At 42.6% G+C, this 69929-nt stretch overlaps 6 protein-coding genes and 1 non-coding gene across 9 annotated transcripts; 4 read left to right on the forward strand and 3 right to left on the reverse strand.

Annotated features, from left to right (window-relative positions):
* The first annotated feature begins 4167 nt into the window (after nucleotides 1-4167).
* LOC115129375 (plastin-2-like) lies at nucleotides 4168-18211 on the forward strand. The gene is made up of 16 exons (XM_029659643.2): nucleotides 4168-4300; nucleotides 6965-7041; nucleotides 7216-7376; nucleotides 7523-7652; nucleotides 7951-8083; nucleotides 8186-8267; nucleotides 8403-8568; nucleotides 8748-8890; nucleotides 8996-9091; nucleotides 11641-11836; nucleotides 11951-12029; nucleotides 12118-12232; nucleotides 16895-17028; nucleotides 17169-17289; nucleotides 17445-17569; nucleotides 17694-18211. The coding sequence occupies exons 2-16, from the start codon at nucleotides 6975-6977 to the stop codon at nucleotides 17824-17826; spliced, it is 1881 nt and encodes a 626-aa protein (XP_029515503.1). The 5' UTR covers nucleotides 4168-4300; nucleotides 6965-6974; the 3' UTR covers nucleotides 17827-18211.
* Nucleotides 18212-18426: 215 nt separating this feature from the next.
* Nucleotides 18427-22421, reverse strand: LOC115129384 (CCR4-NOT transcription complex subunit 11). 2 transcript variants are annotated; one of them, XM_029659664.2, is made up of 7 exons: nucleotides 21628-22421; nucleotides 21316-21480; nucleotides 20938-21090; nucleotides 19711-19913; nucleotides 19386-19588; nucleotides 19183-19279; nucleotides 18427-18933 (listed from the first exon to the last, which is right to left on the reverse strand). In XM_029659664.2, the coding sequence occupies exons 1-7, from the start codon at nucleotides 21944-21946 to the stop codon at nucleotides 18736-18738; spliced, it is 1338 nt and encodes a 445-aa protein (XP_029515524.1). In that variant the 5' UTR covers nucleotides 21947-22421; the 3' UTR covers nucleotides 18427-18735. The 2 variants fall into 2 exon arrangements, with proteins under 2 accessions (XP_029515524.1, XP_029515515.1); XM_029659655.2 differs by having other exon boundaries at nucleotides 19699-19913.
* A 100-nt stretch (nucleotides 22422-22521) lies between these two features.
* On the forward strand, nucleotides 22522-26569 carry LOC115129393 (large ribosomal subunit protein eL31). Its single transcript, XM_029659678.2, has 6 exons — nucleotides 22522-22538; nucleotides 22653-22698; nucleotides 23502-23608; nucleotides 25019-25144; nucleotides 25911-26023; nucleotides 26335-26569. Exons 3-6 carry the CDS (start codon nucleotides 23502-23504, stop codon nucleotides 26364-26366), a joined length of 378 nt encoding a protein of 125 aa, XP_029515538.1. The 5' UTR covers nucleotides 22522-22538; nucleotides 22653-22698; the 3' UTR covers nucleotides 26367-26569.
* Nucleotides 25395-25531, forward strand: LOC115131363 (small nucleolar RNA SNORA5). The gene has a single exon (XR_003863945.1). It is a non-coding gene; the product is annotated as a small nucleolar RNA SNORA5 (small nucleolar RNA).
* A 1091-nt stretch (nucleotides 26570-27660) lies between the features above and the next one.
* LOC115129397 (TBC1 domain family member 8-like) lies at nucleotides 27661-46167 on the reverse strand. The gene is made up of 20 exons (XM_029659693.2): nucleotides 45818-46167; nucleotides 40797-40907; nucleotides 40534-40652; nucleotides 40085-40313; nucleotides 39357-39597; nucleotides 38212-38419; nucleotides 37729-37914; nucleotides 37372-37524; nucleotides 36717-36867; nucleotides 34012-34226; nucleotides 33805-33922; nucleotides 32818-33103; nucleotides 32587-32728; nucleotides 32385-32483; nucleotides 32192-32260; nucleotides 31808-32054; nucleotides 31240-31305; nucleotides 31030-31116; nucleotides 30838-30956; nucleotides 27661-29273 (listed from the first exon to the last, which is right to left on the reverse strand). The coding sequence occupies exons 1-20, from the start codon at nucleotides 45942-45944 to the stop codon at nucleotides 28815-28817; spliced, it is 3432 nt and encodes a 1143-aa protein (XP_029515553.2). The 5' UTR covers nucleotides 45945-46167; the 3' UTR covers nucleotides 27661-28814.
* A 13965-nt stretch (nucleotides 46168-60132) lies between these two features.
* On the forward strand, nucleotides 60133-62775 carry LOC115129411 (phosducin-like protein 3). Its single transcript, XM_029659723.2, has 6 exons — nucleotides 60133-60312; nucleotides 60626-60758; nucleotides 60973-61063; nucleotides 61484-61627; nucleotides 61845-62053; nucleotides 62231-62775. The coding sequence occupies exons 1-6, from the start codon at nucleotides 60307-60309 to the stop codon at nucleotides 62371-62373; spliced, it is 726 nt and encodes a 241-aa protein (XP_029515583.1). The 5' UTR covers nucleotides 60133-60306; the 3' UTR covers nucleotides 62374-62775.
* Nucleotides 62776-62923: 148 nt separating this feature from the next.
* Nucleotides 62924-65485, reverse strand: LOC115129416 (neuromedin-U-like). Of its 2 annotated transcripts, XM_029659745.2 has the most exons (7): nucleotides 65217-65476; nucleotides 64966-65012; nucleotides 64176-64229; nucleotides 64045-64071; nucleotides 63855-63905; nucleotides 63498-63572; nucleotides 62924-63106 (listed from the first exon to the last, which is right to left on the reverse strand). In XM_029659745.2, exons 1-7 carry the CDS (start codon nucleotides 65287-65289, stop codon nucleotides 63089-63091), a joined length of 345 nt encoding a protein of 114 aa, XP_029515605.1. In that variant the 5' UTR covers nucleotides 65290-65476; the 3' UTR covers nucleotides 62924-63088. The 2 variants fall into 2 exon arrangements, with proteins under 2 accessions (XP_029515605.1, XP_029515595.1); XM_029659735.2 differs by having other exon boundaries at nucleotides 62924-63572; nucleotides 65217-65485.
* Nucleotides 65486-69929: the final 4444 nt, after the last annotated feature.

Genomic DNA, 69929 nt, shown 5'->3' on the forward strand with positions numbered 1-69929 from the left:
ACCAAAGCATGCAACAGGTTGACTAATACAAGGGTTGAAAAATTGGTGGCCATCCGGGCAAATTTGAGGCTCTTTGAGCCTGACAATGAGCCATCCTCAACAGGGTTGGAAAGTGACAGCCGCAGAGTCCATGATGAGATGAGGCCTCAGAGTCCAACAGGTTCAAGAGGTGGACATTGAGGAGGTCCAGGGAGAAGACATGGAAGCCTGAGAGGAAAACAACCAAAGCTTTAGTTTCTAGACTATCATTAGTACAGATGTTTACATTACATTTACATTTAAGTCATTTAGCAGACGCTCTTATCCAGAGCGACTTACAAATTGGTGCATTCACCTTATGACATCCGGTGGAGCAGCCACTTTACAATAGTGCATCTAAATCTTTTAAGGGGGTGAGAAGGATTACTTTATCCTATCCTAGGTATTCCTTAAAGAGGTGGGGTTTCAGGTGTCTCCGGAAGGTGGTGATTGACTCCGCTGTCCTGGCGTCGTGAGGGAGTTTGTTCCACCATTGGGAGGCCAGAGCAGCGAACAGTTTTGACTGGGCTGAGCGGGAACTGTACTTCCTCAGTGGTAGGGAGGCGAGCAGGCCAGAGGTGGATGAACGCAGTGCCCTTGTTTGGGTGTAGGGCCTGATCAGAGCCTGGAGGTACTGAGGTGCCGTTCCCCTCACAGCTCCGTAGGCAAGCACCATGGTCTTGTAGCGGATGCGAGCTTCAACTGGAAGCCAGTGGAGAGAGCGGAGGAGCGGGGTGACGTGAGAGAACTTGGGAAGGTTGAACACCAGACGGGCTGCGGCGTTCTGGATGAGTTGTAGGGGTTTAATGGCACAGGCAGGGAGCCCAGCCAACAGCGAGTTGCAGTAATCCAGACGGGAGATGACAAGTGCCTGGATTAGGACCTGCGCCGCTTCCTGTGTGAGGCAGGGTCGTACTCTGCGGATGTTGTAGAGCATGAACCTACAGGAACGGGCCACCGCCTTGATGTTAGTTGAGAACGACAGGGTGTTGTCCAGGATCACGCCAAGGTTCTTAGCGCTCTGGGAGGAGGACACAGTGGAGTTGTCAACCGTGATGGTGAGATCATGGAACGGGCAGTCCTTCCCCGGGAGGAAGAGCAGCTCCGTCTTGCCGAGGTTCAGCTTGAGGTGGTGATCCGTCATCCACACTGATATGTCTGCCAGACATGCAGAGATGCGATTCGCCACCTGGTCATCAGAAGGGGGAAAGGAGAAGATTAATTGTGTGTCGTCTGCATAGCAATGATAGGAGAGACCATGTGAGGTTATGACAGAGCCAAGTGACTTGGTGTATAGCGAGAATAGGAGAGGGCCTAGAACAGAGCCCTGGGGGACACCAGTGGTGAGAGCACGTGGTGAGGAGACGGATTCTCGCCACGCCACCTGGTAGGAGCGACCTGTCAGGTAGGACGCGATCCAAGCGTGGGCCGCGCCGGAGATGCCCAACTCGGAGAGGGTGGAGAGGAGGATCTGATGGTTCACAGTATCGAAGGCAGCCGATAGGTCTAGAAGGATGAGAGCAGAGGAGAGAGAGTTAGCTTTAGCAGTGCGGAGCGCCTCCGTGATACAGAGAAGAGCAGTCTCAGTTGAATGACTAGTCTTGAAACCTGACTGATTTGGATCAAGAAGGTCATTCTGAGAGAGATAGCGGGAGAGCTGGCCAAGGACGGCACGTTCAAGGGTTTTGGAGAGAAAAGAAAGAAGGGATACTGGTCTGTAGTTGTTGACATCGGAGGGATCGAGTGTAGGTTTTTTCAGAAGGGGTGCAACTCTCGCTCTCTTGAAGACGGAAGGGACGTAGCCAGCGGTCAGGGATGAGTTGATGAGCGAGGTGAGGTAAGGGAGAAGGTCTCCGGAAATGGTCTGGAGAAGAGAGGAGGGGATAGGGTCAAGCGGGCAGGTTGTTGGGCGGCCGGCCGTCACAAGACGCGAGATTTCATCTGGAGAGAGAGGGGAGAAAGAGGTCAGAGCACAGGGTAGGGCAGTGTGAGCAGAACCAGCGGTGTCGTTTGACTTAGCAAACGAGGATCGGATGTCGTCGACCTTCTTTTCAAAATGGTTGACGAAGTCATCTGCAGAGAGGGAGGAGGGGGAGGGGGAGGGGGATTCAGGAGGGAGGAGAAGGTGGCAAAGAGCTTCCTAGGGTTAGAGGCAGATGCTTGGAATTTAGAGTGGTAGAAAGTGGCTTTAGCAGCAGCGACAGAAGAGGAAAATGTAGAGAGGAGGGAGTGAAAGGATGCCAGGTCCGCAGGGAGGCGAGTTTTCCTCCATTTCCGCTCGGCTGCCCGGAGCCCTGTTCTGTGAGCTCGCAATGAGTCGTCGAGCCACGGAGCGGGAGGGAGGACCGAGCCGGCCTGGAGGATAGGGGACATAGAGAGTCAAAGGATGCAGAAAGGGAGGAGAGGAGGGTTGAGGAGGCAGAATCAGGAGATAGGTTGGAGAAGGTTTGAGCAGAGGGAAGAGATGATAGGATGGAAGAGGAGAGAGTAGCGGGGGAGAGAGAGCGAACGTTGGGACGGCGCGATACCATCCGAGTAGGGGCAGTGTGGGAAGTGTTGGATGAGAGCGAGAGGGAAAAGGATACAAGGTAGTGGTCGGAGACTTGGAGGGGAGTTGCAATGAGGTTAGTGGAAGAACAGCATCTAGTAAAGATGAGGTCGAGCGTATTGCCTGCCTTGTGAGTAGGGGGGAAGGTGAGAGGGAGAGGTCAAAAGAGGAGAGGAGTGGAAAGAAGGAGGCAGAGAGGAATGAGTCAAAGGTAGACGTGGGGAGGTTAAAGTCGCCCAGAACTGTGAGAGGTGAGCCGTCCTCAGGAAAGGAGCTTATCAAGGCATCAAGCTCATTGATGAACTCTCCGAGGGAACCTGGAGGGCGATAAATGATAAGGATGTTAAGCTTGAAAGGGCTGGTAACTGTGACAGCATGGAATTCAAAGGAGGCGATAGACAGATGGGTAAGGGGAGAAAGAGAGAATGACCACTTGGGAGAGATGAGGATCCCGGTGCCACCACCCCGCTGACCAGAAGCTCTCGGGGTGTGCGAGAACACGTGGGCGGACGAAGAGAGAGCAGTAGGAGTAGCAGTGTTATCTGTGGTGATCCATGTTTCCGTCAGTGCCAAGAAGTCGAGGGACTGGAGGGAGGCATAGGCTGAGATGAACTCTGCCTTGTTGGCCGCAGATTCAGATGTATGTTGAAAATGTTTTTGGGAGATGCAATCGATCATTGGAGATCATTCAATATTCCCTTTCTTTTGTTGCTCAGTGAAATCATCCCATGTGAAGAGTCAACTCATTTAATTAAAGTTCATTTCGTAACTAAATTGTTTATTACATTTCTATTGGAAGGATTTAATCATTTGCAATTATGTCTACTTATGAAAAGGTTTATGCTTCTGTCTCCATATGATATTGTAAATATATCCAATGCAAAAAACATCTACATTTGAATGGTATTAATATACATTTGCATATATGTTTGTTAATTACCATATATTCCCGTTAATTCCCACGGAAAGTTTCCACCTCTGAATATTCCCCAAAATGCGCAACCCTAGTTGTCACTAAAGTCATCATAAAATACATCACTAGACCGAATAGAACATACACAATATGATGTATTGTTGTCTCTACCTTCTTGACCTTTGTGCTGTTGACTTTGCCCAATAATGTTCGTACCATGTTTTTGTGCTGCTACCATGTTGTGTTGCTACCATGTTGTTGTCATGTTGTGTTGCTACCATGCTGTGTTGTCATGTGTTGATGCCTTGTTATGTTGTTGTCTTTAGGTCTCTCTTTATGTAGTGTTGTGTTTCTCTTGTTGTGATGTGTGTTTTGGCTTATATTTATATTGTATTTTTATTTTAAAATCCCAGGCCCCGTCCCCGCAGGAGGCTTTTTGCCTTTGGGAGGCCGTCATTGTAAATAATAATTTGTTCTTAACTGACTTGCCTAGTTAAATAAAGGTTAAATAAATAAAAATAAATAAAACAAATACACAAACACAAAACTGAGTAGAATATTATTGCCAGACTGATCACTTTGATAGGCCCGTGGCAGACAGCAGATTGCCATATAAAGACATTCATCTTTGTGAAGTTGTGTTGGTTCGCGTGTCACTTCCTTCCTCGTTTATTTGAATAGATTCATTGTCGCTTGACTTCTGAGGGAGAGACAGTGCACTGCCTGCCTGTCAAGCAGTGAGAGCAGCAGACACACTGAAGGAAGGAAAGTGACACAGACAGACTCACAGACAGATCCGCCAGTCAACTCACCTCCCTCAGGTAATTCAATCTCCTGACCTAGGGGCCTCTCAGTGTCACTGTGTTCCTCTGCATGTGTCGTTATTACGTTGAATCTACTGGGAAAATGTTCTGTGACTGCACATTGATTCTGATGAGGATGAATGATGATGATGATGCATTTCTGTTGCTTTAACAGTCCATAAGGGTTCACAGATAGTCCTGTGAGTGTTAATAGATCGTGTCGTCCTGGAATCTGAGGGCAGCATGTGTAGTAGACATGCTGATCAATGCGCAGCATTGCCATGTCTTGACTGTAAAGTCAGCAGACTATGGTGACAGAGAGCAGAAGTAAACCATTGCACAGTGGTTAAACAGGAAGTACGTTGGGATGTGGTTAGCCTTGCTGCAACTACTGAAACGTATTCTAACATGTGAAAGCTATCAGTAACTCAGATATAAATGTACATTTTCTTCACTATTCATGGAATAACATGTGGAATAACATGTGCTTCAGCACATGGAATTGACTGACACGTGAATTTGTCATCTTTTGAACTCACACTGCTGTAGCCATTTGAAAATGATGAACAAAATATAATATATATATATTTTGTCTTTCAATTGTGCTTGAAGAATCCATAACACACACTACACTTCAAGGAATGTGCCTTTGAATACAAAACAATTGAGAGAAACCGAGGAAGCACAATTGATTGCTGTATAAAGATTATTTGGAGTGACAGACAGATTGGCTTTGATAAATGTCCACATCATAATATTGTTCCAATAAACCTATCTTCCTATATCTAATCCATGCAAATATACCTTACTGTTTGATTATTTTCTTACTACATAATGAATAAGCTGTTTGTTTAAAAGAGAACAAGATTTACATGTGAAATATGCGGTACCAATGATTGATGTTTGTGGGTATTGCAGTTTTATTTCCATAAAGGCCCTTGATGATTTTAGTGACTGAGTCCACAGGTAATTATTGATAACAGATGAGGGTTTTTAGGGATTTCAAATCAAGTAACTGGATTTGCCTCATGAAAGATAATGCCCCTCATGATCAAAATGCAAAGACAAATTTTACTTCATCATCAAAAAGTAAAGTCTGGGTAAATGTCGGCCCTAAAAAGACAATAATATCCTATTGTTAGATTAGTGAACATCACAGTGTCATTGTGTCATCCAGTGTGTGGTTTACTGAATCATCAGAGTGTCTCACTGCTGATTGTAAAGTGACAAAGCTGGTCATTTTGAAACATGGTGTAAAAATACATTAGTTTCGCTTCTGCTTCTGACCTCTATAGCAATGGTGGGAGAAAGGTAACAAAACCCGGAACCCCTTGTTCTTACTTATTTTAGAAGTGTGCTACTGGGCCTCACGAGTGGCGCAGCAGTCTAAGGCACTGCATCGCAGTGCTAGAGGTGTCACTACAGACCCGGGTTCGATCCCGGGCTGTATCGCAACTGGCCGTGATCGGGAGTCCCATAGGGCGGAGTACAATTGACCCAGTGTCGTCCGGGTTAGGGGAAGGTTTGGCTGGGGGGCTTTACTTGGCTCATCGCGGGCCGGGCGCCTGCAGGCTGACCTCGGTCATCAGGTAAACGGTGTTTCCTCCGACACATTGGTGTGGCTGGCTTCCGGGTTAAGCAGGCGGGTGTTATGAAGCGCGGTTTGGTGGCTCGTGTTTCGGAGGACGCATGACTCGACCTTCGCCTCCTGAGCCCGTTGGGGAGTTGCAGCAATGAGAAAAGATTGAAATTGGGGAGAAAAAGGGGGTAAAAATACAAAAAAATGTAATAATAAAGAAGTGGGCTACTACAGTACATACATTGTTGAATATAGACAAATAATGGTCTTTAGACCCTTCTCCATACTATAGGTTTAGAAAACCATAGATGTAATCACTAGGAGCCACTCAGGTTTCTTCTGATGACTTGGGTGACAATAGAAAGAGAGACAATTGTTACTCATCCCAAAACTTCACACCTCGGAGGCAAGCAGAGCAGACCTAGTTTAAAGTGGGTCTTTGTATCTAAAGTGACCTTTTATCTCTCGCTGAGTCTGTGGTTTACAGCCGTAGAGCTCTCGATGAAGCCACACAGTGAAATGACAGCCATTCTCCCTGTCTGTTATCACTATAGCAACCTGTACTCCACTCTCAACTCAGACTGAGGCCTAGAATGTATACTTTGTCCTAAGGCAGATGAGGAAGAATTCAGAGGATAAACACATACTCACACACAAACTTTGAGTTGGTCTGGCTAACCACACAGAATGTCACAAGACAAACTTCTCTGAATTGCATAATAGATTATTCTCCCCATTTCACACAAGTCTTAAGCAATATCCTTGTTATGACTTTGTATGTGTGTTGTTGGGGATACTTGGAAATGCTAGTTTTGTGATAATGACTTGCAGTTGCAAAGGGGTGTAATAAAGACACATGAATGGTGTGAATTACCTCACCAGAAAAAGTATAAAGCAGCTCACTAGAAGCAGGATACTTTAGAGCAGGATACTTTTTTTTCTGCTGTCTAACGAAATAGACAGCAGAGGCCAGAACCACTGGGTACAGCAAATCACATTTTGTAGGAATTATCACAGTGACAACATGCAGAAAGTTCCTCCTTGTTGAGTATGTTCAGTATTGTATGGGTTTATAAAGTTGAAGTTGTGTTTGATGGTTTCAGATCCCACAAAATGGCTGCTCCACCACAGATTTCTCAAGATGAGTTGGAAGAACTGAGAGAAGCCTTTGCTAAGATCGGTGAGGGCCTGAACAAACTCCAATCCTGATTCCTCCATACTAAGACGGAAACTGAAACATAGTTGATAAATCATAGACTCACTTCACTCTCTCTTTTATTCTGGGTCACTGACTCATTATGTATTCAACAAGGCTACATTTTACATGACCTTTGATTTATCCATCCTGTTCCAGATGTGGACTCTCATGGCCACATTGGCACAAAAGAGCTCAATGACCTGTTCAAAGCTGCCAACCTGCCATTGCCGGGATACAGAGTCAGAGAGATCATCCAGGATCTCACCAAGACAGGAGACCTGCATGACGGCAAAGTCACCTTCGACGAGTTTGCTAATGTAAGTTCAGAGGTCAAGAGGTTAAAATCACTGGCATTTACAAAAAGTCAATGTCAAAGAACAGGAGAACATAGCATTTTCATACATTTTCACATGACACCAGAGATACATGGTCTCATCTCACCACTATTTTTCCTTTCACTAAGGTGGTCCATGGACTGAAGAGTACAGAAGTTGCTAAGACCTTCAAGAAAGCCATCAACAAGAAGGAGGGCATCTATGCCGTAGCAGGAACTTCAGAGCAGTCCAGCTCAGGCACACAGCACTCCTACTCAGGTGACTGCCCCTACTTGTTTCACTGAATGAGAATGCCCCCAAGCTACCTATTTGAGTCACTCTCTAGATATGTCTGTAGCCAACATGACACAGGAAGCACTAATCATTCAAATGAGACATACAGAACCACATCTATCTCTATGTCTGGAACAATCCATAAGTACAACAACTATTCCTGGTCTGTGAAGTCACATATCTGAATGTCTCTGATTGGCTAATGTATATAAATATTTACCATAAGTACAAATACTGTATATTGTGCATCCACCCCCATACCCACACCTTTCTCCACTGACAGAGGAGGAGAAGGTGGCTTTTGTGAACTGGGTGAATAAGGCCTTGGAGAAAGACCCAGACTGCAAACATGTCCTCCCCATGGACCCCACCACCAATGATCTGTTCACCGCTGTCGGAGATGGGATCGTTTTATGGTACTTTCTAACTGGTCTCATAGACTTACTTTAGAGTAAAAACCAATCCCTATGGCAATATTCCATTGATATTTAACTATGTATCTCTCCTTCACCTGGTAGTAAGATGATCAACCAGTCTGTTCCGGACACCATCGATGAAAGAACCATCAACAAGAAGAAGCTCACACCCTTCACCATCCAGGTAACCTTTTACAGACATTACTGTAACACCACATGCAGCTTTGTATAACCCATTGACACAGTAGTTTATTTTCTTTGTCATTATATACACTATGTCATACACATCTACAGCTGTGTGTGTGCTGTGCTCTAACAGGAGAATCTGAACCTGGCTCTGAACTCTGCGTCGGCCATTGGCTGCCACGTGGTGAACATCGGAGCAGAGGACCTGAAGGAAGGCAGACAGCATCTGGTCCTGGGCCTGCTCTGGCAAGTCATCAAGATCGGTTTGTTTGCTGACATCGAGATCAGCAGGAACGAAGGTGTGTGTGTGTGTGTGTTAAATGTTTATTTGAATATAGGCTTTCAATGTGTATGTGTGTTTTATAACTTTTTAGCACGAGGGTGTCTATATATCTGCAGTACTGTACATCACTTGATCTCTGTAGCCTTGTTTGAATTTATGTGTGTGTATAATAATATCAATGGTGTGTGTGTGCAGCTCTGATAGCCCTGCTGAGGGATGGGGAGAGCCTGGAAGACCTGATGAAGCTTTCCCCAGAAGAGCTGCTGCTGCGCTGGGCCAACTATCACCTAGAGGAGGCCGGCTGCTCCAAGATCAACAACTTCAGCTCTGACATAAAGGTGGGTCACACACGTTATGTCGGATCTGGATTGTCATATGACTGTGTCGCTCCTGGATCTTCTTGTGCATTTGTGATTGTATTAATTTTCTGTTTTGCATTATAGGATTCCAAGGCCTACTACAACATCCTGAACCAAGTGGCCCCTAAGGGAGATGAGGAGGGAATCCCTCCTATTGCCATTGACATTTCAGGGATAAGGGTACATGCTCTTCCTACACTAGAAACATCAACCATTGAAGGTGCAATATTTCCACCATTTCCTGGTTGCTAAAATCCGAATAGTTCGCCAAATGAATGTGACAATACTAGCAATGTATAGTGTAGAGCAGGTGTTCCCAATCTGGGGTACGCGTACCCCCAGGGGTACGGGCAATGCCATCGGGGGTACGCCAAATAAAAATGTGATTCACATTTAAAAATGTTGCCTCATTTCACTGCCAAAAAGCACTGCCAAAAAGCCTCGTCAAATAATTAACATCCAATCACAATAACCGTTACTCTCTCGTGTGAAACCTTCACTCTTGTGCAGACATTTAGAAACAAAATTACAATTTGAAAAATAAGCCATGGGAGTTTTTTGAGCGAGAATAAAGACGACTTTCGAGTAGTAAGACATGTATAAAAGCAACAGATTACATTAATAAAAAGGGGCTAGAAGCATCTTATATGGTGAGCTACCAAGTGGCTAGGACAGGCAAGCCCCATACTATTGTGGAGGACTTCATTCTTCCTGCTGCTGCGGATATGGCTGGGACAATGCTGGGGGAAAAGGCCCAAAAAACTATACAGAAAATGGCTCCATCAAACAACACTGTTTCATGACGCATCAGTGAAATGGCAGGAGATGTTTAGAAAATATTACGGCTTCGCATACAAGCCAGTGAATTATATGCGTTACAGCTGGATGAGTCAACAGACGTGGCGGGCCTGGCACAGCTCCTGGTATATGTCCGTTACATTTATGGGGGGTCAATTAAGGAAGACATCCTCTTCTGAAAACCACTGTAAACCAGGACAACAGGAGACAATATTTTTAAAGTACTAGACAGCTTTGTGACATCAAATGGACTTTGGTGGTCAAGATGTGTTGGTATCTGTACTCATGGCGCAAAAGCCATGACAGTGAGACATAGTGGAGAGGTAATGCGCGTGCAAGCAGTTGCTCCCAACGCCACTTCAGTACACTGCAGCATCCACTGAGAGGCTCTTGCTGCCAAGGGAATGCCTGACAGCTTGAAAGACATTTTGGACACTACAGTGAAAATGGTTAACTTTGTTAAAGCAAGGCACCTGAACTGATGATGATATGGGCAGCGACCATGTAACACTTTTAAAACATACAGAAGTGCGCTGGTTATCAAGGGGCAAAGTATTGACACGTTTTTTTAAATTGAGAGACAAGCTTAAAGTTTTCTTTACTGACCATAATTTTCACTTGTCTGACCGCTGACCGCTTCTCACACGACTGGCCTAACTGGGTGATGTTTTTTCTCGCCTAAATGATCTGAATCTTGAATTACAGGGACTCTCCGCAACTTTATTCAATGTGCCGGACAAAATTGAGGCTATGATTAAGAAGTTGGAGCTCTTTTCTGTCTGCATTAACAAAGGCAACACATACTGTAGGTCTTGCCATCATTGTATGATTATTTTGTGTGCAAATGAACTCAAGCTTACGGACAATGTCAAATGTGATATAGCGAAGCACCTGAGTGAGCTGGGTGCGCAATTACGCAGGTACTTACCGAAACGGATGACACAAACAACTGGATTCGTTATCCCTTTCATGCCCAGCCTCCATTCCACTTACCGATATCTGAACAAGAGAGCCTCATTGCAACAAGTGGTTCTGTGAAAATTGAATTTACTCAGAGTATCCTGCCTTGGCAAATCCACTGTTAAGACACTGATGCCCTTTGCAACCACTGTACCCATGTGAGAGTGGATTCTCGGCCCTCACTAGCATGAAAACTAAATACAGACACAGACTGTGTGTGGAAAATTATTTAAGACTGAGACTCTCTCCAACACAACCCAACATTACAGAGTTAATATTCTATAACAAATAAGGTTTTATATGTGAGATTATGATTTCTGCCCTGGTCCTATAAGAGCTCTTTGTCACTTCCCATGAGCAGGGTCGTGACAAAAACTCACACTCATTCTTATGTTTAATAAATGTATCGTATAGTGTGTGTGGCAGGCTTACAATGATGGCAAAAAAACAACATTTTAGAGTGCGCTGGCCCTGGTGCTAGAAGGGGGTACGCAGCTGGAGGTTGAGTGTTTGAAGGGGTACGGGACTATAAAAAGTTTGGGAACCACTGGTGTAGAGAATCATTGTACAATCTAAACTGCTGTGAAGTATTTTTTCAATAACAAAGAATATTGTGTTTTCAGCTGTTTGAAGCTTGGTGTACAAAACTGAAAATTAAAGATGCAGAAACTAAACTTAAGAACGGGAACCATATAAATAGTGCACTTAGAACATATCTACCCCTTCTTAGACTTGCTATCAATGAGAATGATACATCTATTACTAACATTTCAACATTTCTATGTGAATTTGGTCGGGTCACCCAAAAAGTTACATGTTGCAGCTTTAAATTTAGATTTCAGCCAACCTGATCAACAGACAGTGTTGTTCTTCTAGTCACCTAGGTTAAACATGCCTGCTAAATTGACCATATTATCAATGAGTGATACATCAGATGTTGCTGTTAAAGATCTCCCTACCACCCCCTGCAGGAGAAAGAGGACATAAAGAGAGCAGAGTGCATGTTGGAGCAGGCGGACCGTCTGGGCTGCCGGCAGTTCGTCACGGCAACCGACGTGGTCCGCGGCAACCCTAAGCTAAACTTAGCATACATTGCCAACCTGTTCAACAAGTACCCTGCCCTGAAGAAGCCTGAGAACCAGGACATCGACTGGAGCTCCATCGAGGGTCAGTTTTGGGACCAGACCATAACCCAGTTCCTGAGCATCCCCTCTTCCTGATTATAATATAAACCATATATAGGCCTAAACCAGTGTGTAATGCTGTCTCGGCCACTTCCAGGTGAAACCAGAGAGGAGCGCACCTTCAGGAACTGGATGAACTCACTGGGGGTCAACCCTCGTGTCAACCACCTCTATGTGTAAGTACAGGTCACTCCATCGTATTACACACCATTTCCAATCATTTGGAAACCGCACTCATTTAAATTGTGTGTGCATGTTTTACAGGGACATAGATGATGCTTTGGTCATCTTCCAGCTCTATGAGAAGATCAATGTGCCAGTGGATTGGGACAGAGTAAACAAACCCCCTTACTCCAAACTGGGCAGCAACATGAAGAAGGTGAGACTAGGAACAATACGAGTTCTCCCAAAGTGCGATCATGATTAAAACAATCAATTGTACGTTGTTTTTTTTAAACAGTACAAAACATACACATACAGATGCACACAAATATCAACGACATCACACCTACCCAGACCTGCTCACACCTCCATCTCCAGCACCCACATCATTATCCGCCACATAGCCTCAACCTGCACCATTTTGTTTCTCTCCGTCCCCCACGCACTTTCAGCATTTAGATAAGAACGTGTTTTACCTTTCCATTTTGTTAACAATGGAGGTTTGGTTGATTTCCAGTTTTTAAGTTTACGTTTTTTTCAAGATGATTGATGAGAAAAGTATCATCCAACCACTCGGGTATCTCACTGCACTTACATATGCTTGAAATAAGCAGACAGATTAAAAGTGCATTTACATTGTAATACTTATGACAGCCAACTTTCTAACTCCGCTGATAACTTTTGGACTTTATAGCATTCCCAGAAGGCATTGATTATTGAGTTATTGTTAGTTTTACACTTAAAACATGACTCTGTCGCTGTGCTGTAGAATTTGTGAATTTTGTATAATACATTTTATACATTAGTTTAAACTGGAATAAGTGTACATTTTCGTTAACCTGTAATTTTGTTAGATACATTCCAATATTCCCTCCATTTTGTGCCAATATCAGTTATTTTTAAGTCTTGGTTCCAATAGATCTTTTTTCTAAGAGATTGTCTGTTGGATAGGCTCTCTGCAAAGTTTTGTACAGTGCCTTCGGAAAGTATTCAGACCCCTTGACTTTTTCCACATTTTTTTAGGTTACAGCCTTATTCTAAAATGCATTAACTTGTTTCCCCCCTCATCAATCTACACACAATACCCCATAATGACAAAACAAAAACAGGTTTGCAAATATATTCAAAATAAAAAACGGAAATATCACATTTACATAAGTATTCAGACCTTTTACTCAGTACTTTATTGAAGGGCATTTCGCAGCGATTACAGCCTTGTGTCTTCTTAGGTATGACTCTACAAGCTTCGCACACCTTTTTTGGGGGAGTTTCTCCCATTCTTCTCTGCAGATAATCTCAAGCTCTGTCAGGTTGGATGGGGAGCGTTGCTGCACAGCTATTTTCAGGTCTCTCCAGAAATGTTTGATCGGGTTCAAGTCTGGGCACTGGCTGGGCCACTCAAGGACATTCAGAGATTTGTCCCGAAGCCACTCCTGCGTTGTCTTGGCTGTGTGCTTAGGGTCATTATCCTGTTGGAAGGTGAACCTTCACCCCAGTCCCCACTACCATGTTTCACCGTAGGGATGGTGCCAGCTTTCCTCCAGATGTGACACTTGGCATTCAGGACAAAGAGTTAAATTGTGTTTTAATAAGACCAGAGAATCTTGTTTCTCATGGTCTGAGAGTCTTTAGGTGCCATTTGGAAAACTCCAAGCGGGCTTTCATGTGCCTTTAGCTGAGGAGAGGCATTTGTCTGGCCACTCCACCATAAAGGCCTGATTGGTGGAGTGCTACAGAGATGGTTGTCCTTCTGGAAGGTTCTCCCATCTCCAAAGAAGAACTCTGGAGCTCTGTCAGAGTGACCATCGGGTTCTTGGTCACCTCCCTGACCACGGCCTTTCTCCCCGATTGCTCAGTTTGGCCGGGCAGCCAACTCTAGGAAGAGTCTTCCAAATGGGGGCCTGATGGATGGAGGCCACTGTGTTCTTGCGAACCTTCAATGCCTCAGATATGTTTTGGTACCCTTCCCCAAATCTGTGCCTTGACAACAATCCTGTCTCAGAGCAATTCGACCTCATGGCTTGGTTTTTGCTCTGACAATCACTGTCAACTGTGGGACCTTATATAGACAGGTGAGCGCCTTTCCAAATCATGTCCAATCAATTGAATTTACCACAGGTGGACTCCAATAAAGTTGAAACATCTCAAGGATGATCAATGGAAACAGGATGCACCTAAGCTGTTTCGAGTCTCATAACAAAGGGTCTAAATACTAATGTAAATAAGTTATTTCTGTTTTTGCAATTTTTGCCATTTCTAAAAACCTGTTTTCACTTTGTCATTGTGGGGTATTGTGTGTAGATTGCTGAGGATTTTTATTTATTTAATCTATTTTAGAATAAGGCTGTAACGTAATAAAATGTGGAAAAAGTCAAGGGGTATGAATATTTTCCGAAGGCACTGTACAAAACCTTGCAGAGAGAGCCTATCCAACAGATAATCTTTTCCCACGGCACTAGCCTATCATATGAATATCCTTTTCTGACTCAAATAGGATTCCCTCAAGATGGCTCTGACGCCCAAAAGATTTCAAATAGAAATTTCACAAATATGACACTTTTAAGTTGCATGTTTTAAAAAATATCTACATTGTTCAGTCCAAAATTCCCTTTTAATTCTGTCATGGAAATACATGTATTTCCTATTACCAAGTAATTTACGGTGTTTATGCCTTTAGTTTTCCATGTGGACCAATTTATCTGTGAATTCTGAAAAGCTATCCAAGGATTGTTCCACAGGGTTGTGATTTTATGGAGTAATATTGGTTCATGTAGAACACGTTTCATTTTATTCCGTATTGTTATAGTGTTCTTAGCTATGATGATGTTACTGTTCTTAGCTTTATAGACATGTAAAAAGATTCTGGGGATGAGCATGCATGTCCGCAATATGTACCCATTGGTCCTCATTTAACTACAATGAGTATCCAAAACATTAAGAACACCTGCTCTTTCCATGACATATACTGACCAGGTAAATCCAGGTGAAAGCTATGATCACTTATTGATGTCACTTGTTAAATTCACTTCAATTAGTGTAGATGAAGGGGAGGAGACAGGTTAAATAAGGATTTTTAAACCTTGAGACAATTGAGACATGAATTGTGTGCCATTCAGAGGGTGAATGGGAAAGACAAAATATATAAGTGCCTTTGAACGGGGTATGGCAGTAGGTAAGCGCACTGGTTACGCACTGGTTTGTGTTAAGAACTGCAACGCTGCTATTTTTTACACGCTCAACAGTTTCCTGCGTGTTTCAAGAATGGTCCACAACCCAACGGACATCTTGCAAACTTGACAAAATTGTGGAAAACATTGGAGCCAACATGGGCCAGCATCCCTGTGGAACGCTTTCGACACCTTGTAGAGTCCATGCCTAGACAAATTTAGGCTGTTCTGCTTATTTGCCCATCTGTTATGACCGAATATACTTTTTTAAAGAATGTCTTCAGTGAGGTAATTGGTATTACAAAGAATAAATATAAATACTTTGGGAGCCATGCCATTCTGAAGAGGTTTATTCTACCTGTAAGATTTTAGTCGTTTTTTTAACCTTTATTTAACTAGGCAAGTCAGTTAAGAACAAATTCTTATTTTACAATGACGGCCTACCCACCTCCCCTTACCCAGATGACGCTGGGCCATAGTGCACCGCCCTATGAGACTCCCGATCACGATGTTTGAGTATTCTGAAGATATTTTTAGCAAGGGGGGCATTGAGTTTTCAATATTGGCCAGGTATATCAGGAGATCATCTGCAAATAAGTTTAGTTGATATTACCAATGCTGATACATGTTACATTTGGGTCCTGTCTAATTCGTTCTGATAGCAGTTCAACTGCCAGGGCAAACAGGGAGGAAAGATGTCTTATGCATCTTTCTAAAGCAATTTCAGCAATTTGTGTATTATTTGTGTAGATTTTTGCATAAGGACATTTATACATATATATTTTAAATTGATTATTTCTGCTGGAAAGTTGAACGCTTCCAAAGTTTTGAATAGAAAAGTCCATTCAAGACAGATGAAAAGCCTTTTCTGCATCAACAGACATTGATCGTTCTAAGATGGCGTAGCAGTCAGACGTCTTTGTCCTCGTCTTGTCCCGTGTATATATCTTTTTATATATTTTTTCTTTGCATATATTTTTTAAATATTTTGAATATTTTTCTTAACCTCAACATACTCTCCTGCAATCCGCCTCACCCAATGTGGTATGGATCTGCTATATTCTTTACTTTTGAACCGGATCCCCCAACAGATGCTAGCCAGCTAACTAGCTAGTAGTCAGCCAGCCACTGCTAGCGGTCTTCAGCTAACCTTTAGCCAACAACTCTTGCCAGTCTGCACAGCGCGATTCAAACCAGAGCAAATCGGACTTATTTTTCTCCATATCTCCGGATTCCTACCGCAAGCTCTGAACCTTCTCACCTGGATCATCTCAGCTAGCTAGTTGCTATCCGAGTGGCCACTCCTGGCTAATGTCTCTGTCCTGAAGCAAGAACCAATTAGCCTGGAGCTAGCCTTTGCTAGGCCCATCTCTCGGCTAGCCGACAGCCACTCCTTGGGCTACAATAGCTATTTTGCAAATTGGCCTGGACCCCTTTAACTGCCAACATGGAGCCCCGCCGATCCATCACGACTGGACTACCGACGTAATCTGCCCGAGGGGGGTTTTCAACTGGCTCCTCCGTCGCGACGTTAATATTTGGGGTGATGTGTTTTTAGTAATATTTTTTTTCTCTGCTGATAATTGCTTCAGGGTTGTTGAGTCTAAGAAGGTTGTAGGATCAGTCCAACTGTTGTTTATTTCTGATTTTATATAGATTTTCATAGAAGCTTTTCAATTGATTGACTGATTGATTGTGTTTGTCTGTTCCAGTTGGAGAACTGTAACTATGCAGTGGAGCTGGGGAAGAAGGAGGCCAAGTTCTCCCTGGTTGGCATCGCTGGACAGGACCTGAATGAAGGCAACAGAAAACTCACCCAGGCCCTGCTGTGGCAGCTGATGAGGAGGTAATGCAACAGAATACTGTTAAAATGCTTCAGATTATAAATGTTTCCTGTTCCAGTCATGTGATTAGGAAAAACCCCTATGCAGGCCCAATGCATACTCCATAATTCCACATTTAGAAGGATCCATCTCTTTCTCTCAGGTACACACTGAACATTCTGGAGGAGCTTGGTGATGGGCAGAAGGTGAATGACGACACCATCGTCACCTGGGTCAACGATACACTCACACAGGCTGGCAAAGGCACCATCTCTGGATTCAAGGTAGGCTGTACCTCTGCTGTTTAATATTTTCCTGACCATGGTACCTTTTTTGACGTTCTAGACTTCATTTAGTCACTAAGCAGTAAAGAAAATACAAATACAGCACCCTCCACAGCAATAGCTCAGTGTGTGTGTGTGTGTCTGTGCCTCTGTAGGATGGGTCCATTGCCACCAGTATGCCAGTCCTGGACCTGATTGATGCCATCCAGCCAGGCTCTATCCGCTATGATCTAATCAAAGTGGAGGACCTGACTGAGGAGGAGAAGCTCAATAACGCCAAGTACGTACTATGTGATGATAATCAAATGTAGGTATGAGCTTGATGAAAGAGAGGAAACGTTCAAGTTAACAGATGTAAAGATATCCCCACTAACACATCTCCTCTTAATCCTACCTGTTGTCAGGTATGCCATCTCCATGGCCAGGAAGATCGGAGCGCGGGTGTACGCCCTGCCTGAGGACCTGGTGGAGGTCAAACCTAAGATGGTGATGACGGTGTTCGCCTGCCTGATGGCCCGGGGCATGAAGAGGGTGTAGGGGTCACAACACCACAGAACACATCACCTAAAGCTGTTATCAGCACAACAACCAGAATCAGGGAAGAGAGGATACTAGCTCACAAGACAATTTCAATAATATAGCTAGTATGTCAGGAAATCAGGGATTCAAAACTCAGGCCTAATATAGCAAAGAGCAGATAAAAATAGATAATACTAGAAATATACCACAGATATCAGAAAGTCGAGCATCTTATTTTGATACGAGATTAAGCTCTTTCTAACTTTACTTTTTATTTCTTTAATTGATGCTATTAATGATATGGTTTTCAATTTTAATTAGAGACCATTTTGCTTTCAGACTGAAAATAAAGACATCAGGGAAAATGATGATTTTTTTTTTGTATTAAAAAATAATGTTGTTACTTGGTTTTGTTCACACGCATTGTAATACACATACTCTACACCTGTACAGTATGAGCAGTCTACTTACAAATAGTTGTTCTGCATTAAGAATTTACTCATGTGATAAACCATCTAGTTCACTTAAACTGAGAACACATTCAAAACAGAACCCACCAATCCTATATTTGCATGTACAGTATTACTCACTATAGAAAATATAAGCCAAAAACCCAGATGATTCATCACATATCCATTTAATTAAACAAAACCGACAAGCTTCAATCTCTGAAGGGGGAAAAAAAAAAGTTTCAAAATGAATTTTCAAAATATCTTTGTCCAGAAAAGAGAGGGGAAGAACAGTAACTGAGTTCAAACCTGACTCCAGGTGGGTACTGGTGAGGTCGTGAGGATTGTCTGGCTGTTTATACAGCCTTGGTCAGTATCTCTTGGTTGGGGCGCTATTTAGCAGATAGTGCCTCTGTGGGCTTACTCCCTTGGGGTGTTATTTGGCAGGTCAGGCTAGTGCCACGTTCTCTATGTACTGTTATTTGGCCGGTTTCGCCTCAGGGGGGGTTTCTCCTGTATCTAGGGTCTTGAGAAGGCGGAAGAGGCCAGCTGCCTCACGTATACGGCTGAACTCAATGCAGAAGGCCTGCACCTCGATGAACAGGTCCTGCACATTGATGATCTTGTTCCGGATCAGAGACTGTAGGAACACACACACTAGGCGCACCAAGCGGTTCTACCAATGGAAACAGATAGGTTTTACACAGACACATCTGGAACACTGGAAAACACAGTGGAGAATTGACTAACATTAGTAGTGAACAGTCACCTTGAACGGGGACAACCCCCAAATTAATTTCCTGTTACAATTTTCTGAGAATGGAAATGGCATGCATCCTCCTGTAAGACGAGCTTTTCAATGTGACTGACAGGTCAAACAGTAAGCTACAGGCTCCTGCCATGGCCCTTCCACAGTCCTCCTTACCTGCATGTACTTGTCTTTGATCTGTTCACATGTGGAGATACAGTTGGAGATGTACAGATGAATGAACTCTGGTGGGAGGTCCACAGCAGTTGTCAGCCTGTGCACACAAAGAATAACCTCATGAATAAACAGAAAAATAAACATTTGAAAACTGATTCTAGACAACTGAATTGTATAAATCAAATTCTATCCAAAGTCCCCACCTGTTGACCACCTCCATGGAGTGCAGGGACATGTCCATGTTGACCAGGACGGAGAAGTACTCAGTGATCTGGCTGGACTGCATTAGTTTGAGCAGCATCTCAATGGCCACCAGAGGGTTGTTCTCCACCAGGTCGGGCAGCTTGGCCGGGGTCAGACCGATGTGGTACACCAGTTTAGGATCCTTTTCCAGCTCACCCAGGAGCTGTAGGGAAAAGAGGCAGCAATATTAAGAGAGACATTCAGGTTGAATTCACGAATGAAGGTTAAGGATATTTGAAATATATAAAATACAGTTTTGAGTAGACAGTGTACCTGTCTACTCACCTGTGACTGCTGCTGGGCAGACAGCGGGCTCTTGAATGCCTTGGCCATGATGCGTTTGATCTCCACGCCCGTGCTGTTCTTTACACACATAGAGCGGTCCCACTGCACACTGTGGTCTGGCTCCGTGGGGTTCAGCCACGCCAGCTCGTCTTCACACACGTGCAGCGGAGGGGGCGGCCGGATGAACTCCGGACGGAAGTGACCTGGGGAGAGGGAGGGTCACAGGTAGCTGTTACAGAATGGGTATGTGGCTTGGCTTACGTGATACTTGGGATATCCTATATACACTCAGGGGCCAGTTTATTAGGCACACCACCCAGTTCACAAAAATGGTTCGCTCCTACAGACAGTGTGTCACATGGCCATGGCTTGCTATATAAAGCAAGCAGACAGACACCGAGGCATTTAGTAACTGTTCGATTGAACATTAGAATGTGCAAAATGAGTTCCCTAAACGACGTTGAGAGTGGTTTGATAGTCGGTGCCAGGCACGCTCGTTCCAGTATCTCAGAAATGTCCGGCCTCCTAGGCTTTTCACACACGACAGTGTCTAGGGATTACAGAGAATGGTGCGACAAACAAAAAACATGTGGTAGTCCTGTGGGCGAAAACAGCTTGTTGATGATAGCAAGATTCGTGCAAGCTAACAGGCGGGCCACAAACAGTCAAATAATGGCGCAGTACAACAGTGGTGTGAAGATGGGCATCTCGGAAGGCACAACTCGTCGGTCCTTTTCACGGATGAGCTATTGCAGCAGACGACCACACCGGGTTCTACTCCTATTAGCTAAAAAGAAGAAGAAGCGGCTCCAGTGGGCACGCGATCACCAACACTGGACAATTGAGGAGTGGAAAAACATTGCTTTGTCTGACGAATCCCAGTTCCTGTTGAGTCATGCTGACGGCAGAGTCTGGATTTGTCGTAAGCAGCATGAGTCCATAGCCCCATCCTGCCTGGTGTCAACGGTGCAGGCTGGTGGCAGTGGTGTAATGGTGTGGAGAATGTTTTCCTGGCACACGTTAGGTCTCTTGATACTAATTGAGCTACTACATGATTCTATATGTGTTATTTCATAGTTTTGATGTTTTCACTATTAGAAAATAGTAAAAATAAAGAAAAACCCTTACATGAGTAGGTGTGTCCAAACTTTTGACTGGTACTATATGTCCTCCATAAACATAACTGATAGACTCATAACATCGTGATTGATTAAACGCTCCACTTACTCTCCAGTGCAGGTCGAGGCCCAGTGACCAGGGACTCTGTGATCTGATTGGCCACTGAGCTGTCAAACCCAGAGTTGGAGGAATCTGGGTCCGGGTCACTGAGGATACTGGGGAAGCTGGCCTTACTCTGGGTGGGTAGCTCTGACTGGCGCTCTGCAGGGTCAAGAAGAGAGAAAGAGATAAGATAGTTTACATATTAAGTGTTAGAAATGCAGCATAATAAAGTGTAAAGAACTGTCTGTTGTACTACAGTAAGGATATGAGAGGTGTTATGTCTCAACACAGGCAAATAGCTATTTTTGAGCTGCCTAAAATTCTTGAGGTTCTATAACCATCCTCAATACAACAAACATGAGTGCATACATTTTGGTTCAGTACCTGCCAAGGCCAACTGCAGCCCACTAATGTCTATGGACTGTGGCATGTTCCCCATGTCCATGCATGACACCTGTCTGGGGGTCTTCTTGAAGAGTTCCCTTGGAGGTGCCAGCATCAGCTGGGAGAGGAAGAACTTCTCAGGCTGTGTTATGGGTGGCAAGAATCCTGTGGACAGTAAAATGATCAGTAAGTACTTGAAATGTCGATGTTCAGCATAGACCTGGGTTGAGACATTACTTGTGGATGAAAGAAACACACACTTTTAACAATACTTATCACTATGCACACTGATAGGAGTCTAGACACACTCACCTGACAGTTGTTTCTCCTGTTCCTCCCCAACTGGTGAGGGGTTCAGCAAGTGAGCAAAGACAGCGGCAAAGGGGTTGGCGGCAAGAGGCTCTGTGCGGTACATCTCCCAGAGAAGGTAGAGGGCGGTGAGGCGCTGGGCAGAGCTGGGCAGAAGATCTGGCTGTTGCAGCAGCATCACCAACACCGAACCCACTCGGAAATGTTCGGCCTTTGCGAAGTAATGATGAAACGCGGTTGACAGACTTTCGAAAGTGTTGGTGCAAGCTTCCTCAGATATGATTCCCAAGAGGTTGGACAGCTCCTTCGGGGCGAGTGTCATTTTTCCTATGTGTAGTGGGGGCTACAGTAACAAGCTGCTAGCTTTTAGCTACGTGACTAAAATGATCAATCACTGCTTGCTATTGGTCTTTAATAATTACAGGTAAATTGCATTATTCAGTTCATACTAAAAAAACTGAAAAATAAGCTCGTTACATTTCCATTAACTCCACCGGAGTGCAGATGTGGACAGCTAGGTAACGTTAACAATTAACGTTAGTAAATGTTATTAGCTCTTGTTAGTTAGCTTGCTAGTTTGTCAGTAAAGACTAAAGTCATTATAAAACAAATTTATACATCTTAACAATATCGACCTTGGTCAAAAAATGTACATAACAATCTTAATGATCTAAAATCATTCATTTGCTTATTGTCAAAGGTTAAATAAGAAGTAAATTAGCTAGCTTTTCTTAGCTGTCCAATTTTTCATCAGTTTCCACTTCGTTCACAACATTGGAGCGTAGAGTTTTGACCTTTGACACGACCCCGGTAACAACGTGCATTCTGGGAGATATAGTACAGTAGATTATTCGTGTTTTTGTGCTTGCTCTGGACCTTTCGTGGCTACAACAACACTTGTCTACAGATTACAGGTAATGCATTTGTTACAAATTGTGTGTCAATTCATTTTAGTTTGCAAACGCACTGCAACAAATGACGTATGTTATTATTAACGACGCGGATGTGAACCTATTATTCTCTTTTAGTGCCCACAAGCCCTTGCAACTTCCTTTCCGACATTTCTCGGGCAGTGTGAGTATTGTTTTGTAAAATTTGTTTTAATTATCCAACTTCATCCTGGCCCTGCGCTTATCTATTCCATCGTTTTCCTCACATAATTACAATATGAGACACTGAACTCCTTAAACGATGTAATTGCGATGGGTTATGCTCAAATGATCAATTGTAAATGTATATGGAAATGTGTAGCCACCAGTATGCTAACCAGTAGTCAGCTAAACGAAGCTATTCTGTCACAAATGTCTCGGTTATAGAGCGCATTCGTGCTATGTTTAACGTTTTGTCTGAGGCCCACAATTTCTGGTTCACAGTTTTTTGTCAATGTGCAATCACAGTGAAACCAGCTAATTAGATCAAAATATGCCGGCATCATTAGCTAGCTGAAGTTGGCCATAGTACCTGGCGTCACCAGACAAAATTGCCATATCAACACCTGGCTCAATTGTTATCCGAGGCGGATTCTGTAGCAAAAGTTTTGCAACGAAAACCTGAGTTTCTATTGGACATTCAGGTAGGTTTGGTAAACGGTTTCCGTTTCAAAAACGTTTTGAATCCAACTAATGAATACACCACAGGTAAACCCATTACATATATTTGATATAGTAACTTAATGTACCATTACACTTCACTTGTCACTGTTTACTTTCATGGCAAAGCATAACCAGTCAAGTAGCCACAAGCTCAGTCAGTGGATTGGTAGAAATGCCACACTGGTGAGTCAAATAAACAGTGGACACTAAAGAAATGCGTGTCTTCCAAGCTGAATGTAAGTGAGCTAAAGGTTTATCAATGTTTTATGTTATGTATTTTCATAGATGGCGCCAAACAAGAAAGGAGGTGAAAAAAAGAAGGGGCGTTCTGCCATCAACGAGGTTGTGACCAGGGAGTACACGGTCAACATCCACAAGCGCATACATGGCGTGTGAGTACACTGACTGGGGCCATGACACCACTCCGCTACTGTTGAGTTATGAAAGTGGGTTCTCTGCACTAGGTTTTCATGAAGTGCTGTATGTTGTTTTCATGAAGTGCCCAATTTGTAAGTCGCTCTGGATAAGAGCGTCTGCTAAATGACTTAAATGTAAATGTTTACTTCCGCTTGCAAGATGTCTTTGCTGCTGTGATTGCTGTTCTTTGCTGGATAGTCAATTTGCTGGGCTGTAGCACTAAACAAGTAGTTTTAACAGTTGTCGGGGGTCTTTTGCTCAAATGCAAGGAGGAAGTCTCACCTTGACCAATTGGGCAAGTGCCTTTCAGACCTTAATCTCATCAGGCATATCAGGAGTATTTTTGGGGGTTTCCTAAAGATAATGATCAGAAAAATGTTAACTTATTTGCGTGAAGAAATGCCATATAAGTTATTGCCTGCCTTTCACTTACACACATGGGAGGAACCAGAAAGATCCGTTCTGGAATTCTTTTATGTTGGTTGTCAGTAGAAGAAAAAAATCACTAGGCTCCGCTTGCCCGACTGCCATAAATGCCGTACATTTTCTGTCTTTCATTTATTATTATTATTTTTATGGGGTAGAACGAGATCAGTTTTAGGTTACTGGAATAATTTGCAGTTTGGTTGTTTTTGCTGAATTTTGTAATTAGATTTGTATCACATGCCCAATGTGGCAACATTCGGCAGACTCAACTAGCACAACTGCTCAGTTCACTTGCAATAGGGAAACTCTTAATGTCCAGCCTTGCCTCAATGTAAAGTGCTAATGCATTTAGCATTGGTTTGATTTTGTACATGCTGTATGCTGTTCCCTGTGGGAAAGAGGTGCCAATGTTATTGGGCTTAGGCTGCTGAAAATGTTGTGACTACTTTTTGAGGTGTGGCTGGAGAAAAACAGCTTATGCTGTGTAGTTAATTGTTGGATGCTTGTTTTGGAATGCAATTATGGGCATAGTCATCAGTAGGGCTGCAATATTTTTTCCATGGCAAAAATGAAAACACAAAGCAGAGCTAACTATTTGGTCCTTTAAAAACCTGCTGTATGTAAAATATTATGTTCTATATCTTGGAATATAAATAAATGTGACTAGATGACAACAGGAGAACATTTAGGTAAAACCGCTGTTCTATGCTTTGGTTGATGGATAGTATAATTCGTTGCAACATTTCTGATGGACAGACACAAAGACCTTCCCACAACGCACTACTCAAATTTAATTTGTCTGGTTTGAATGCACGCTAATGGCTTTCCTTGTTATGTTGCTCATAAAAGTTGCCTTTGCTTGCTTTGACAAGTGATACTTTGTATCAACTTCTTTTGATAATTCAGTGCAGTGTTTGGTGATGCAACTAACATTGCTGCTGGTTCCTGTGTCCCTTCAGCTCCTTTAAGAGGAGGGCACCTCGCGCTCTCAAGGAGATACGAAAGTTCGCCATGAAGGAGATGGGAACCCCTGACGTGCGTATCGATACTCGCCTGAACAAGGCTGTGTGGACCAAGGGGGTGAGGTAAGCAAACCCTTGTTTCTTACATCAGAGGCCACAAGCTTTTCTGAACCAGGGACCAGCTGGCTATGGACTTTCCTTGATGATCTGCTCAATTTGAAAACTAATACTTGATAACTGTCATCTAACACTCTGGGGGACCATGAGTTTCAGGTACAGTCTACTACAGGTTAATGCTATGGCTGCAAGGAGTGTTGTGATGACATACACTTAACTTGAATATGAACCAGACTATGCTAAATTCTGAAGTCTTTGCAGCCTTGTCAAATTCAGTGCTTCCTCTACATTGGACTGTACTGGCCAGAATGGCTGCCACAGTGAAACTGTAGTTCATGGGCCTCACATTCCTTTTCTATGGATGTTGGGGATATATTTGTGCTATAGACAAGTTGATTGTTGATTTCAGTGATAGTGATACACATTATGTCAAATGTTTAAGTCTAAGGGATATTTGAGCATCAGGATTTCTCTGTGTCTCTCTCCCCCTCCATCTCTAGGTCAAATAAAAAACCACTCTCCCTCATATCTGCTTTATGTAGTATTGTCCCAATATCAAATGGTAGAGGCTAGTTACACCAACACCTGACCAGTCAGTGCTGGCTTTAGAGAAAACTGATATCCTGGTATTTCTTGGCAATGGGTGTAGAGTTGGTGCAAATAGTACAAGTTGATGCCTGTATAAATTGTTCTGCAATGCCATGCACTTAGATGCAATGCACTAAAACTAAGACAGTTTCTTCATGCCAACTGATCATTTCTGTTATTTCAGGAATGTCCCATACCGTATGCGTGTGCGCCTGTCAAGGAAGCGCAATGAAGATGAGGACTCTCCCAATAAACTGTATACCCTCGTCACATACGTCCCTGTCACGACATACAAAGGTAAGCCCAAGACCTGCTTGACCGTGTGCTGTGCTGACTAGTATCCAGAAGTGTACCCTGACATTTCTGAGGTTGGTGATCTGGTGTGTTTGAAATTAGCTATACTTTTGTAACCGACAAGGTGCAAAATATCCCTATGTGGGTGACACTGAACAAGTTGTGGCAGCCTTATTTTCAGATCATCTGCATGCAAATGGGTATACAAAGTAGAGGATCTGTGAACTTTACTTCGGTCAGAGTGAGTTCTGTGCTGTCATTTTCCTTATTTGCCTGTTAGACTTGACTGATTCTGATTTTTCTTTCCTCTACAGGTCTGCAGACAGTCAATGTGGATGAGAACTAATTATTCATTGGTGTGGAAATACATTTATAAGACTGCAGTGTTGGATTATATACAAGTTTATACACTCACTAATTGGGATTCTTGATGGAGCAATTTTATGCTTACATAGTTTCAAGTTTTATTAGTTGTATGTACGGGATACACATGGTATACACCACGTCCAATGAAATGCTTACATGAAAATAAATTATTTCTAGAGCGTCTGTGTCTGGTATAGTGTTTGGATATACACTGAACAAAAATATTAACGCAACATGCAATAATTTCAAAGATTTAACTGAGTTACAGTTCATGTAAGGATATCAGTCAACTGTAATAAATCTGTATATTCATAAGATTATGCATCTGTTGATCCCAACGGTGTGGATCAGAAAACTATGACCACCATTTGCCTCATGCAGTGCGACACATCTCCTTCGCATAGAGTTGATCAGGCTGTTGATTGTGGCCTGTGGAATGTTGTCCCACTCTTCAATGGCTGTGCGAAGTTGCCTGATATTTGCAGTAACTGGAACACACTGTTGATCCAGAGCATCCCAAACATGCTCAATGAGTGGCATGTCTTGTGAGTATGCAGGCCATGGAGGAACTCAGTTTCCAGGAATTGTGTACAGATCCTTTTGACATAGGGCTGTGCATTATCTTGCTGAAACATGAGGTGATGGTGGTGGATGAGTGGCATGACAATGGGCCTCAGGATCTCATCATGGTATCTCTGTATTCAAATTGCCATCAATAAAATGCAATTGTGTTTGTTGTCCATACCATAACCCCACCGCCACCATGGGGCACTCTGTTCACAACGTTGACATCAACAAACTGCTCTCCCACACAATGCCATACATGCTGTCTGTGCGGTACAGTTGGAAACCGGGATTCATCTGGGATGAGCACTTCTCCAGTGGCCATCGAAAGTGAGCATTTGCCCACTAAAGTCGGTTACAACGCCAAACTGCAGTCAGGTCAAAACCCTGGTGAGGACAAAGTTGAGAATTTCCAATACTTTTTCAGTTTGTGTAGAAGTTCTTCAATTGTGCAAACCCACAGTTTCATCAGATGGCTGGACTCAAGACGGTCCCGCAGGTGAAGAAGCCAGATGTGGAGGTTCTGGGCTGACGCGGTTGTGAGGCCGGTTGGACATACTGCCAAATTCTCTAAAATGGAGTTGGCTTATGGTAGAGAAATTAACAAATTCTGTCAAAAGCTCTGGTGGACATTCCATTACACAATGGGCTTTTGAGGTTCTAAAATCTCCTTAGTGAATCAATCTTTGAAAGACAGAACAAGACATGGATGAGGCATATTGTTTTAATGATTTACAAACAAACGATGTTAGACTGCAGCAGACATGAAGTTGATGTTAAAGAATTGATCAAAGGTCCCATTTATAATGCACCTCAAGTGAACTTCAGTGCACTAAAAATGTTTGTTTTTTTTAAACAAAGGTGCATCAGTGAACTGGACAGTCAGGTCCTGGAATAACCCAAAGCTAAATGTCATTACTGATTTTATTGGCAAAATAAAAAAAGTTCCCTGTATAGAAGACCCATTTAACAAAATCTGAGGCACAGCGGTATCGTTTGTGTAGTTGGTATCTCAACTGATTTTGAGAAGGTGTGTAGGACTTTGGTCTATAATACAAATACTGGTCACTAACACTTGAATTAAGAAATATGCTTGGTAGAATAACAGGCTCGAACAGTTACAGAACACTTAAAATAGGAATTCTTAAAGAACAAAATACATTAATTAGATCAATACAGGACAAAATATAAGTACATTTACAATGTTGCACACAAAGGCGACATTCCAACGTTCCATTATTGTATGACAAACATTGCTCAGTAAATAAAGGCAAAAAATATTTGGCAGGAAAATAACACTTGTCTGCTCTCCTTGAGGTTTGAAGATATGTCAAACAAGATCCTGCCTAGGCTGTATTACCAACCACACAGCCAATGTCATCAAATATTTGAATTTGTTCCCATTTCATAGACTGGATGAAGGAAAATGAAAATGTCTACAAATACTGAGAAATGTTAATATCCCTTTTCATGGTGTTTCATGTAGTGCATCATGTGTGGGATGTTCTCACAGTAGTATATATATATGATTGACTGGTTGATACATGTAGTCTTCATTGATTATCATGCACGTCTCAGCCACCTCCGGTTTGGTAAACCTGTTTTCAAACTGAGCGGCTGGTCCCAGAAGACGAGGCCACATTTCATCAGGATAGGAAGACCTACACATCTACAGTACTTCTCCCTTGTGCTTAACAGACCTACAACTCAATATAGGCACATATAGAATCTTGGTACCCACTCATTCTTGTAGGACGGAGGACACAGACAACTTATTGGCGACAAATCTGCCTGGCATCTAGACAAACAACTAGATTAGAAACCCAGTATTGGGTCACATGGTCATTCTCTTGGTCATGTTAAATCAGCTGGTTCCTTGCTGAAGCATAAGCAGACCGGCCCTTTCATGGTACTGTTTCACCTTTGCTACAGCCACCTTTGCTGAGAGGTCCAGTGGTTTCTCAAAGAAGTTGACCAGCTGCTGTTCTGTGAGGAGCGAGGCCAGGATCTGAGCGTAGCTGACCGTCCACTCGCTCGAACTCTCAGACCGCTCGGAACTCTTCCTGGTCCCCTCCTGCCTCTCTCCATCTCCTTCTTTGGTGCTGAAGACAGGGTGGTCTTCTTGACTCCCCTCCCTGTGATCCTCCTCTACCTCGTCTCCGGCCCCGCCCTCGCTGCTGACCTCTGACCGGCTGCGGTGGCCGACCTCACCGATCTGCAGCACCAGGCTGGTCACTGTAGCGATGGCCTGAAAGAGCTCGTTCTCATCTGGGTTGCCATGGAACATGCTGTAGAGGGTCTTACAGAACTGGATGAACTCCCTCTGTAGAAAGCAATACAAGTTTATTATACCTTTGTTGTGACTTAATGACTGTTTATTGGGTCCCTGATTTAATTGCTTCCTTATTACTTTTTCCCCATTTTGTTACATTCGTGTTAGTCCAAATGTTTTATTTTTATAATCCTCATCAATCTACACACATACCCCATAATGAGGTTTAAACATTTTTGCAAATGTATTAAAAATGAACTGATATCACATTTACATAAGTATTTAGTACTCAGTACTTTGTTGAAGCACCGTTGGCAGCGATTACAGCCTCAAGTCTTTTTGTGTATGACGCTACAAGTTTGGCAGAGCTATATTTGGGGAGTTTCTCCCATTCTTCTCTGCAGATCATCTCAAGCTCTCAGGTTGGATGGGGAGCGTCGCTGCACATCTCTTTTCAGGTGTCTCCAGAGATGTCCGATCGGATTCAAATCCGGGCTCTGGCTGGGCCACTCAAGGACATACAGAGACTTGTCCCGAAGCCACTTCAGCATTGTCTTGGCTGTGTGCTTTGAGGCAACAGGACAACGACCCAGTCTGAGGTCCTGAGCACTCTGGAGCAGGTTTTCGTCAAGGATCTTTCTGTACTTTGCTCCGTTCAACTTTCCCTCGATCCGGGCAAGTCTCCTAGTTCCTGCTGCTGAAAAACATCCCCAGAGCATGGTGCCAGGTTTCCTCCAGATGTGGCGCTTGGCATTCAGGCCAAAGAGTTCCATCTTGGTTTCATCAGACCAGAGAATCTTGTTTCTCATGGTCTGAGAGTCCTTTAGGTGCCTTTTGCCAAACTCCAAGCGGGCTGTCATATGCCTTTTACTGAGGAGTGGCTTCTGTCTGGCCACTCTGACATAAAGGCCTGATTAGTGGAGTGCTGCAGAGATGGTTGTCCTGGAAGGTTCTCCCATCTCCACAGAGGAACTCTATCAGAGTGACCATCGGGTTCTTGGTCACCTCCCTGACCAAGGCCCTTCTCCCCCGACTGCTCAGTTTGGCCAGGTGGCCAGCTCTAGGAAGAGTCTGGTGGTTTCCAACTTATTCTATTTAAGAATGATGATGGCCACTGTCTTCTTGGGGATCTTCAATGCTGCAGAGAGGTTTTGGTACCCATCCCCAGATATGTGCCTCGACACAATCCTGTCTCTGAGCTTTACGGACAATTCCTTCGAGTTCATGACTTGGTTTTTGCTCTGACATGCACTGTCACCTGTGGAACCTTATATAGACAAGTGTGTAACTTTCCAAATCATGTCCAATCAATTGAATTTACCACAGGTGGACTCCAATAAAGTTGTAGAAACATCTCAAGGATGATCAATGGAAACAGTATGCACCTGAGCTCAATTTCGAGTCTCATAGCAAAGGTTCTGAATACTTATGTAAATAAGGTATCTGTTTTTTATTTTTAATAAATGTGCAAAAAATTTTAAAATACTTTTTACTTTGTCATTATAGATTGCTGAGGGGAAAAAAATATTCAATCTATTTTAGAATAAGGCTGTAATGTACCAAAATGTGGAAAAAGTCAAGGGGTCTGAATCCTTTCTGAATGCCCTGTATGTACCTGGTTCATTAGAGGTAGCGGTTTCTCCACATTCTTCTCCTGAGCCAGGTCCTTCAACATCTGCTTCAACTGCTCCTGATAGTCTCTGATCTCCTCTTCAACATGAACACACACAGGAGCTACATCAACGTGATCATCTGAACAGGACAGAGCTAGAAACGTGAACCTTGAACACTTGAAGCATGAAGTTACCATTAGGCATCTCTATATGGAGTGGTCTGGTAGTGGACAGCAGAGGGCTCTTCAGTGGAGGAGAGTCATCCTCACTCTCAGTCAGAGCTACAGGAGACAGTCGCATTACGATGAATGTTAATGGATCTCTAGTCAAAGATAGTTGCATGTCCAGCTAAAGTACATGTCTTAAAGAGGAGTAAAACACCGTAGGAAGGCTATGTGACTCACCTGGAGGTATGTGCAAACGATACAGAAGTCTGATCTTCTCATTCAGTTCCTCACAGTATAGTGTGTCTGATGCCGAGAGAGACACAGAATTGTCACCATTACAATTGATTAACATCTCCAACAGCCAGTCATTGGCTTTAAATCACAATGTGTGTCAGTTAGTGTTTATACTGTCTTTCTAAAGGATAGAGGACCACAGAGGGAGCCCTTCAGCTGTGTGTTTAAGAGGTGAATTTACATATTTTCTCTACTTCAGTCAATGTACTGTACACAGCAGTGGCAGCTCCTCCTAAAAGCCTTGGCTGCATATTGATTCCCATAAAACCCTGGTGGGCTGAATTCCAGATGCCCATGAAAGCATAATATGAAAGCACTCATATTACACACATTATCTCCTCAGGCATACACATACTCACTCTCCCTACCTCTTTTAAACACACACCGTCCCTCTCACACACACACAATATGTAAATTAGCTAAATCTGGTGCAACGCAACCCTTCTCACTTCTGAGACTTGTGTTTTGTTGTACATTGTCTCCGTTTCAAATAAACGTTTCAAATAAATACCCAGCCACCCGGCAAACTTTCTGAAGGTGATGAGTAAGTCTCTGTCCTGGTCCAGCAGTGTGAAGGTCCGGTGGGCCACGGTGTCAGTGTGGAGGCCACACAGCCAGGGAACCAGTAGCACGTACAGGCTTTTGAACTGGGCCCGGTCCACTCTGTACTGCTCCACATAGGGCTGGCCTGGGTCATGGTGCTGGAGAGCCACAGTGGTGCTCCCATCACCCCAGTACAGGTTGATGAAGTGCTCTGTCTATAAGAGAAACAGACACAGATGTGTTGTTGTACAGTTGGACTATATGTGGAGGACGTTATCATCGTGCTCTGGCAATGCATTTCTTAGTGGTCCTGGGAAGATAAATAACGGTGTACTGAATTGAACTGAAGTACCTTGAAGAGGTCGTAGACATCAGACAGGTTTTCAGGGGAGAGAGAGACATCTGGGGTCACCACCCTGAGCTACACACAGAGAGAGGGGAAGGGTCAAGCAGTTTGGAGTGGAAATGTGTACGATTTCAACCTTTGGTCATGGTGTATTTCATGCATGCGTGTGACTGTTTGAGATGTGATATGAAAGACCCACTGCGTTCTCCTTGGTGATGTCCTCGTGTGCTTGGAGAACCTGGATCCGGTGTCTGCATCGCAACCGCTCTAATTGTCTCACCGTCAGGTCTCCAAATTTCTGACAAAACAGGACAGGGACACACAACGAGAACAAACATCAGTGCCACATTTTCACAACTACCCTCTGGTGGTGTGGAGGGAGTATTGCAGTGCTGTCTTACCTCATAGGAGTCAATGATGAGGTCTGTGATCAGGGTGTGTAGTTCTACAGTCGTGCTGCACTCCTCCTCCCCCCTCGGAGACGAGGGAGGGTGAGGGGCAGGTGGAGACGGATTCGCATCGTACTTCACATGGTCCAGAAAGCTGCAGGCAGAGAAGTTTGTGTGAGAATGTAGACTATGCTCAGATGTGAACTGTGTGTAGACATGCATGCATTCCTCCATATGCAATACCCAGTGAGGATCATGAGGGCCTGGCCGTCATCTGCACTAGCACACAGTGCCGCAGCGTTCGCATCCAGCACAGCTAGCCCTAGCTGGAAGATGGCTTTGATGCCGTGGAAGAAGAAGCAGTCTACCACACAGACGGCGCTGCGGAAGGGAAGCACACTGAGGAAGAGGGTGAGGAACCAGGACAGGGAGAGGGAAGAGAGGGGGGAGAGGTCGGGAATGTGCTCGGCCAGCTCGGGAAGACGCTCCTGGATCAGCTCTTCAAACACTGACTGGTCCACCTGAGCACCTGCAAACACAAGTGAAAATCTACATTAATATAGATAAACTCATGAACGTACACCTCTATAGAAGTACAGAACATACTTTATCATCCCATAGAGGGAAATGAATGGTCTCGTGGATGTATGCTCTATACACGTGTATACTCATGATGTCTTGCCTTTCCAACATGTGTGTGAGAATGACATGTTCTCACTGTGTAATGTCCCAGATAAGTGATCTTTTAAGACGTTATTTGAACCAGGAAGCCACATGGAGATGAAAAATCTATTTTCTAAGGAGAATAAGTAAACAACTGCAATTTCAAAGCAGAACAGAAGAGGAAATTACTTTGAATTAATTTCATATGCGCCAGAAATAAATAGTGGCACAAAGCACAGGAAATTCGCTTGTGTTTCAGCACACGCTTCACGCTGGCTAAAGAAAGACTTGAGTTATTGTTGGCTCTGTTGCGGTTAGGGCAGAAAAACAGCCCTGACGGAGAAAAACTCCCACATTCAAATCACCTAAACACCAGACCGGCTACTATTAGACCTACTAATGTTTGATCTGCTATGACTTTGATAGTTCTATTTTTAGTACTTCATCTAATGTACAGTACTAGCTATAATGTCAGTAAAAGTGTAAGTAGACGAACCATCGCTGTAGTAATAGCAATGTAGTAACAATAGCAGTGGTAAACCTATGCAGGTCAGTTTGACCTCTCACCTATGACTCTGCGGTTGAAATAGTCAGGCAGCATTCTCTCACACACAGCCACCAGCAGCCAGAAGGCCTCCTCCTCTTTAGTGTACAGCAGCAGCACAGATGCCAGGATATTCATTGACTAGGAAGAATGATAGGCAGTCAGTTATACTCTACCTGCACTGTATACACATTGTGACATTGGTTACTGTATGGTAGTGGATACCTTACCTGGCAGTAACCAATCTTGGGGTTGCGGTGGGCATATGCGGTGAGGACGCGGCGTAGGGCAGCGATGCCCGTGACGTTCTGGAAGGCGGGGTGGTCGGGCAGCGAGCGGTGCAGATCTCTCTCGATCTCCTCCGTGGCCAGGCTGCTGTGCCCTATAGACTCCGTCACCAGCCCCGAGTAGTAGTCTGGGTGGGAAGCCAACTCTGACGAGGAGTCTGTATTTCCAGGGAGAATGGTGTCGGTGTTACACAGCAACAGCATATAAGCACTTATATGTACATAAAGGCCTGGTTGGAAAACATCCCCTAGGTCCTAACCCTTCTCTTTTGTTCCTACCTGTAAGTGTTTGCAGATCTGAAAGGAATGGATAAGTTACCTATCTGGTTCCTTCAGATCTGGAAACACCAAAAAGATAGGGGTTACTTTGGGACAAGCCTTGTTTGGAGCTCTTGCCCTTTGTTGACTCCCCATGGAGGATGTGATGCATTTAGAACATTGATAGGGAGTAAACAGGTGACTGGGGATAGTTTGACATGGGGGCAAAGAAAACAGTCTGTTCAGGTCCATCACAGTGGAGTGGAGCCAGTCTGCTACCAGTCTGTTTCTGGTGCAGTCTGTGCAGTGTGTTCACACAGGCCTAATTGCTTGTTTTCATTGGAGATGAGGTCACAAGCTATTTGTATGCCCACTAAATCCTGCTGATCTGGATTCCATATGACATCAACTCTGACATTAACAGAATAAAGCAAAGCAGGATCCCTGAGAATAGACTACAAAGTTGCATCAAGACTTCTGGTTTTGAAAAAAGGGAACTGCTTGCCTGCTAAAAGCCCCTCCCCAAACTCTAAGATAAAATGGGACATACCATAAATGCTAGGCATTGTACATAGGAACGGAACTGAAAGCAGGCAGTCGAGCAGAACACAGAACAATACTCGCTCTCCCTCCTTTGAGGATATACAGATATCTACCCTAAAGATAACCCCACCCTTAAATAGAGTACCAGTCAAAAGTTTGGATACACCTACTCATTCAAGGGTTTTTCTTTATTGTTACTATTTTCTAGTTTTGATGGACACCAAAAACAGTATTTTAAAAAATCGAAATATATTTTATAGTTGAGATACTTCAAAGTAGCCACCCTTTGCCTTGATGACAACTTGACACTTTTCGCATTCTCCCAACCAGCTTCATGAGGTAGTCACCAGGAATGCATTTCAAATAACAGGTGTGTCCATCTAAGATATTTGGAAAATTTCAAGAACTTTGAAAGTTTCTTCAAGTGCAGTCGCAAAAACCATCAAGCGCTATGATGAAACTGGCTCTCATGAGGACCACCACAGGAAAAGAAGGCCCAGAGTTACCTCTGCTGCAGAGGATAAGTTCATTAGAGTTAACTGTACCTCAGATTGCAGCCAAAAATAAATGCTTCACAGAGTTCAATTAAGAGACACGTATCAACCAACTGTTCATAGGAGACTGCGTGAATCAGGCCTTCATGGTTGAATTACTGCAAGAAAAACACTACTAAAGGACTCCAATAAGAAGAAGAGACTTGCTTGGGCCAAGAAACACGAGCAATGGACATTAGACCGGTTCCAACCATTGTGTCTTTGTGAGATGCTGAGTAGGTGAATGGATGATCTCCGCATGTGTGGTTCCCACAGTGAAGCATGGAGGAGAAGGTACGATGGTGTGGGGGTGACACTGTCTGTAATTTACTTAAAGTTCAAGGCACACTGAACCAGCCTGGCTACCACAGCATTCTGCAGCGATACGCCATCCCATCTGGTTTGCGCTAAGTGGGACTATCATTTGTTTTTCAACAGGACAACGACCCAAAACACACCTCCAGGCTGTGTCAGGGCTATTTGACCAAGGAGAGTGATGAAGTGCTACATCAGATGACCTGGCCTCCACAATCACTCGACCTCATCCCAATTGAGACGGTTTGGGGGCGAGTTGGACCGGAGAGTGAAGGAAAAGCAGCCAACAAGTGCTCAGCATATATGAGAACTCCTTCAAGACTGTTGGAAAAGCATTCCAGGTGAAGCTGGTTGAGAGAATGCCAAGAGTGTGCAAAGCTGTCATCAAGGCAAAGGGTGGCTACGTTGAAGAATCTCAAATATAAAATATATTTTTATTTGTTTAACACTTTTTTGGTTACTACATGATTCCAAATGTGTTATTTCATAGTTTTGATGTCTTCACTATAAATTCTACAACGTAGAAAATAGTACAAATAAAGAAAAACCCTTGAATGAGTAGGTGTGTGTCACAACTTCCGCCGAAGTTGATCCCTCTCCTTGTTTGGATGGCGTTCGGCGGTCGACGTCACCGGCTTTCTAGTCACCACCGATCCATGTTTCATTTTCGTTTAGTTTTGTCTTCATTATACTCACCTGGTTTCCATTCCATAATCAGTGTTCCTTATTTAACCCTCTGGCTTCCTCTGTTGTTTTGTGCGTGATTGTTTTTGTCAAGTGGTTCCATGTACGTGTTCTGGATTGTTTATGTTTATCCTTGTTGGATTAGTGTTGAATTTGAGTAAATATCGTGGCTTTACTCATACCTGTGTCCTGCGCCTGACTCCGCCTTATTCCATTCACCTAGAACATAGACAGTGTGTCCAAACTTTTGACTGGTACTGTATATTCGACCTGTTGTTATAGCAACCAATGACCTCAGACTCCTCCACCGCTCACCAGAGAAGGTCATCCATAGCTCTCCCCGTAGCGACTCTGGTATTCCCATGGCAACCAGCTTCTGGATCTTCTCTGTGCGGAACATGTGGACACCTCGACCATACGCAGAGAAGTGGTCATCCCACAGACGCTCTTTCACCTGCTCCATGGTCTACAGGACACACAGGACACACACACCCTTGAGCAAACAGAGTATTGTAGTACTGTAAGCACATTCTCAACAATAGCCTTGGGAGGTAAAGTTGCCCAGTGTGCCAGGAGAACAGGGATCAATATATGTTTAAATAATGAAAGAGGTGTAACAGAATCACAACCTCATCCCAGAACTACCACTATATCACATATACCATACCCTGGTTTGTTTCTGAAGTTTAGTTGCCTCTTTTGGTTAAAGCAACTCCTTTGTTGTTGTCATGCTAAACATTTAGAATTCTAATTTAGTCTAACAAATATTTAGCATGACAACAACAAAGGAGTTGCTTAAAACAGAAACAGGCAACCAATGTTAAATGTCAAGCCTAGACACATTGGCCAATGTGGCCCTGCTATCCCTGCAGCCACCATTATTATGGTATCTGCTATGTAAACATCATAATAACGGAGGCTCCAGCCATATCAGGGTTGTGGCCGACGGTGCACTAGTTTCCATACTCACAGCTGTGCTATTGTTGAGGTCAGGTTGAGAGTGGTGGTAGTATGCCATCAGAGCCTCTGTATTCACTGTGTGACGTAGTGGTCTCTCCTCGATCTCCTCCCCGTCACAGTACATGGTGTCATAGTAGAAGGTATAGTAGGGAGACGAGGACGTCTGGAGCACCCAAACACCAGAATTTGTCAAATATACACAATGAATGACTAACTTGTGTGTAAAAATACTAGCAGTAATCATATATGTCCTTGCAGTGCAGTTGCATTCTGCTTCTTGGACTAGGCCTGTTGGGCATCACCATGAGATATGATGTGTGTAATTGACAACAGGCATTTATGGGCTGGTAGTATTGCTGTAGCATACCAGAGATTTCTTGCTGTGGAACATGGAGTGTTTCCATTGCAGGGCTCTGAGCCGTGACATCAGACTATCCACCAGGCTGTCTCTGTCCTGCAGCTCGATCAGCTGGAAGGCCTTCTTACTCCTCACACTGACGATCACTGGGTTGGGCAGCAGGCTGGTGCTCTCAGCCTTCTCTATGGAGATCACCTGGCAGCACAGGAAGAGACAGAGGTAAAAGGTCAAGAGCCAAGGAAATGTTGGTAGTATGGTACAGTAAGGAAAAATATGATATGGTAAAATGGTATTAACACAGTGATACACTTTGAATAACTTGTTTATGTATGCAAGAGCCATACATCTCTATACACGACTCTGGTGTATAGCAACTAATGTAGTTAACCATGGTAAAGCTAAAGGTGTAAGCTCTAACACTTCCAACAACACTTATACACTGTAAACAGTGGTAAGCCAGCAGAGTCAACTGCAGTATGATACGATGGATACCTCTGAAAGGGGGATGAGCAGGCTGCAGTGGCCCTCCTCTCGACTGGCGAAGCATAGGTAGCTGTCGGTGGTGTAGAGAGTTCCAGCTGTGTGGCAGCGGGCATGGGGCGTCCACACTGAACACAGAGCCACCTCCTGGAGACACTCGGCCCGCGGTAGCCGGAAAAGAGCCAGGACGTACGCCCTCAATGTCTGCTCCTCCAGAACCCTGAGGGGAAAGGGGAAGAGTTAGAGTGTGACACTCATAGAAAGTTAATTAGCTGACAGGGGGAAGAGTTAGACTGACACAGACAGATCTGTTTTGTAGAAAATGAGTGACAGTTAGGAATTCTCCTCCAGGATAGAGAGAGAGTAAAAGAGGGACTGAGGGTGAATCCTCATGGCCTCGTTACCTTTAGTGACTCAGACATTTCTGACTGACAGCTATGATAAGGAAAACTTATAAAGAATCCAGATACACTCCGATACAGGCAGACTATTTTGGTCACTGCAATTTAGGTCAGATAATTTTTCACTTCCTGTTATGGTGATGAGGAATTTACACTATGCTGAATGATGGGGGAGGGACAAAAAATATCACCCACTTGGCAAGTGTTGCATGTGAGGAAGTTACCAAATAAATAATACAACTAAACAGTCTGTTACACTCATATAAATATATAACTGAATGCTTTAGCTCAGCTCTAAAGTACAATTTTACCACTGAAAACTGTCATTTTACACACAAAACCTGAAATTGAAAATGTTGGTGAATGGTGAATGTACTACAGGTGGAACTAAAACACACACATTCAGTCACACTATGATGCAAGGTTATACAGAGGATGGTAGAAAACTAGAGGGAAGTAAATTAGTCAAGATATCAGGGATTTTCAGGAAGTGCTTGATGAGGTTTCTTTTGACCAAAGCAGATAACAATGAGACAAACTTATTAAACTACTGTTTATCAAACTATTTAATCAGGAAAGCAACCGATCAATCAGATTGCTGACACCAATCCAATCCTCTCAGAACTGTGAGGTAAGTCAACAAAGAACAGATAATATGAATCTGAACAAACCAAATGACACACCCACAAAAAATTCCCTGCCCTCCTTTACACTACAATACAACTTCATCTAACTTAATCTGCGTTGCCCTCTGACCTCTTGGTGATGTTGGAGGACTGCTGGAGGACTTGATCCAGTTCTAGACCTCCGCTGTCCAGCAGGCGTCGCAGTGCGATGTCAGCCAGCTGACCCATGACCCCGAACGCCTCATCCAGGCTCAGGAACATAGAGAAGTCCCGCTGGCGCCGCCGCGTTGTCACACGCACCATGTCCGTCATGAGGCCAGTGGAGACCTGCTCCAGCCTCGTCACCTCCACCCACGGGATCACAAACTTCACTGAGGGAGAGAGAAGTGGTCAAAGGTCAGGGGTTAGGTTTAGAAGACACTGTACACTGAAGAGATTTCAATGGTTAAAGAGATTGAACAGGATCTTCAGCACTTAAAAATGTGTAAGATATTGTACAAATTGGAATTCTTAAATATATTGTACAAATTGGAATTCTTAAATATATTGTACAAATTGGAATTTGTAACAGATAATACCCATTTGTATTTTATTTTTGTAGGATGTTACATATCATACGAAATTAACTAAATCAATTTTCAGGGACACGTTTTTTCTCGAGGGCTACTTTTAAAACTACTGGCTGAAGTTATACAAAACCTCTGCAGCATCACTTTAACTAAAAAGGCACAATGTTTACTGTGAAAAGTATGTCACAGTTCACAAGACATATAAAGGGCTTGTCATCTTTACAACTGGAAAACAGAGGTTAGAGTTTCTAATTAACAGACACAACCAGTTCAGACTAAGGGGATAGACCTTCCTTTCCCAGCAGGAAGGAGTAGAAGGCCATGTGGTTGATGCTGAGGTAGAGCCAGCCATGCCGGGGGACGCGTCCCTTCCAGCAGCAGCAGGAGTAGGTGGTGACCAGCTTCTCTGAGGAGGGCAGGCCGAAACGCAGCTCAAACTTCAGCAGTACCTCCCGGAACTTCTCTGGGTCCTCCTCTTGAGCCGCCTGCTTCCCCCTCACCTCCTCTGCTATCAGACCCTGAGAAATAAATGGGCAATGAAAGAAAGAAAAAGAGGAAGAGAAACAAAAATGCAAAACAGGGTGAGAGCAAGATATACAGAAATAGAAAAGAAAGTCAAGAAGAGACAACATTTGAGAGTCAGAGTAAGTTGAACACAGTAGTTGTTGATAGTAGGCCTACATAGTATTTACAGAGTATCACAGGTATATAGTTAATCTTATTCTAATAGTACAGTACCTTGACTTTCCCTTTGACGAAGCTGGCGACATCCTCCTTGTTCTCAAATACTGAGAGAGAGTGGAGTAGATTCTGGACCAGCCAGTCCCAATGCCTGTTCATGTCCTCAACAGCAGCACCTGTATAACAACAGACACACGCACACACATCAGAGCAATAGATACAGAGAGAGAGCCAGAGAAAGAGAGTAGAAGCAGGGACCTACCGACCGACAAATATGAGCATCGGCGAGAGGAAAGGGAGAGACATTTCTCAGAGCTTACCACAAGCTATAGTCCAGCTGACCTGTGACCCAGGCACCTGTAGCAGGATACGGAATGGTGTGACCCGGGCGTTGGAGTCCAGCACTGTGTCCAGAGCCCCCACCAGAAGACCTGGACAGACCAGAGCAGTCAGAAACAGAAAAATACCAGAAATTACTGAGAAATACCATCTGACAACACACACATATCAATGAGCTCATTGACACATGTGAGAGAGGCAACATTATACCAACCCATATGAACGGTTATATCATATATTTTCATATGGTAAGGTAAGGTAAGGCAATTGTACTAAGCTCATAAGGCATTTTCTACAATAATCAATGGTTATCATTAGTTGGACAGCAGGAAGTTTGACAGATTGTGCCTTTAAGCAGATGGGGCACAACGGCACCTATTGGACATAATGCCAGAAAGCTAAAGGCATTATCATGTGTATAACAGACTCAGACATTCCACAGTGAGCACTAGATGCCAGCCTTGAGGCATTACAAAAGAGATTGGACATAAACTGGTACCACTAATGGTCACAAACAGTCTCATAATGGCCACATTATGTGAGAACATAACATAGAACATAAAAGCTATTAAGGAGGTTCAACATAAGTATTGTTATCCTCCGTTTGTCACTACATTGGTCCACTAGAATCATAGGGTAACAGTATTGGAATCGAGACCCCTCCCTCTCCACAAATCCTCCACATGTGAAGCCCCAAAGCCATGGCATAAAAACTACAAACTTAAGAGAGTCCCTAACATCCCAAACTCATTTGTATTTATTAGGTGTTGAGAAGGCTAAATTAAACCTGGAACAACCTCCTCCACCCCACCAGTCATCACCTTAAAGGAACCAGATACACTCTGTAATATCCTGAGGTACCATAACAGAGCCAAGACTCATCATCATAGTATCTCTAACTCCACCACTAATCAGGATCATGATTTTCCACTGAGGCCAAAGCCACCAAACACTAGTCCCTCTTGTCTAGTTTTAATTCTGTCTTTCCTTTGCTAAGCACAGCCATTTTCAACAGAATGGAGCATTTAGGGAGAGCTGGGAAAAACAGTCCCATCAAAGTGCAGGTAACAGTCAGCTGCAGCACATGGCTTCAGCTACAATAAAAAAAAATGTGTTTGCAAGAACAGTCTGTTAATGATTTGACAAATCAAATATGTAATAAGCACACAGCAGGCAAGACAAGGCATTAGGCTTACTACTTTCATTCGGCTACAGTCTGGTCGCTGTGAGATCACTATCTACTGTTTGGCATTCCCACCCCCACCCAACCGCTTCGCCACAAAAGAGGAGAGGGATGGAAGACAAACTGAACACCAGACAAATAACTCTCTCCTGGAGCACTGCCCATCCCAGACCACACCACAACTATTAAGCTCTGCCTGTCTGCCGCTCTGAACCATTGTACCCTGGCAACGCAAACCTATTCGTCACCTAACCGCTTACTTCACAGTGCTTACATTGTAAAATGTAAGCACTGTAAATCATGTATTTTGTTCGGCTTATATTGTTTGTATGTCTGTGGACAATGGACATGTACAGTGTGCTCAGAGGTCGAGAAAGGAAACCTTAAATGTCCCTCACAGGAAAGTGTTCTTTGTGCAATAGGAAGCAGAAGTTATTTTAGCTAGTGACAGAGTACTAGACGTTGCAGATGTTTCAGTGCTGCTCAATACCCTTTTTATGTTTTATCTTAATCAAATTCTGGATATTAAAAAAAATCCAATTGATATTGTACTTGTTCTTCTCTTCCCATAACAAAAGTAGGGTGTGGTTTTGTAAGAGCCAAAAACTAGGGCTTCTTCTGACCTTTCGTCCCACAGATGAATCGACCTGGCCCGGGTATCCTGGAAGGATATTGACCTCATCCCGTCAGTCAAGGATGCCTGGTCATTCTTTAAAAATTATTTCCTCACCATCTTAGATAAGCATGCCCCGTTCAAAAAATGCAGAACTAAGAACTGATATAGCCCTTGGTTCACTCCAGACCGGACTGCCCTTGACCAGCACAAAAACATCCTGTGACGGACTGCCATAGCATCGAATAGTCCCCACGATATGCAACTGTTCAGGGAAGTCAGGAACCAATACACGCAGTCAGTCAGGAAAGCAAAGGCTAGCTTTTTCAAGCAGAAATTCGCATCCTGTAGCTCTAACTCCAAAACGTTTTGGGACACTGTAAAGTCAATGGAGAACAAGAGCACCTCCTCCCAGCTGCCCACTGCTTTGAGGCTAGGTAACACGGTCACCACTGATAAATCCATGATAATCGAAAATTTCAATAAGCATTTCTCAACGGCTGGCCATGCCTTCCTCCTGGCTACTCCAACCAACCCCCCCCCCGCAGCTACTTGCCCAAGCCTCCCCAGCTACTCCTTCACCCATATCCAGACAGCAGATGTTCTGAAAGAGCTGCAAAACCTGGACCAGTACAAATCAGCTGGGCTAGACAATCTGGACCCTCTCTTTCTAAAACTATCCGCCGCCACTGTTGCAACTCCTATTACCAGCCTGTTCAAACTCTCTTTCGTATCGTCCGAGATCCCTAAAGATTAGAAAGCTGCTGCGGTCATCCCCCTCTTCAAAGGGGGTGACACCCTAGACACAAACTGTTACAGACCTATATCCATCCTGCCCTGCCTATCTAAAGTCTTCAAAAGCCAAGTTAATACACAGATCACTGACCATTTCAAGGCCCACCGTACCTTCTCCACTGTGCAATCCGGCTTCCGAGACGGTCACGGGTGCCCCTCAGCCACGTTCAAGGTACTGTACGCTCTGGATAAGAGCGTCTGCTAAATGACTTAAATGTAAATGTAAACTATATCATAACCGCCATTGATAAAAGACCGTACTGTGCAGCCGTCTTCATCGACCTGGCCAAGGCTTTCGACTCTGTCAATCACCCTATTCTTATCGGCAGACTCAATAGCCTTGGTTTTTCTGACGACTGCCTCGCCTGGTTCACCAACTACTTTGCAGACAGAGTTCAGTGTGTCAAATCGGAGGGCATGTTGTCCGGACCTCTGGCGGTCTCTATGGGGGTACCGCAGGGTTCAATTCTCGGGCCGACTCTTTTCTCTGTATATATCAACGATGTCGCTCTTGCTGCGGGCGATTCCCTGATCCACCTCTACGCAGACGACACCATTCTGTATACTTCTGGCCCTTCCTTGGACACTGTGCTAACTAACCTCCAAACGAGCTTCAATGCCATACAACACTCCTTCCATGGCCCCCAACTGCTCTTAAACGCTAGTAAAACCAAATGCATGCTTTTCAACCGTTCGCTGCCCGCACCCGCCCACCCGACTAGCATCACCACCCTGTAAACTCTCCTTCCAGACTCATATTAATCATCTCCAATCCAAAATCAAATCTAGAATCGGCTTTCTATTTCGCAACAAAGCCTCCTTCACTCATGCCGCCAAACGTACCCTAGTAAAACTGACTATGCTACCGATCCTCGACTTTGGCGATGTCATCTACAAAATAGCTTTCAACACTCTACTCAGCAAACTGGATGCAGTCTATCACAGTGCCATCCGTTTTGTTACCAAATCACCTTATACCCCCCACCACTGCGACCTGTATGCTCTCGTCGGCTGGCCCTCGCTACATAATCGTCGCTAGACCCACTGGCTCCAGGTCATCTATAAGTCTATGCTAGGTAAAGCTCCGCCTTATCTCAGTTCACGATAACAACACCCACTCGTAGCACACGTTCCAGCAGGTGTATCTCACTAATCATCCCCAAAGCCAACGCCTTTCCTTCCAGTTCTCTGCTGCCAGTGACTGGAACGAATTGCAAAAATCGCTGAAGTTGGAGACTTTTATATCCCTCGCCAACTTTAAACATCAACTATCTGAGCAGCTAACTGATCACTGCAGCTGTACATAGTCCATCTGTAAATAGCCCACCCAATCTACCTACCTCATCCCCATACTGTTTTTATTTTATTTACTTTTCTGCTCTTTTGCACACCAGTATCTCTACTTGCACATCATCATCCGCTCATTTATCACTCCAGTGTTAATCTGTTAAATTGTAATTATTCGCTCCTATGGCCTATTTATTGCCTAACTCCTCATGCCTTTTGCACACACTGTATATAGACTTTCTTTTTTCTACTGTGTCATTGACTTGTTTGTGTTATTGGCTTGTTTGTTTACTCCATGTGTAACTCTGTGTTGTTGTCTGTGTCACACTGCTTTGCTTTATCTTGGCCAGGTCGCAGTTGCAAATGAGAACTTGTTCTCAACTAGCCTACCTGGTTAAATAAAGGTGAATTTTATATATATATATATATATATACTTTGGAAACCATGGCAACAAACAAATACTCTAAACTCTTGCCAGGAAATGTTATAATTATTTTTACGAGATGATACTCCCTATCCTCTCCTGTGCCTGATGTATACAGTTCTATCTTAAAGTGAAGATCCCAATGAAGATTACACAAAAACAAGACCAGGTGACACCTTATCACGGTCCATCATCAGACAAACCTGTATGGAATTGTAAAGAACATATGAAGACCTGAAAGAAAATACTATCCAAAAAACAAGTGATATGTTAACAAGTTGCCTGTTATTGCTCCAATGCTTCATAGCACATATTATTTTAAGTTACAAAGAAAACATTGTTTTGATAATCCCAAATATGGGGAAAACACTTGTTTCCAAGCTTTGTAAAACCCGGATCCTACACTGTAGCCAAGGCTATGGCAAGTTGCAACATACGGTAGCTGCAATTCAACCAATAATTGTCTTTCGACATTATGCTCAGAGACATGTTGGGAGACACTCTGGAATATATACTCCCAGCACAATATCAACCAAAAAAATATTGGTTGAATCGCAGTTATTTGCAACATTGTTTATAAATTAGTTGTTACTGTGTTGCGTAGTGTAGACTGGTGTGTCCAAGTGGTAATATAGGCTACTAAAGCTGCTGAAATCAGACGAAAGACAGTTAGATGAATGGGAGTAGCTGGCGTATTACCTGTAAATTTTCCCCCTGAATCCCCATGTCCTCTTCGGCGCTGCAAAATGAAGAAATCGTTAGATTTTTCGGTAACCCAAAGCTTCAGCGCGTTTTTCAGCAAAACTTCCTCTGGATTCAACCACATTCTTTTAAAGGAAGAGATTGAAAAAGAGAATAGAACGAAAACAAAATAACGCAGATCGTCGTTGCTGTTGATAGCATGCACACTTCTTCATTAGTTCCAAGCGCATTAGAAAAATAAAAGATTTTCAGAATCATCCATGACTGATCTCAAGCGCTGCCCGAGAACGCAAGCGTCTTCTGTTGCTATTTTCTCTCACCCTCCCGATCGCAACTGTACAAGTACTCCTCACAGTGAGAATCTCATTTCCGCATTCAACCTTGCCTTCCCATATTTCCGGCGAAAGCGAGGAAGTTTAATTTCACTGGCCCTTTGTGATTTGTTATAATGGCTAGTATTAATTTAAACAGTCTACCATACAAAACTCAATCTGGCATTAGAATTGGATTGTAAACACACCGTTTGTTTGTCCATAGTAAATGGGTTTAGTCATGTGCAATATGCTGTCTGTCTGGTGTGCACAAATAAATCAGAAGATGAATGTTGACATCTATTGTATCAATTCTGCATTATACTTACAATGACTTATTATCATTACTACTATGCATGTCAGTTAGATGCCCTAGTAACCTACTGTCAAAAGCAACTGAACTCCCCTCACATTAAATTGAATAATGTGTGTAAATACAGATTTTAGATTTTTAGATGCATTCTCTTTGTCTTATAGTTTACAATTTAATAGTTTTTGATCATACCATATATTAATTTAGTGACAAATCAATGCAATGACGGTGAAGTACCCATATAGTCTATAACAATTTACAGAATATTCTATATGGAAGTAGCAATATAGCCTTAGCCTTCTTCTGTGGTAAAATAGTGGTTGCAACATGCATGCTGGGCATAATCAACTAAAATCATTTCTATGATTTATGTATTAAACTATGGTGAGAATTAACACACATCAGTAATGCTCAGAGTTGTCAAAGGACCCTATTATAAGATACTCTACCTCCTCATCACAATAAAGAAACATTGTTTTTAGAGCAACCATATCATTGATCAGTGAAATTCATAAATTCATTGTAACGGCTCTTGTCGAAAGGAGTGGACCAAAGCACAGCGTGGAAAGTGTTCATGATTTTAAATTTTCAAAAAACACTCAAACAAAATAACCAAAGTGAAAACAAAAGTACACAGTTCTGTCCGGTACAGACACTAAACAGGAAACAAGATCCCACAAAACCCAAAAGAAAAATGACAAACCCAACCAACGAACATCAAAAGTCGTGCTATAAATTCACAGACAACACAAAGATTCCTCTGTCTACCCAAGGATGTCAGAGGACAAAAATCAGTTAACCACCTAACTGAGGAACTCAATTTAACCTTGCGCAATACCCTAGATGCAGTTGCACCCCTAAAAAACAAAAACATGTCTCATAAGAAACTAGCTCCCTGGTATACAGAAAATACCCGAGCTCTGCAGCAAGCTTGCAGAAAATTGGAATGGAAATGGCGCCACACCAAACTGGAAGTCTTCCGACTAGCTTGGAAAGACAGTACTGTGCAGTATCGAAGAGCCCTTACTGCTGCTGATCATCCTATTTTTCCAAATGAATTGAGGAAAATAAGAACAATCTGAAATTTATTTTTGATACTGTCGCAAAGCTAACTAAAAATAAGCATTCCCCAAGAGAGGATGGCTTTCACTTCAGCAGTAATACATTCATGAACTTCTTTGAGGAAAAGATTGTGATTATTAGAAAGCAAATTACGGACTCCTCTTTAAATCTGTGTATTCCTTCAAAGCTCAGTTGTCCTGAGTCTGCACAACTCTGCCAGGACCTAGTATCAAGAGAGACACTCAAGTGTTTTAGTACTATATCTCTTGACACAATGATGAAAATAATCATGGCCTCTAAACCTTCATGTTGCATACTGGACCCTATTCCAACTAAACTACTGAAAGAGCTGCTTCCTGTGCTTGGCCCTCCTATGTTGAACATAATAAATGGCTCTCTATCCACCGGATGTGTACCAAACTCACTAAAAGTGGCAGTAATAAAGCCTCGCTTGAAAAAGCCAAACCTTGACCCAGAAAATATAAAAAACTATCGGCCTATATAGAATCTTCCATTCCCCTCAAAAATGTTAGAAAAGGCTGTTGTGCAGAAACTCACTGCCTTCCTGAAGACAAACAATGTATACGAAATGCTTCAGTCTGGTTTTAGACCCCATCATAGCACTGAGACTGCACTTGTGAAGGTGGTAAATGACCTTTTAATGGCATCAGACCGAGGCTTTGCATCTGTCCTCGTGCTCCTAGACCTTAGTGCTGCTTTTGATACCATCGATCACCACATTCTTTTGGAGAGATTGCAAACCCAAATTGGTCTACACGGACAAGTTCTGGCCTGGTTTAGATCTTATCTGCCGGAAAGATATCGGTTTGTCTCTGTGAATGGTTTGTCCTCTGACAAATCAACTGTACATTTCGGTGTTCCTCAAGGTTCCGTTTTAGGACCACTATTGTTTTCACTATATATTTTACCTCTTGGGGATGTCATTCGAAAACATAATGTTAACTTTCACTGCTATGCGGATGACACACAGCTGTACATTTCAATGAAACATGGTGAAGCCCCAAAATTGCCCTCGCTAGAAGCCTGTGTTTGCCCCCCAAAAGGCAAAAGAACCACATCGTGATGGCTGCAAACTTTCTACTTTTAAACTCGGACAAAACAGAGATGCTTGTTCTAGGTCCCAAGAAACAAAGAGATCTTCTGTTGAATCTGACAATTAATCTTAATGGTTGTACAGTCGTCTCAAATAAAACTGTGAAGGACCTCGGCGTTACTCTTGACCCTGATCTCTCTTTTGACGAACATATCAAGACTGTTTCAAGGACAGCTTTTTTCCATCTACGTAACATTGCAAAAATCAGAAACTTTCTGTCCAAAAATTATGCAAAAAAATTCATCCATGCTTTTGTTACTTCTAGGTTAGACTACTGCAATGCTCTACTTTCCGGCTACCCGGATAAAGCACTAAATAAACTTCAGTTAGTGCTAAATACGGCTGCTAGAATCCTGACTAGAACCAAAACATTTGATCATATTACTCCAGTGCTAGCCTCCCTACACTGGCTTCCTGTCAAGGCAAGGGCTGATTTCAAGGTTTTACTGCTAACCTACAAAGCATTACATGGGCTTGCTCTTACCTATCTCTCTGATTTGGTCCTGCAGTACATACCTGTGTCCTGTGTGAATTTAAGTATGCTCTCTCTAATTCTCTCTTTCTTTCTCTCTCTCGGAGGACCTGAGCCCTAGGACCATGCCTCAGGACTACCTGGCATGATGACTCCTTGCTGTCCACAGTCCAGCTGGCCATGCTTCTGCTCCAGTTTCAACTGTTCTGCCTGTTATTATTATAATTTGACCATGTGGTCATTTATGAACATTTGAACATCTTGGCCATGTTCTGTTATAATCTCCACCCGGCACAGCCAGAAGAGGACTGGCCACCCCTCATAGCCTGGTTCCTCTCTAGGTTTCTTCCTATGTTTTGGCCTTTCTAGGGAGTTTTTCCTAGCCACCGTGCTTCTACACCTGCATCGCTTGCTGTTTGGGGGTTTAGGCTGGGTTTCTGTACAGCACTTTGAGATTTCAGCTGATGTACGAAGGGCGATATAAATACATTTTATTTTATTTTATTTGAACTTATATGTGATCCCCAATCAAAGATAATGATAGACAGCTGCCTCTGATTGGGAACCACACACACACACACACACACACACACACATGGCCAAAAACAAAGAAATAGAAAACATAGACTTTCCCACCTGAGTCACACCCTGACCTAACCAAACATAGAGAATAAAAAGGATCTCTAAGGTCAGGGTGTGACATTCATAGCCTATACTCATAACTACATTGAAAAAATAATAATTATATATATATAGTACTGGTCAAAACTTGACACACCTACTAATTCTACATTGTAGAATAATAGTGAAGACATCAAAATTATGAAATAACACATATGGAATCATGTAGTAACCAAAAAAAGTGTTAAACAAATTAAAATATATGTTATATTTGAGTTTCTTTAAAGTAGCCACCCTTTGCCTTGATGACAGCTTTGCACACTCTTGGCATTCTCTCAACCAGCTTCATGAGGTAGTCACCTGGAATGTATTTCATTTAACAGGTGTGCCTTGTTATAAGTTAATTTGGGGAATTTCTTTCCTTCTTAATGTATTTGAGACAATCAGCTGTGTTGTGACAAGGTAGGGGTAGTATACAGAAGACAGCCCTATTTGGTAAAATACCAAGTCCATATTATGGCAAGAACAGCTCAAATAAGCAAGGAAAAATTACAGTCCATCATTACTTTAAAAAATGAAGGTCAGTCAATCTGGAACATTTCAAGAACTTTGAAAGTTTCTTCAAGTGTAGTCGCAAAAACCATGAAGCACTATGATGAAACTGGCTCACATGAGGACCGCACAGGAAAGTTACCTCTGCTGCAGAAGATAAGTTCATTAGAGTTAACTGCACCTCAGATTGCTGCACAGAAACCACTACTAAAGGAAACCAATAAGAAGAAGAGACTTGCTTGGGCCAAGAAAAACGAGCAATGGACATTAGACCAGTGGAAATATGTCCTTGGTCTGATGAGTCCAAATTTTAGATTTTCGGTTCCAACCGCATGTGTGGTTCCCACCGTGAAGCATGGAGGAGCAGGTGTGATGGGGTGGGGTGCTATGCTGGTGACACTGTCAGTGAATTCAAAGCACATTTAACCAGCATGGCTACCACAGCGTTCTGCAGCCATACGCCATCCCATCTGGTTTGCGCTTAGTGGGACTATCATTTGTTTTTCAACAGGACAATGACCCAAAACACATCCAGGCTGTGTAAGGGCTATTTGACCTAGAAGGAGAGTGATGGAGTGCTGCATCAGATGGCCTGGCCTCCACAATCACCCGACCTCAACCCAATTGAGAAGGTTTGGGATGAGTTGCACTGCAGAGTGAACGGAAAGCAGCCAACAAGTGCGCAGCATATGTGGGAACTCCTTCAACTGTTGGAAAAGCATTCTTCATGAAGCTGGTTGAGAGAATGTGCAAAGCTGTCATCAAGGCAAAAGGTGGCTACTTTGAAGAATCTCAAATATAACAAAATATATTTGTGCCTTTGGAAAGTATTCAGGCCCCTTGACATTTTCTACATTTTGATACATTACAGCCTTATTCTAAACTTGTTTTTAAATCGCAGCATTCTACACACAATACCCCATAACGAGAAAGAGAAAACAGCTATTTTGAATGTTTAGCAAAATTATACAAATAAAACAGAACTACCTTATTTAAATAAATATTCAGACCCTTTGCTATGAGACTTGAAATTGAGCTCAGATGCATCCTGTTTCCATTGATAATTTTTTAAACTTTATTTAACCTTCATTTAAACAGGTAGGCCAGTTGAGAACAAGTTCTCATTTACAACTGTGACCTGGCCAAGATAAAGCAAAGCAGTGTGATGAAAACAACAACACAGAGTTACACATAAACAAAAGTATAGTCAATAACACAATAGAAAAGTATATGCACAGTGTGTGCAAATGTAGAAGAGTAGGGAGGTAAGGCAATAAATAGGCCATGGAGGCTAAATAATTACAATTTAGCATAAACACTGGAGTGACAGATGTGCAGATGATGATGTGCAAGTAGAGATACTGGGGTGCAAAAGAGCAAGAAGATAAGTAACAATATGGGGATGAGGTAGTTGGGTGTGCAATTTACAGATTGGCTGTGCACAGGTACAGTGATCGGTAAGCTGCTCTGACAGCTGATGCTTAAAGTTAGAGAGGGAGATATAAGACTCCAGCTTCAGTGATTTTTGCAATTCGTTCCAATTATTGGCAGCAGAGAACTGGAAAGAAAGGCGGCCAAAGTAAGTGTTGGCTTTGGGGGCGACCAGTGAAATATACCTGCTGGAGCGCGTCCTACGGGTGGGTGTTGCTATGGTGACCAGTGAGCTGAGATAAGGCGGTGCTTTACCTAGCATAGACTTATAGATGACCTGGAGCCAGTGGGTTTGGTGACGAATATGTAGTGAGGGCCAGCCAACAAGAGCATACAGGTCGCAGTGGTGGGTAGTATTTGGGGCTTTGGTGACAAAACAGATGGCACTGTGATAGACTACATCCAATTTGCTGAGTAGAGTGTTGGAGGCTATTTTGTAAATGACATCGCCAAAGACAAGGATCGGTAGGAGAGTCAGTTTTACGAGGGTATGTTTGGTAGCATGAGTGAAGGAGGCTTTGTTGCGAAATAGGAAGCTGATTCTAGATTTAATTTTGGATTGGAGATGCTTAATGTGAGTCTAGAAGGAGAGTTTACAGTCTAACCAGACAACTAGGTATTTGTAGTTGTCCACATATTCTAAGTCAGAACCGTCCAGAGTAGTGATGCTAGTCGGGCGGGAGGGTGCGGGCAGCGATCGGTTGAAAAGCATGCACTTAGTTTTACTTGCATTTAAAAGCAGTTGCAGGCCTCGGAAGGAGTGTGGTATGGCATTGAAGATTGATTGGAGGTTTGTTACCACAGTGTCCAAAGAAGGGCCAGATGTATACAGAATGGTGTCATCTGCGTAGAAGTGGATCAGAGAATCACCAGCAGCAAGCAGCAGCAAGAGCGACATCATTGATATATACAGAGAAAAGAGTCGGCCTTGAGAGGATTCTACAACTTGATTGGAGTTCACTTACGGTAAATTCAATTGATTGGACATGATTTGGAAAGGCATACACCTGTCTATATAAGGTTCCACAGTTGACAGTGCACATCAGAGCAAAACCCAAGCTATGTGATCGAAGGAATTGTCCGTACAGCTCTGAGACAGGATTGTGTTGAGGCACAGATCTGGGGAAGGGTACCAAAAAAGGTCTGCAGCATTGAAGGTCCCCAAGAACACAGTGGCCTCCATCATTCTTAAATGGAAGAAGTTTGGAACCACCAAGACTCTTCCTAGAGCTGGCCGCCCGGCCAAACTGAGCAATCAGGGGAGAAGGTCCTTGGTCAGGGAGGTGACCAAAAACACGATGGTCACTCAATGGTGACATAACTCTGGAGTTCCTCTGTGGAGACAGGAGAATCTTCCAGAAGGACAACCATCTCTGCAGCACTCCACCAATCAGGCCTTTACGGTAGCGCGGCCAGACAGAAGCCACTCCTCAGTAAAAGGCATATAACAGCCCTCTTGGAGTTTACCAAAAGGCACGCAAAGACTCTCAGACCATGAGAAACAAGATTCTCAGGTCGGATGAAACAAAGAATCAACACTTTGGCCTGAATGCCAAGCGTCACGTCTGGAGGAAACCTGGCACCATCCATCCCTACATGGCAGCACAGTGGTGGCAGCATCACGTTATGGGGATGTTTTACAGGGGCAGGGACTGGAAGACTAGTCAGGATCGAGGGGCAAAGATGAACAGAGCAAAGTACAGAGAGATCCTTGACTTTGTTGTCCTTAAGCCATTTTGCCACAACTTTGGAAGTATGCTTGGGGTCATTGTCCATTTGGAAGACCCATTTGTGACTAAGCTTTAACTTCCTGACTGATGTCTTGAGATGTTGCTTCAATATATCCACATAATTTCCCCTCCACATGATAACATCTATTTTGTGAAGTGCACCAGTCCCTCCTGCAGCAAAGCACCCCCACAACATGATGCTGCCACACCCGTGCTTCACGGTTGGGATGGTGTTCTTCGAGTTTGCAAGCCTCCCCCTTTTTCTCCAAACATAACGATGGTCATTATGGCCAAGCAGTTCTATTTTTTGTTTAATCAGACAAGAGGACATTTCTCCAAAAAGTGTGATCTTTGTCCCCATGTGCAGTTGCAAACCATAGTCTGGCTTTTTTATGGTGGTTTTGGAGCAGTGGCTTCTTCCTTGCTGAGCGGCATTTCAGGTTCTGTGGATATAGATACTTTCGTACCTGTTTCCTCCAGCATCTTCACAAGGTCCTTTCCTGTTGTTCTGGGATTTATTTGCACTTTTCGCACCAAATTACGTTCATCTCTAGGAGACAGAACACATCTCCTTCCTGAGCGCTATGACGGCTGCGTGGTCTCATGGTGGTTATACTTGCGTACTATTGTTTGTACAGATGAATGTGGTACCTTCAGGCGTTTGGAAATTGCTCCCAAGGATGAACCAGACTTGTGGAGGTCTACAATTGTTTTCTGAGATCTTGGCTGATTTCTTTTGATTTTCCCATGATGTCAAGCAAAGAGGCACTGAGTTTGAAGGTAGGCCTTCAAATACATCCACAGGTACACCTCCAATTGACTCAAATTATGTCAATTAGCCTATCAGAAGCTTCAAAAGACATGACGTAATTTTCTTTAATTTTCCAAGCAGTCAACTTAGTGGCACAGTCAACCTAGTGTATGTAAACTTCTGACCCACTGGAATTGTGATACAGTGAATTAAAAGTGAAATAATCTGTCTGTAAACAATTGTTGTACAAATTACCTGTGTCATGCACAAAGTACATGTCCTAACCAACTTGCCAAAACTATAGTTTGTTAACAAGAAATGTGTGGAGTGATTGAAAAACGAGTTTTAATGACTCCAACCTAGGTGTATGTAAACTTCCAACTTCCACTGTATGTAAATGTAATTTTTTGTTTTTTTGTTTTGATCAATTAGCAAATATTTGTAAAAATCTGTTTTTGCTTTGTCATTAAGGGGGTATTGTGTTTAGATTGAGAGGGAAAAAACTATTTCATACATTCTAGAATATGGCTGTAACCTAACCAAATATGGAAAAAGTCAAGGGGTCTGAATACTTTCCGAAGGCCACCCTTTATCAGGGCACAAGGCAAGACCCAAATGCAGACACAGGAGGCAGATGGTAGAGCTCCGATATTTATTATAACAAAGGGAGTAGGCAAAGGCAGGTCGGGGGACAGGCGAGAGTTCATAAACCAGATCCGGGTCCAAAAACAGTACAAGAGGATAGGCAGGCTGGTAGTCAGAACAGACAGAATGGTCAGGCAGGTGGGTTCGGACAGGCAGGGGTCGAAACCAGGAGGACTAGAAAGAAACAGACTGGGAAAAAATAGGAGCAAGGAAAACCGCTGGTTGACTTGGCAAACAAGATGGACTGGCACAGAGAGACAGGAAACACAGTGATATATACACCGGGGATAATAAACAACACCTGGAGGAGGTGGAGACAATTACAAGGACAGATGAACCAGATCATTACGACCAGATATATTACGGTGGCAGCATTGCCGACTAGATGAAAAATCTGTCAATATGCTTTTGAGCAAGGCACGTAACCCTAGTTGTTCTGGATACGAGTGCCTGCTACTGTGGGGCAAAAAAGTATTTAGTCAGCCACCAATTGTGCAAGTTCTCCCACTTAAAAATATGAGAGTAATTTTCATCATAGGTACACTTCAACTATGACAGACAAAATGAGAAAAAAAATCCAGAAAATCACATTGTGGGATTTTTAATGAATTTATTTGCAAATAATGGTGGAAAATAAGAATTTGGTCACCTACAAACAAGCACAATTTCTGGCTCTCACAGACCTTCTTTAAGAGGCTCCTCTGTCCTCCACTCGTTACCTGTATTAATGGCACCTGTTTGAACTTGTTATCTGTATAAAAGACACCTGTCCACAACCTCAAACAGTCACACTCCAAACTCCACTATGGCCAACACCAAAGAGCTGTCAAAGGACACCAGAAACAAAATTGTAGACCTGCACCAGGCTGGGAAGACTGAATCTGCAATAGGTAAGCAGCTTGGTTTGAAGAAATCAACTGTGGGAGCAATTATTAGGAAATGGAAGACATACAAGACCACTGATAATCTCCCTCGATCTGGGGCTCCACGCAAGATCTCACCCCGTGGGGTCAAAATGATCACAAGAACGGTGAGCAAAAATCCCAGAACCACACGGGGGGACCTAGTGAATGACCTGCAGAGAGCTGGGACCAAAGTAACAAAGCCTACTATCAGTAACACACTACGCCGCCAGGGACTCAAATCCTGCAGTGCCACACGTGTCCCCCTGCTTAAGCCAATACATGCCCAGGCCCGGCTGAAGTTTGCTAGAGAGCATTTGGATGATCCAGAAGAAGATTGGGAGAATGTCATATGGTCAGATGAAACCAAAATATTACTTTTTGGTAAAAACTCAACTCGTCATGTTTGGAGGACAAAGAATACTGAGTTGCATCCAAAGAACACCATACCTACTGTGAAGCATGGGGGTGGAAACATCATGCTTTGGGGCTGTTTTTCTGCAAAGGGACCAGGACGACTGATCCGTGTAAAAGAAAGAATAATGGGGCCATGTATCGTGAGATTTTGAGGGAAAACCTTCCATCAGCAAGGGCATTGAAGATGAAACGTGGCTGGGTCATTCAGCATGACAATGATCCCAAACACACCGCCCGGGCAACGAAGGAGTGGCTTTGCAAGAAGCATTTCAAGGTCCTGGAGTGGCCTAGCCAGTCTCCAGATCTCAACCCCATAGAAAATCTTTGGAGGGAGTTGAAAGTCTGTGTTGCCCAGCAACAGCCCCAAAACATCACTGCTCTAGAGGAGATTTGCATGGAGGAATGGGCCAAAATACCAGCAACAGTCTGTGAAAACCTTGTGAAGACTTACAGAAAACGTTTGACCTCTGTCATTGCCAACAAAGGGTATATAACAAAGTATTGAGATAAACTTTTGTTATTGACCAAATACTTATTTTCCACCATAATTTGCAAATAAAATCATTAAAAATCCTACAATGTGATTTTCTGGATTTTTTTCTTCTCATTTTGTCTGTCATAGTTGAAGTGTACGTACCTATGATGAAAATTACAGGCCTCTCTCATCATTTTAAGTGGGAGAACTTGCACAATTGGTGGCTGACTAAATACTTTTTTGCCCCACTGTAAATGTAAAAATGTAATATATACTGTGGTGGAAAAAGTACCCAATTGACATACTTGGGCAAAAGCAGAAAATGACTGAAGTGAAAATCACCCAGTAAAATATTACTTGAGTCAAGAGTCTAAAAGTATTTGGTTTTAAATATACTTAAGTATCAAAAGGAAATGTAATTTCTTACACATACTTATGTATCAAAAGTAAAAGTATAAATAATTTGTAAATCCTTATATTAAGCAAACCAGACGGCACCATTTTCTTATTTTTTAATTTACGGAAAGCCAGGGGCACACTCCAACACTCAGAAATGATTTACAAACAAAGCATGTGTGTTTAGTGAGTCAGGGATGACCAGGGATGTTCTTTTGATAAGTGCGTGATTTGGACCATTTTCCTGTCCTGCTAAGCATTCAAAATGTAATGACTACTTTTGGGTGTCAGGGAAAATGTATGGAGTTTGTCACGCTCTGACCTTAGAGATACATTTTATTTCTCTATTTGGTTAGGTCAGGGTGTGATTTGGGGTGGGCATTCTATGTTTTGTTTTCTATGTTTCTTTATTTCTATGTTTTGGCCGGGTATGGTTCTCAATCAGGGACAGCTGTCTATCGTTGTCTCTGATTGGGAATCATACTTAGGTAGCCCTTTTACCCTACTTCAGTGTGGGTAGATAACTTTGTTAGAGGCATTCATAGCACTGGTAAGCGTCATTGTTTATTGTTAGCGACATTTCTAATAAAGAGGAATATGTACACTCCCCGCGCTGCACCTTGGTCCACTTCTTATGACGCCCGTGACAGGAGTAAAAAGTATATTATTTTCTTTAGGAATGTAGTGAAGAAAAAGTAGTCAAAAAATATAAATAGTACTTTAAAGAATTTGTACTTAAGTACTTTACAGCACTGAATGTGTTAGGACAGTGGTTCCCAAACTCTTTATAGTCCCGTACCCCTTCAAACATTCAACCTCCAGCTGTGTACCCCCTCTAGCACCAGGGTCAGCGCACTCTCAAATGTTGTTTTTTGCCATCATTGGAAGCCTGCCACACACACACTATACAATACATTTATTTAACATAAGAATGAGTGTGAGTTTTTGTCACAACCCGGCTTGTGGGAAGTGACAAAGAGCTCTTATAGGATCAGGTTCACAAATAATAAAATAATAATCAATCATTTTGCTCTTTATTTAGCAGTCTTACATAAAACTTTATTTGTTAATAGACAATTGTGAAAAACTCACCACAGGTTAATGAGAAGGGTGTGCTTGAAAATCTACTCTCACATAGGCAGGTGGTTGTAAAAGGGCATCAGTGTTTTAAAAGCGCGATTTGCCAAGGTAGGATACTCTGAGTAAATTCAATTTTCACAGAACCGCTTGCTGCAATTTTGAATCATGAAAGGGATAAAGAATCCAGTTTTTGTGTCATCCATACTGTGTATTTGTGCACCCAACTCACTCAGGTGCTTCGCTATTAAACATTTGACATTGTCCATAAGCTTGAGTTCATTTGCACACAAAAAATCATACAATGATGGAAAGACCTGTGTGTTGTCCTTGTTAATGCAGACAGAGAAGAGCTCCAGCTTCTTAATCATAGCCTCAATTTTGTCCAGCACTTTGAATATAGTTGCGGAGAGTCCCTGTAATCCTAGATTCAGATCATTCAGGAGAGAAAAAACATCACCCAGATAAACCAGTTGTGTGAGAAACTCGTCATCATGCAAGTGGTCAAACAAGTGAAAATTATGGTCAGTAAAGAAAACTTTAAGCTCATCTCTCAATTAAAAAACGTGTCAATACCTTGACCCCTTGATAACCAGCGCACTTCTGTATGTTGTAAAAGCGTTACATAGTCGCTGCCCATATCATCATCAGTTCAGGTGCCTTGCTTTAACAAAGTTAACCATTTTCACTGTAGTGTCCAAAATGTCTTTCAAGCTGTCAGGCATTCCTTTGGCAGCAAGAGCCTCTCAGTGGATGCTGCAGTGTACTGAAGTGGTGTTGGGAGCAACTGCTTGCACGGGCATTACCTCTCCACTATGTCTCACTGTCATGGCTTTTGCGCCATCAGTACAGGTACCAACACATCTTGACCACCAAAGTCCATTTGATGTCATAAAGCTGTCCAGTACAAAAATATCGTCTTCTGTTGTCCTGGTTTCCAGAAGAGGATGTCTTCCTTAATTGACCCCCCATAAACTTAAAGTACTTGTACCAGGCCCGCCATGTCTGTTGACTCATCCAACGTAACGTATAGAATGCACAGGCTTGTAAGCGAAGCAGTAATTGTTTCTAAACATCTCCTGCCATGTCACTGATGCATTATGAAACAGTCTTGTTTGATGATGCATTTTCTGTATTTTTTTTGGCCTTTTCCCCAGGTGCTTTCCCGGGTAAGGGGGGAGTAACTCTTAGGCTGCATCAGATTCACAACGGTCAGTGTCCATGCTAGCTGGGCTAACAACAAATGTAGAATTACTGATGCTAGCATTGGATGAGCTCGTGGAAGCAGAACAACTTGTGTTGTCGACAGGTGCAGGTGTAGTACTGCTGGTATGTGTCTCTATGGACGTGGACCTTACTTTTTAAAAACCATTTATCAATTTTCTAGCAAACAGAATGAGCACCAGCGCAGTTGGCTACATACGGACCGTTATCGGAATTCCCGCGAGAGAGTAACGGTTAATGTGATTGGATGTTAATTATTTGACTAGGCTACCTGTATTTGATATTGTGTTGTTATTTCGCTGAACACTAAATGGTTTAATTTTATTTTTGGCTGTGAAACGAGGCTACTCAGGCGAGAAAAACAACTCACCCAAATGTGTAGCCCAGTTTGAAAATATACATTAACTGTTTGAAAATGTGAAGAAATGTAAAAACAATAAAATAAAATAAATGTGAATCAAATTTTTATTATGCATACTCCCGACCGCATTACTCCAGTTTCGAGTATATCATATTAGAGCACAAAAACAGGCCAGCAATGTTTATAAATGTTTTGGACCTCTGTGTAACCCCACCCCTATAAGTTGGTCACCCCAGAGTGACAGCACAGCGTGATTTTTAGGTGCAGCTGTTGTCTCACTCAGATGCCACATATGGAAAGTAGCTTTCCCACTCCTTATATGGACATATTGGCGATGCAAAACGGATGTCGGTGCAACCTTTATTATGGTCCCTTGACTTTCTGACTGGAGCCAGTTTCCTGATAAGAATGCATAATAAACACCGATAAAATATGATTCCGCCTCAGAAAAATACGTTATTGTTCAATTACTCTGAAATAAGTTTACATTTGTGAAAACTGACAACGATTTACGTTTTATCACATTTAAAGATCTTGTTTTACTCCGGAAGAAATGTGGGTGAGGTCCTTATATTTCCGTGTCTGGGGAGATAAGTGGTGTGATTTCAGCGTCTGTCTTGAACACTTAAACAATGCAGGTTTGTGAAATTATAACACCTTTTCTAGCTATAGAAAAAGTAATAATGAAGGTCATAGCTGACGTTTTGAGCAGTATATGTTCGCACGCCACCTTGATTGGGACATAGCTAACGTTAGCTGCATTTAAACGTTAGCTAATGTTCGCTAACGTTAGCTGTAATACCACAGATACAAGGTGGTTACCGGTAGTTATAAGTATCTTTGGTAATGCCAAAAAGCCTAGCTATAGATTGTTTAAAAACTATGTGGCAAACCAACAACACTTTGAGTGTTTTAAATTAAACTCAATGATCTGTTATTTCTCAATCTCAGGACCCTGACGCAGATACCGAGTGGAATGACATCCTGAGGAAGAAGGGGATCCTTCCTCCCAAGGAGAAAACTCAGGATGAGGTTGATGAGGACGCTCTAGAGCAGCAGATTCTTCTTCAGCAAGAATCTGTTGGTAAGAGGTGGCTATTAATATCATATAGCTAACTCCGTGGGATTAGGTTTCTCCTGAACTGGTCTAGAAATAGTTTTTATGTTATTCTTAATTTAACTAACAGGACATGGTTTTGGAAGGCTGATCCTTGGCCAACATCATCCTCTGTTAGTAGTTTGAATACCTTAAATGATACTTTTTCTGACTTGTATTTCCTGTGGTGTTTTGTGACCAGTAAAAACCTATGAGAGTATGACTCTGGACCAGCTGGATGAGAACGAGGATGACTTCAGTGAAGAGGATGAGGCCGCCATCGAGATTTACAGGTTTCAAAGCATTACTAAGATGGTGCATTATGCATACAACCGGTATTGGCTGCCATATGGCCCGGGGCCATAGCTAAGCAATCGGGCAAGTTCAGCCAGCTCTGTGGTTGCCCCATTGGGCATGTTAATTATTTTATTGAAAACAACCTAAGTGCAAAGAATTTCTGATTCCTCCCCTATGTCTGTGTGTAAACAGCACATTTTAAGTCTTTGGGGAACTAAAAGTACTCACTTGATGGGCAAGTGCCTTTCAGACCTTAATGTCAGTCCCTTAATACAACCTAATGCCATTAAAAGAGATTGTCCATTGTGGCTACCATGTTAATGGTGATATAGCCTTTTGCATCCCAAATAGAAAATGACAATGTTATTACCAGAATTAACCTACATTGCCTTAACTCTCCATTTCGTTCTCACCAGGCAAAAGAGGCTTGCAGAATGGAAAGCCACCCAGATAAAGAATTGCTTTGGAGAAGTAGTGGAGATTTCTGGGCAGGACTACATCAAGGAGGTGAACAAAGCTGGAGAGGGCATCTGGGTTGTGCTGCATCTCTACAAACAGGGGTGAGAGTTTTGTTAGATTTTTTTTTTTTTTTAGATCTGATAACTTTATTGGCTAAGACCTTATTTGAAAATCATGAAACAAGGTTTTCCTTTTTTTGTTGTTCATATAAGCCTGATTAACAGTGTTCCTTTTTTAAATTGCACTGAATATCTGCCAAATACATAGATTTAACTAATTGTAATTGAATCTCTCTGTTCCATTTTCTCATCCTCCCAGAATTCCTCTGTGCACCCTGATAAACCAGCATCTGTCAGAGATGGCCAGGAAATTCCCCCAGACCAAGTTCCTCAAGTCCATCTCCACCACATGCATCCCCAACTACCCTGACCACAACTTACCCACCATCTTTGTCTACCACGAGGGAGAGATGAAGGCACAGTACATCGGGCCTCTGGTCTTCGGGGGCATGAACCTCAAAGTTGAGGGTAAGAGACAATCGCCTCAGCTAGACTTTCATTGGATACTATTAGCGACACTATATGGTAGTTTGCTGTCCAGTGTGTATACTTCTCGCCCTCAGATTTGTGCATTGTCAGTTTTGAATGACAATTTCTTACTTTCTCTACTAGATATTTAAATCTGCTTTATCCTATCATCCTCAGAGCTGGAGTGGAGGTTATCAGAATCTGGTGCTGTCAAGACAGACCTGGAAGAAAACCCCAAGAAGCAGATTGAAGACAAGCTGATGTCGTCGATCCGATCCACTCTCCCCACACGGAAAGACAGTGACTCCGAAGAGGACTAGCCGCGCAACACCAAATAACATTACTCTTAACGCTCAACCATCACTGTGTGTGAGGATGGCTCTCTCCTGTGGTGAACTGCACACCTCTCCCTCTCTATGCTACCTCAGTCAGCAGAGAGGCTCCATCAGAGTACTATGCCTCCCCGGTTGAAAGATCTCTTATGTTACGAGATCATTCTCCTAAATCAATCTGAACTTGTGTTTTTACAGAACATTTGGTTGAAGATTGTCCTTTTTTTATTTAACATATACGTTTCATAATAAATGACAATAGAAATTAATACATTTGTAATTGTTTAAATTAAATGTAAGTAGCCTTCACCCATGCCATAATTAGTTGACACTTTTTATAGTGTTCACCCTAATCTGTGTAACCATCACATAAAGGGCTCCTTTGATGTATTTGACTGTGTTCAGAGGTGTTCACTGTTCATAGATAGTGGTCTGAATTTGTGTATGTGCAATTGTCTACAAAATGGCAAAGTACAGAATCCTCATCTTAAATCACTAAATATTTACATTTACCAACTGAAATCAGGAAGACACTTCACAATCTGCAATAATTTATTTCTCAAAAATATCAAGTCCATTGCCAGAGAACACTGAGGATGCTGCTTCTGTCTGTCCCTCAGTCTGCCATTTTGTGCTCCATGTTCAGGGGGGTTGCAGTATGCTGATGTCTTCTGTCCAGTTATTCCAAAGTCAGATTTTTACATCACACATCAGAGTGCTTCTGTGTAGCAGGGAACAGAGAGAACCTCGGTCATGGTTTGGCATTTGTTCTAACTTTTAATTGTGAAGATTCTAGTCGGGGGTAGTGTATATACTATGTCTAAAGTACATATTGTACCTTGATTGAGCCTTGTGGACTGGCCACAGAAAGACTGTGGTCTTCAACCTCTAAGAGAAAGGCACTGGAGAAGCTTTCACAAACTTGAGCTTCAATCAGAATAGGCTACACGGACACTGCTGACCTGCAAACCAATATTTAATTTCAGAATTGCTTAAAATTATGTAAAGGGTTTGGTTAAAGTTAGTCGGTCTTGCAGGTTAGAAGTGCCCTTGTCTCCTGCTTCAATATTGATATTCTGCTAATCAAGGTTGAAACAGCACAGGGTCCTTACCAAAAGCATGAGCTGCTTCTTTCTCCTCTGAGACAGTTTGGGTGACAGGCGCATCAGCGGGTGCACTGAATGGGACTAGAGGGGGGAATGCCTGTTAGATTCCAATCACATGTATTTACAAAATAATCAGATCAATAAAACATGTTATAACAAATACAGCATGTTATCATCTAAAGACAAAATCCCATACTGTGCTGTCCAGGAAATCCAATGACACCTTTGCTTATATGCCTGAGACATTGTACATGGTTGTTTGAGGGTGTGTACATAGTTCTAATTTGCTCTCAGACATAATTCACTGACATTCTGAAGCAATTTGGAAATACAGTTTGCATCAAGGAGTCTTTCTCTACTTACCGCGTGCTGTACAGAGTCTACTGAGTTGGCCTTTGAATAGTGAAACAGGAACTGACGAAAATAGCATATACAAAGTCAACACTGTTCCAAAGACAATGAATATTGTTCCTGCAAGTTTACCTCAGTATTTTGAGGAATAAGGTATAAACAAGTATTTAGTAATAGGGTGCGATATTGTTGAGAAACGTACTCTTTTGAAAACATTCTGAACTTGCTCCTGTGATGGGGAGAGGGACAGGGAGAGAATAATTACACTGGCGTCAGAGCTGCTATCATATATAATCTGTGATAAGATTGAGTCATATGGTAGCTAAGCTTTACCTCATTCTGATCTCTCCCCATCATATCACCAACATCAGTCTGGATCCCAGAACCCTACAGCAGACAAATCAATGGTCAATGATAAAACACAAGTCTATAACACATCTAAAGGCACTAAACCCAAGCAAACATAAAAGCTGTTGTACATGGCATCCATTGTCTACTGTATACTGTACCCATTGCAAAGTAATGATCGTGTCTCTGTCGTCAGTGTGTCTAGTTGATAGGAGTGGGGGGAAGTCCTATATATTCTTATTCCCCTCAACATGTCCCCCACCAGTCTGATTTAAGTTAGAGTGACTCACTTGTGTGTCCCCAACCCCCTCTCCACGTATAGCCTAGCTTAGCCACCACAAGTAACAAGAGGCACCATATAATTCGGTTGGAATCACCTGCTGACCCCTTATCAGACACAGATGTGATTTCTCCAGTGGTGCAAACAAAGTAGACAACACTAATGCCATCTGTAACCAGAACTCTCCTCTGATGGACACAGTAGAGGACTGAGATGTTTAAACAGTGAAAGACTGACACACAGAGATACAGAGAGTGATACACATTCAAGGCATATATTGAATGATTTGGGTCTAGAATACATTGGCACTACATTTTAACACTTTGCCTCTGGTATCAGGTAAGGAAATGTATCTTTGTTGTCAATCTAATAATCCATTCATAAATCATTCATAATTTATTTAAAAACTAATTTCACAATATTTGTTTGAATTACACTATTTCCTTTTATTTGCACTTTTCAGGTATAGGCATGCAACAAAACAAAGTCACATACCCTTCTGAAAGCAATTCCATGTTCACACTCTTTGTATGGACTAGCCTCTACAGAAAGAAAAAAAGTTAGTTTCAAAAGTATACATTTATTTTATCAATCTATTACATATAATAAATGTACATGTAATAGCCAACAATATCAACAATATAAATAGCTAATTCAAAAACAACAAAAACATCTATTTCAGATTTAGATTTAAATTATACAGAAATGTTGAAGTTCATTTAAATTATATAAATAATCTCTCTCACCTGTCGCCTTCCAACATCCAAGGCACCAGACCAATTGAAGTATGCAAAGTTGTTGAAGATACGAAGCGCTCATCTCGAGCTATGAGATTCTAATGCGCTTTGGTGAGGGTATCTGCGCTCTGTGTTTGGTTTGGTGGTCTGCCCGATGAAGTATTGTTATATTGCCACGTCACGGTACAGAATTGAACTCTACTGACTATCTCATCCGACATAATTATATAGGCTATAACTTTGATGGGAGAAGCATCATCTCCCACGCAGAGGTGACCAATCAACGTCCCACTGGTCTCCTTGGTCATCTGCTGAGGGTTTGTGCGCAAGTCCCCTCTCCCTCGTCATTTTGAACGGTTTTAAGATACATTTAGATATGGAAACTAAATCAAAGAAATCCATCAAAAACAGGATGTCAACCAAACATAAAATCGGAATGGAAGTTATACAACTGGTATCAAATATTTTTTCAGTACACTTGATTATAGGACATGGTGATGAATAATGACCCCGTGATGTTCAAATTAATTGAAAACCATAAACAACCAAGTAAATGTTGGGGAGTAACAGATTACATGCAATCTCTTACATGTAAGGGATTACAAAAAGCTGTAACAGTAATACGTTACATTACCAGCAAAAATATTGTAACCAGATTACAGATACTTTTGAAAAACTAGATGATTATGTCGAAGATTAAATTCATTCATTTAAATTCAGAAATAATTTCTGCCAAAAAAGTATTTGACACTTCTCTCTTTTCTCAATGACATTCATACATCATTGAAAATAGGCGCAAATTTAAATTTGTTCAACGTGAGCAAGTCTGACCATAAATCAGAGACCACTATGATGACAGACCAAATGTGTTTTATGGATCGCGGGAAAAGAGCAGGAATAGGCTTTTGTAGGCTACAGTCCAAGTGATGTCTTCCAATGGTGTGACTGCTGTCGGCATCCAAAGATTATCCAACTTGAATAAACTCTAGAAGATAAGGATGACAGCAGTGGTGTAGTTTACGGTGATACTGATATCACTTATTATTGATATCTACATAGCGCATTCATGTGAATCACTGCTGCTTTTCATTTATCTATTTGCGCCTTATGGATTGTGGTTGTTGTCGATGGCTGTTCACAAATCTAAATGTGTATTTGAACCCAATAATGGTTGAATTCCAGAAATTTAAGCTGCCTATCAATCATTGCTTTTTAAACCAGCGGACAGCCAGTGAAAAAAATCCATTGGCCTAATGGACACATGCTCAAACTCGCTCACTTTTGATAGACTTAAAAGGGACAATCTGTAGTTGCTACTTCCATTTTTGGACTTATAAATTATATACTGTACCAGTAAAAAGTTTGGACACACCTATTCATTCAAGTGCCAAAAAAGTGTGAAACAAATCAAATTATATTTCAAAATTTCAAATCTTCAAAGTTGCCTTGATGACAACTTTGCACACTCTTGGCATTCTCCATCTTCACAAGGAATGATTTTCCAACAGTCTTGAAGGAGTTCCCACATATGCTGAGCACTTGTTGGCCACTTTTCTTTCATTCTGGGGTCCAACTCATCCTAAACCATCTCAATTGTGTTGAGGTCGGGTGATTGTGTGGGCCAGGTCATCTGATGCAGCACTTCGTCACTCTCCTTCTTGGTCACATAGCTCTTACACAGCCTGGATGTGTGTTTTGGGTCATTGTCCTGTTGAAAAACAAATGATAGTCCCACTAAGCTCAAACCAGATGGGATGGTGTATAGCTGCAGAATTCTGTGGTAGCCATGCTGGTTAAGTGTGCCTTGAATTTTAAATAAATTACTGACAGTGTCACCAACAAAGCACCCCCACACCATCACACCCGCTCCTCCATGCTTCACGGTGGGAACCACACATGCGGAGATCATCTGTTCACCTACTCTGCATCTCACAAAGACATGGCGGACTCATCAGACCAAAGGACCAATTTCCACCAATCTAATGTCCATTGCTCGTGTATCTTGGCCCACAGCAAGTCTCTTCTTCTTATTGGTGTCCTTTAGTAGTGGTTTCTTTTCAGCAATTCAAGCATGAAGGCCTGATTCACGCAGTCTCTTCTGAACAGTTGATGTTGAGATGTGTCTGTTACTTGAACTCTGTGAAGCATTTATTTGGGCTGCAATTTCTGAAGTTGGTACCTCTAATGAACTTATCCTCTGCGCAGAGATAACTCTGGGTCTTCCTTTCCTGTGGCGGTCAACATGAGAGCCAGATTAATCATAGCGCTTGATGGTTTTTGCGACTGCACTTGAAGAAACTTTCAAAGTTCTTGAAATTTTCCAGATTGACTGACTTTCATAACTTAAAGTAATGATGGACTGTTGTTTCTCTTTCATTATTTGAGCTGTTCTTGCCATAATATGGACTTGGTATTTTACCAAAAAGAGCTATATTTTGTATACCACCCCTACCTTGTCCCCCACCCCACCCCTACCTACAACTGATTGGCTCAAACACATTTAGAAAGAAATTCCACAAATTAAGTTTATACAAGGCACACCTGTTAATTGAAATGCATTCCTGGTGACTATCTCATGAAGCTGGTTGATTGTTCAAAGCTGTCACCAAGGCAAAGGGTGGCTACTTTGAAGAATCTCAAATGTAAAATAAATTGTGATTTGTTTACTACATGATTCCATGTGTGTTATTTCATAGTTTTGATGTCTTCACTATTATTCTACAATGTAGAAAATAGTAAAATAAAGAAAAACCCTTGAATGAGTAGGTGTGTCCAAACTTTTGACTGGTACTGTATGTATTATATATATCCATTGATTCTTGAAGAATATCATTTATAAATGCCTCATGATGTAATGGGTGCGTGTTGGTGGCAGGGAAGTCAGGAGCAGGAGAACGAACTTGGTATAAACGGAGTCGTTTAATAAGTGCTGACCATACTCCAAAAAACAAAATATATAAACTAACAAAAGTGGGTACAAAACCCGTCGCACACCAAGACATTACTAGCACAATCAAACAATCTCCGACAAGGACATGAGGGGAAACAGAGGGTTAAAGACACATGTAATTGATGGGATTGGAACCAGGTGTGAAGGAAGACAAGACAAAACCAATAGAAAATGAAAAATGGATCAGTGATGGCTAGAAGGTCGGTGACGTCGACCACCGAACACCGCCTGAACAAGGAGAGGAACCGACTTCGGCGGAAGTCGTGACACATGAGCTTAGTTCAACTGTCACACTCCACAAGAACCCAAATATAAGCTTGTTTTTCTCCAATGTTTGTAATCATTGTAAATGTAAAGAAACACTGTATAGCATCCTAACATGGTTAAAACAATAATTTTGATATCATGGATGGTCAGTCCTTGCATCCATAGCTCTGTCTATTCATCTGAGAGTGGTTACATTTCTCCAGGCCCATCCCTCAACTTTTACCAAAACAGAGGCTGGGCGGCAGTTTTGTTATTGTTTCATCTGTGGATTTGCCCTTTAAACAGCTGCATATTTTCAACATATTAAAGTGTCACCAACAAAAAGGTAAACAATTGGCCTGTAGCAAATGCAGCATATGGCATTCATTTTTCACATGTAAATAGCACTTTTCAGTAGTGCTCAAAGCATGCCATTCCATGAGCGCAGCATTTATTTTTCAACTCGAATCAATGAGCCAAATCAGTCCTCCATGACAATAAAATCATAAACAACACAGTAGGGCTGGCTAATAAGTCCATAGTTTTGGGGCTATGCTCAGGTAAAACAATTTTGCTAATATATACTTCCATATTTCCAATGTAATGGCTTTCTAATGGTGAAGGAGAGTCGGACCAAACTGCAGCGTGTCTATTGCGATTCATCTTTAATAAACAAACGTAACACACAACAAAACACTAACACTACAAAACAATAAACGAAACGAAAACAGCCTATACAAGTGTCTACTAACCTCTAACAAGGACATCAAGACACACAGGACAATCACCCACAATACAACCAAAGAATATGGCTGCCTAAATATGGTTCCCAATCAGAGACAACGATAAACACCTGCCTCTGATTGAGAACCACTTCAGACAGCCATAGACTTATCTAGAACACCCCACTAGCTACAATCCCCCATATATACACACCACATACAAAAACACATGCCACACCCTGGCCTGACCAAATAAATAAAGATAAACACAAAATACTTCGACCAGGGCGTGACATCCAAGTCCTATTCTTGAAGATTAAGAGGTATAACATTTATTGGAATGACTGGAATTCTGATAGACTTTGGTTGTTAATGTAAAGATATAATTGAATAATATTATTATATGTAGTAGAAAGCGGTGGGTTAGAAGAAGGCTACATAACAAACCCATAAAGTAAAATTTAACATCCATATATGGCCAGCTATGTAAACTTTGACATAGATTTTTCGAGAAATAGATGTCTTTCAATTGGTAACACACATTTTTGTCTTCTTCTCATGCTTCTTAAGAGGAAAGTAATCTGAAAGTAACTGAATGTAATCAGATTACATTACTGAGTTTGGGTTATAGAAAAGTTACGTTTCTGACTACAGTTTTGGACAGGTAACTAGTAACTGTAAAGGATTACAATTAGAAAGTAACCTACCCAACCCTGATGTGTAACGCTCCGGGTGTCGTGGGTGTGGAGTCAGACGCAGGAAACATAGAGTGCGATGCTGTGCTCTTTAATGCACAAAACGCAA

This window comes from Oncorhynchus nerka, linkage group LG1 (genome assembly GCF_034236695.1).
Source record: "Oncorhynchus nerka isolate Pitt River linkage group LG1, Oner_Uvic_2.0, whole genome shotgun sequence".
NCBI lineage: Eukaryota > Metazoa > Chordata > Actinopteri > Salmoniformes > Salmonidae > Oncorhynchus > Oncorhynchus nerka.

Coding starts and splice junctions, on each gene's coding strand:
- LOC115129393 (XM_029659678.2), top strand. CDS start 23,502: ATGGCGCCAAACAAGAAAGGAGGTGAAAAAAAGAAGGGGCGTTCTGCC. Junction 23,609..25,018: donor CACAAGCGCATACATGGCGT/GTGAGTACACTG, acceptor GTGTCCCTTCAG/CTCCTTTAAGAGGAGGGCAC. Junction 26,024..26,334: donor CCCTGTCACGACATACAAAG/GTAAGCCCAAGA, acceptor TTTCCTCTACAG/GTCTGCAGACAGTCAATGTG.
- LOC115129416 (XM_029659735.2), bottom strand. CDS start 65,289: ATGAGCGCTTCGTATCTTCAACAACTTTGCATACTTCAATTGGTCTGG. Junction 65,013..65,216: donor TGGATGTTGGAAGGCGACAG/GTGAGAGAGATT, acceptor TTCTTTCTGTAG/AGGCTAGTCCATACAAAGAG. Junction 64,230..64,965: donor ATGGAATTGCTTTCAGAAGG/GTATGTGACTTT, acceptor TGTCTGCTGTAG/GGTTCTGGGATCCAGACTGA.
- LOC115129384 (XM_029659655.2), bottom strand. CDS start 21,946: ATGACACTCGCCCCGAAGGAGCTGTCCAACCTCTTGGGAATCATATCT. Junction 21,481..21,627: donor ACAGGAGAAACAACTGTCAG/GTGAGTGTGTCT, acceptor TACTGTCCACAG/GATTCTTGCCACCCATAACA. Junction 18,934..19,182: donor TCAAAGACAAGTACATGCAG/GTAAGGAGGACT, acceptor TTCCATTGGTAG/AACCGCTTGGTGCGCCTAGT.
- LOC115129411 (XM_029659723.2), top strand. Junction 60,759..60,972: donor TCTTCAGCAAGAATCTGTTG/GTAAGAGGTGGC, acceptor TTTTGTGACCAG/TAAAAACCTATGAGAGTATG. Junction 62,054..62,230: donor CATGAACCTCAAAGTTGAGG/GTAAGAGACAAT, acceptor TATCATCCTCAG/AGCTGGAGTGGAGGTTATCA.
- LOC115129397 (XM_029659693.2), bottom strand. CDS start 45,944: ATGTGGTTGAATCCAGAGGAAGTTTTGCTGAAAAACGCGCTGAAGCTT. Junction 40,908..45,817: donor TTCAGGGGGAAAATTTACAG/GTAATACGCCAG, acceptor TGGTCTGTCCAG/GTCTTCTGGTGGGGGCTCTG. Junction 34,227..36,716: donor GCTATGGATGACCTTCTCTG/GTGAGCGGTGGA, acceptor CTGGAAATACAG/ACTCCTCGTCAGAGTTGGCT.
- LOC115129375 (XM_029659643.2), top strand. CDS start 6,975: ATGGCTGCTCCACCACAGATTTCTCAAGATGAGTTGGAAGAACTGAGA. Junction 17,290..17,444: donor GCACCATCTCTGGATTCAAG/GTAGGCTGTACC, acceptor GTGCCTCTGTAG/GATGGGTCCATTGCCACCAG. Junction 17,570..17,693: donor GAGAAGCTCAATAACGCCAA/GTACGTACTATG, acceptor ACCTGTTGTCAG/GTATGCCATCTCCATGGCCA.